Here is a 69,155-nt window from a genome sequence, read left to right as displayed (position 1 = left end):
GTCAGACATTCCTGCCCAGCCAGGGGGCAGCTACATACAGTTATACCCCCTGGGTACAGCACGTTGCTATTGGGAGTATGTGCCCCCCCCCCTGTGGCACTGGATCATCGTTACATGGGCTCCTTACTGCCTGACCCAGGGCTGTTATAGGGGCATCTGCCACCTGGAGAGAGCTTAGTGCAGTAAAGTAGGAGAGCCCCATTAACCCACACCTTCCATGGGTGGCAGTGGCATAGCTAGACTGGGGGGTCTCCTGCAAAATATCCTAGGGGGGGCTAACACCACCATCCAACCTTGCGCTGGGCAGGGGGGCACCGGGGTCCGGTCGCTCCCTCGCAGCTGTGGATAAGGGCAACAAGGGCAAGTCACACCTTTTGGGGGGGGGGGGGGCTCAGCTAGTAGTCTGGGGGTTCTTTCTTGTATATTGCACTTATAGGGGGGGCATGTTCTCGTGTTACTGTAACCCATTGTTCTGCTGAGCAAATGCCCCTCTGTACATACCTAGATTGTAAGCTCTATGGGGCAGGCAAGCTTGCTGTCTCTTCACAGTGTATAGAAGTAGTGCTGTATATATGGGCATCTGCTTAGAAAGGCTGGCACTGCCAAGGGCATCTAATTCTTCTCTATTGTACATTTATAGGGTACAGCACCCCCTGGTGGCATAGGGTGCAGCACTGTTACATCCTCCAATCAGAACCTCTGTCAGTCTAGGTGCCTGGGGCATTTCCTGAGGGTTACGGGGACACATGGGGCTGATAATGGTGCCATTGGGGGGGGCATGGATACCTACCTGCCTGGGTGCAAGTGGGTGAGATCCTGGGCAGGTTGTGGGGAGACCAGAGTCTCCCTCTCCTTTTCTTCCTCCCTCCCTGTGCTCAGCTGATTGGCCGGTCCGTGGGCATGTTATGGGGGGTCAGTGTGTCCCCTTCTTTCTCTGCAGGTTGGTGGTCCCCAACAAAGGCTATTCCTCCCTCGATCAGAGCCCCGACGAGAAACCTCTAGTTGCTTTGGACACGGACAGGTAAGTCACTTTCCTAAGCCCACAATGAACAGGGCTGTAGGTGGGCTAAAAGCCCCCCGGGGGTGGGGGGTGGGGCAAGCTGGGGGGTTACCCACATAGAACCTACAGGGGCTGAGGGTAGGTAGGGGGCACAGTACCCAGCAGAGGAGGCTACAGGTGGGCTACAAGTATCTCTGACAGACCAGGTGGGGGCATTACGTGGGCACAGTGCCCATTGGTACCCAGTGGCTCTAATATTTCTCTTTCTCCCCCCAGTGACGATGACTTTGATATGTCCAGATATTCGTCCTCAGGTTACTCCTCCGCTGAGGTAAGTACCTTGTGCCACACGTGTGGGTTTGTGCCCCCCACCTTCTCCCCAGGGGGCACTTGTTCTTGTCCCACCCCCTGGCTGAGCCCGGAAGTTGCCATGAGAGTGGGTACAGCCCGGGCAGCTATGTGGGCATCAGTCCTGTGCCAACCCAGCAGGTGGGAGGGGCTAGATTGTACCACCAGTTAGTCCCTAAAGATAACACGGGCAGCCCATGAAGGCCCCTGGGCCAGTAAGTCACATGGGTCCCCTAAGCTCCTCCCACCTTATTTACAGCAGATCAACCAGGACCTGAACATCCAGCTGCTGAAGGACGGGTACCGGTTAGACGAGATTCCCGACGACGAGGATCTGGACCTGATCCCCCCAAAGTCCGTGAACCCCACGTGCATGTGCTGCCAAGCCACCTCCTCCACCGCCTGCCAGATCCAGTAGTGAGGGGCCCACCCTGCTTCCCACCATAACTGTAATACCTGTAAACAGCCATTGCTTCCTCCTATGGTAGGACATGCACCTGTTTGTCTTCTTGGAGCCAGGAGAAACCAAAGCCCATTGGCTGCCATCTGCGTCACTCACATCATTATGGGCTCGTTGGGTGGCGTTAGTACTAGGGGGCAGAGCTGCTGGGGGAGGGACTTGTCTGAGTGGGACGTTCCGCCAGCGCCACCCGCGGGGCATTAGCAGCGACGGACCATGAAGAAGGGTATCATGTCTTGCCTGGCTCCACCTCCTTCCATTAACCCCTCCCCCCACCTTCATAGTGCAGTTAGCCAAGCACCATGCTTTGGTGCCATGGTCAGGCATAACTAGTTACTCAAGTGTCATGCTGTACCCAGACATAACTAGTTAGCCATGTTTGGTGCCATGGTCAGGCATAACTAGTTACCCAAGCACTGTGATATGGCAAATAGTCTTAGTTAGCCAAGCATGGTATGAGCAGATATTACTAGTTAGCCAAGTGCTGTGTTGGGGTCAGACATAACTAGCTAGCCAAGCACAAAGCCCTGGCCAGACATAACTAGTTAGCAAGGAATGGTACTGTGTTGAGACATAAGGCATTATCTAAGCACAGTGCTGTGCCCACACATAACTAATACAGCCAGATGTAACTAATACAGACAGACATAACTAGTACAGCCTGATGTAACTAATACAGACAGACATAACTAGTACAGCCTGATGTAACTAATAATACACCCAGACATTACTAGTACAGCCAGACATTACTCCTAAGGCCAGACATTACTAGTACAGCCAGACATTACTAGGCCAGACATTACTAGTACAACCAGACATTACTAGTACAGCCAGATGTTAATAGTACAACCAGACATTACTAGGCCAGACATTACTAGTACAACTAGACATTACTAGTACAACCAGACATTACTAGGTCAGACATTACTAGTACAACTAGACATTGCTAGACCAGACATTACTAGTACAGCCAGACATTACTAGGTCAGACATTACTAGTACAGCCAGATGTTAATAGTACAACCAGACATTACTAGGCCAGACATTACTAGTACAGCCAGATGTTAATAGTACAACCAGACATTACTAGTACAACCAGACATTACTAGTACAACCAGACATTACTAGTACAACCAGACATTACTAGGTCAGACATTACTAGTACAACTAGACATTGCTAGACCAGACATTACTAGTAGAGCCAGACATATTTAAGGATCCTTCTCTCATTGATACATGTATATAAGTGAGGGGATTAAGCCTGGGGCAAATACCATATACCCAAGGGTAAATATGACCCATTATTAAGCCTAATTGCCCTTGTTACTTGCCTTGGGCACATTGGTCAGTGCATCAGTCAGAGACTCTGGGGAGCAGCTCAGAGCTTGCCCTGGCTCTGTCCTTAGTGGGACAGAATGGCTCCCATTAGCCCAGCGACACTTCCACTCTCATTAGCCCAACAACCCTCCCATTAGCCCAGCGACACTCCCACTCTCATTAGCCCAACAACCCTCCCATTAGCCAAGTGACACTCCCACTCCCATTAGCCCAGCGACACTCCCATTAGCCCAGCGACACTCCCATTAGCCCAGCGACACTCCCATTAGCCCAGCGACACTCCCATTAGCCTAGCGACACTCTCATTAGCCCAGTGACACTCTCATTAGCCCACCAACACTCCCATTGGCCTAGTGACACTCCCACTCTCATTAGCCCAACAACCCTCCCATTAGCCAAGTGACACTCCCATTAGCCCAGCGACACTCCCATTAGCCCAGCGACACTCCCATTAGCCCAGCGACACTCTCATTAGCCCACCGACACTCCCATTAGCCTAGTGACACTCTCATTAGCCCAGTGACACTCCCATTAGCCCAGCGACACTCATTAGCCCACCAACACTCCCATTGGCCTAGTGACACTCCCACTCTCATTAGCCCAGTGACACTCTCATTAGCGCACCGACACTCTCATTAGCCTAGTGACACTCCCATTAGCCCAGTGACACTCCCATTAGCCCAGTGACACTCCCATTAGCCCAGTGACACTCCCATTAGCCCAGTGACACTCCCATTAGCCCAGTGACACTCCCATTAGCCCAGCGATGTTCCCATTAGCTCAGCGACGCTCCCATATGGGAGTCTCCCCAGTCAAACCCAGTCCTGCTTGTGTTTCAGTCACTAGGACCTTGAGCCCTTTATATTCATGTACTTGCCCCATACCCAGCTGTGTGGCAGGAACATTACCCGGGGGGGGAATCAGGGGACCTTCCCAGGGTTCCTGGGGTCAGATGGAGCCCCTGCTCCTCTTACTAGCCCATGAGTCAATAGAATTAGCCACTCAGCCCCCTGGGGCCCCACATGGTCTATTCCGACACATGGTACCCCAATGACTCCCCCCGAGTTTCATAGTCGCATCCAACACAGACTTTAATGAGATCCACTCAGCATAGACAGGAAGAACCCCCATACATACCCCTCCCTGATACCCCCAGAACTCCCTGATACCCCCAGAACTCCCTGATACCCCAGTGGATACCCCTCCCTAATACCCCCAGAACTCCCTGATACCCCCAGAACTCCCTGATATCCCAGCAGATACCCCTCCCAAACACCTTACAGCCCCCCTGGCATTCCCAGTACCCAGAGGCACAAACAGCCCCCCCCCCAGCCCAATAAATAGTGACTGTCTGTGGCACCTTACAGCCCCCCTGGCATTCCCAGTACCCAGAGGCACAAACAGCCCCCCCCCCAGCCCAATAAATAGTGACTGTCTGTGGCACCTTACAGCCCCCCCTGGCATTCCCAGTACCCAGAGGCACAAACAGCCCCCCCCCAGCCCAATAAATAGTGACTGTCTGTGGCACCTTACAGCCCCCCTGGCATTCCCAGTACCCAGAGGCACAAACACCCCCCCCCAGCCCAATAAATAGTGACTGTCTGTGGCACCTTACAGCCCCCCCCCCCTGGCATTCCCAGTACCCAGAGGCACAAACAGCCCCCCCCCCAGCCCAATAAATAGTGACTGTCTGTGGCACCTTACAGCCCCCCCTGGCATTCCAGTACCCAGAGGCACAAACAGCCCCCCCAGCCCAATAAATAGTGACTGTCTGTGGCACCTTACAGCCCCCCCGGCATTCCCAGTACCCAGTAGGCACAAACAGCCCCCCCCAGCCCAATAAATAGTGACTGTCTGTTGGCACCTTACAGCCCCCCTGGCATTCCCAGTACCCAGAGGCACAAACAGCCCCCCCCAGCCCAATAAATAGTGACTGTCTGTGGCACCTTACAGCCCCCCCCCCGGCATTCCCAGTACCCAGAGGGCACAAACACCCCCCCCCCAGCCCAATAAATAGTGACTGGTCTGTGGCACCTTACAGCCCCCCCCGGCATTCCCAGTACCCAGAGGCACAAACAGCCCCCCCCCAGCCCAATAAATAGTGACTGTCTGTGGCACCTTACAGCCCCCCTGGCATTCCCAGTACCCAGAGGCACAAACAGCCCCCCAGCCCAATAAATAGTGACTGTCTGTGGCACCTTACAGCCCCCCTGGCATTCCCAGTACCCAGAGGCACAAACAGCCCCCCCAGCCCAATAAATAGTGACTGTCTGTGGCACCTTACAGCCCCCTGGCATTCCCAGTACCCAGAGGCACAAACAGCCCCCCCAGCCCAATAAATAGTGACTGTCTGTGGCACCTTACAGCCCCCCTGGCATTCCCAGTACCCAGAGGCACAAACAGCCCCCCCAGCCCAATAAATAGTGACTGTCTGTGGCACCTTACAGCCCCCCTGGCATTCCCAGTACCCAGAGGCACTTACCCCTGGCATTAGCCCCCAGTCTGTGCCCTTCCCACACACACACTTACCCCTGGCATTAGCCCCCAGTCTGTGCCCTTCCCACACACACACTTACCCCTGGCATTAGCCCCCAGTCTGTGCCCTTCCCACACACACACTTACCCCTGGCATTAGCCCCCAGTCTGTGCCCTTCCACACACACACTTACCCCTGGCATTAGCCAGTCTGTGCCCTTCCACACACACACTTACCCTGGCATTAGCCCCCAGTCTGTGCCCTTCCCACACACACACTTACCCTGGCATTAGCCCCCAGTCTGTGCCCTTCCCACACACACACTTACCCCTGGCATTAGCCCCCAGTCTGAGCCCTCCCACACACACACTTACCCCTGGCATTAGCCTCAGTCTGTGCCCTCCCACACACACACTTACCCCTGGCATTAGCCTCCAGTCTGTGCCCTTCCCACACACACACTTACCCCTGGCATTAGCCCCCAGTCTGTGCCCTTCCCACACACACACTTACCCCTGGCATTAGCCCCCAGTCTGTGCCCTTCCCACACACACACTTACCCCTGGCATTAGCCCCCAGTCTGTGCCCTTCCCACACACACACTTACCCCTGGCATTAGCCCCCAGTCTGTGCCCTTCCCACACACACACTTACCCCTGGCATTAGCCCCCAGTCTGTGCCCTTCCCACACACACACTTACCCCTGGCATTAGCCCCCAGTCTGTGCCCTTCCCACACACACACTTACCCCTGGCATTAGCCCCCCAGTCTGTGCCCTTCCCACACACACACTTACCCCTGGCATTAGCCCCCAGTCTGTGCCCTTCCCACACACACACTTACCCCTGGCATTAGCCCCCAGTCTGTGCCCTTCCCACACACACACTTACCCCTGGCATTAGCCCCCAGTCTGTGCCCTTCCCACACACACACTTACCCCTGGCATTAGCCCCCAGTCTGTGCCCTTCCCACACACACACTTACCCCTGGCATAGCCCCAGTCTGTGCCTCCCACACACACACTTACCCCTGGCATTAGCCCCCAGTCTGTGCCCTTCCCACACACACACTTACCCCTGGCATTAGCCCCCAGTCTGTGCCCTTCCCACACACACACTTACCCCTGGCATTAGCCCCCAGTCTGAGCCCTTCCCACACACACACTTACCCCTGGCATTAGCCCTCAGTCTGTGCCCTTCCCACACACACACTTACCCCTGGCATTAGCCTCCAGTCTGTGCCCTTCCCACACACACACTTACCCCTGGCATTAGCCCCCAGTCTGTGCCCTTCCCACACACACACTTACCCCTGGCATTAGCCCCCAGTCTGTGCCCTTCCCACACACACACTTACCCCTGGCATTAGCCCCCAGTCTGAGCCCTTCCCACACACACACTTACCCCTGGCATTAGCCCCCAGTCTGTGCCCTTCCCACACACACACTTACCCCTGGCATTAGCCCTCAGTCTGTGCCCTTCCCACACACACACTTACCCCTGGCATTAGCCCCCAGTCTGTGCCCTTCCCACACACACACTTACCCCTGGCATTAGCCCCCAGTCTGTGCCCTTCCCACACACACACTTACCCCTGGCATTAGCCCCCAGTCTGTGCCCTTCCCACACACACACTTACCCCTGGCATTAGCCCCCAGTCTGTGCCCTTCCCACACACACACACTTACCCCTGGCACCTACTGTACTGACCAATATTCCTGTGGCACTGACCAATGATTCTGCCCACGGTTCTGCCACCTTGGCCCGGGGGTATTGGGAGAGACACAGCGGGCCATGCCCTGCTGCCATTAGTAGCCGCGCCTGGGTGGCCCAGAGGGCTAATGAGTTAGGATATAGATATTGTGCCAGTTGCGCCATATTGTATTTATTGCCCGGGGCCCGTTCCCTTGTTGCACTTAGTATCATGTAGGATTCTGCTTTAACCCCTTCAGAGAAGCAGGGCCGGTAGGTGGCACGTAGCCCGGCCCCCTGCTCCTGAGGGGGTGGAGCCCTTCTCGGCCAGTCTTGCCCGTAGGCATTAGAGACGCGCGTGGCATGGAAGTGGGTACCCGGCCTGTTTGTTATTTTATGTTTATTTATTTCAGATGAAGATGTGAAGTTTCCCTTTGGGACAGAGACACGTATGATATTTTGTACCATTTCCATGCAGTATTTATCCATGTTGTTGGTGTGTAGTGGAACTCTATTAAAGGCATAACCATCACACGCGTGTGTGCCCACCTTCTTCCTCCCTGGGCACAGGCCCCGCCCTCCCAGGATTGGAGTTTATAAGGGGCCGTGATTGGTCTCCCCGGGGGCTGACCTTAATGCTCCCCCAGCGATTGGTCTCCACGGGGGCTAGCCCAGTGATTGGTCTCCCAGGGGGCTGGACTTAAGGCTCCCCCAGTGATTGGTCTCCACGGGGGCTAGCCCAGTGATTGGTCTCCGCGGGGGCTGGCCTTAATGCTCCCCCAGCGATTGGTCTCCGCGGGGGCTGGCCTTAATGCTCCCCCAGCGATTGGTCTCCGTGGGGGCTGGCCTTAATGCTCCCCCAGCGATTGGTCTCCGCGGGGGCTGGCCTTAATGCTCCCCCAGCGATTGGTCTCCGCGGGGGCTGGACTTAAGGCTCCCCCAGCGATTGGTCTCCGCGGGGGCTGGCCTTAATGCTCCCCCAGTGATTGGTCTCCGCGGGGGCTGGCCTTAATGCTCCCCCAGTGATTGGTCTCCGCGGGGGCTGGCCTTAAGGCTCCCCCAGTGATTAGTCTCCGCGGGGGCTGGCCTTAAGGCTCCCCCAGTGATTAGTCTCCGCGGGGGCTGGCCTTAAGGCTCCCCCAGTGATTAGTCTCCGCGGGGGCTGGCCATAAGGCTCCCCCCTTAAGACACACACATGGATGTTCTGCCCCCTTTCATGAGTGTCTCAGCAGAATTCTGCCCCAGAAGGTACCTCCAGTGGAACAAGTCGCTGCCCCCAATCTAATGGATACAATCCCAGAATGCATCTGTTCTAGCAGCTGGCAGGGAGTTGGAGGCAGGGCCAATAAAGGTTCTGTAATTGCAGCTATCAGTTGGCCAACTCTTGGTCCCTGTAGGGCCACACTATCACGTGAGGCTTGGGGCCCCAGGCTAACATTCGGATCAGCCTGATTGGGCCCAATGTGGGGGTGGCCAAACTGGGCAGTGGGGGGGAGATTGGGGGTCCCAGGGTAAAACTGGGTGAAACTGCCCATTGTCTGGCATTAGGGGGGTCCCAGGGTAAAACTGGGTGCAACTGCCCATTGTCTGGCATTAGGGGGGGCCCAGGGTAAAACTGGGTGAAACTGCCCATTGTCTGGCATTAGGGGGTCCCAGGGTAAAACTGGGTGCAACTGCCCATTGATTCTGGCATTAGGGGGGCCCAGGGTAAAACTGGGTGCAACTGCCCATTGTCTGGCATTAGGGGCCAGGGTAAAACTGGGTGCAACTGCCCATTGTCTGGCATTAGGGGGGCCCAGGGTAAAACTGGGTGCAACTGCCCATTGTCTGGCATTAGGGGCCAGGGTAAAACTGGGTGCAACTGCCCATTGTCTGGCAGCATTAGGGTCAGGGTAAAACTGGGTGCAACTGCCCATTGTGTGGCATTAGGGGGGGCCCAGGGTAAAACTGGTGCAACTGCCCATTGTTGCAATTAGGGGGCCAGGGTAAAACTGGGTGCAACTGCCCATTGTGTGGCATTAGGGGGTCCCAGGAGTAAAACTGGGTGCAACTGCCCATTGTCTGGCATTAGGGGGCGTCCCAGGGTAAAACTGGGTGCAACTGCCCATTGTCTGGCATTAGGGGGGCCAGAGGTAAAACTGGGTGCAACTGCCCATTGTCTGGCATTAGGGGTCTTGGGGCCCAGGGTAAAACTGGGTGCAACTGCCCATTGTCTGGCATTAGGGGGGCCCAGGGAAAACTGGGTGCACACTGCCCATTGTCTGGCATTAGGGGGGCCAGGGTAAAACTGGGTGCAACTGCCCATTGTCTGGCATTTTTAGGGGGCCCAGGGTAAAACTGGGTGCAACTGCCCATTGTCTGGCATTAGGGGGGGCCCAGGGTAAAACTGGGTGCAACTGCCCATTGTCTGGCATTAGGGGGGGCCCAGGGTAAAACTGGGTGCAACTGCCCATTGTGTGGCATTAGGGGGGCCCAGGGTAAAACTGGGTGCAACTGCCCATTGTCTGGCATTAGGGGGGGCCCAGGGTAAAACTGGGTGCAACTGCCCATTGCTTGGCATTAGGGGGCCCAGGGTAAAACTGGGTGCAACTGCCCATTGTCTGGCATTAGGGGGGGCCCAGGGTAAAACTGGGTGCAACTGCCCATTGTGTGGCATTAGGGGGGGCCCACGGCACCAGTATAGGGTCTCACTGGGGGACACACGCCGGAGGCCATGTTGCAGGGCTCGGCCAGTGCTCCCCCTGTTCCTCCTGGCACAAAGGCGGAGGTAGCGCCCCCCCCCCGTCTCCTGATGTAACGGCCTGTCTCCTGGTGGCGCCTCCTTGCCCCAGCTCCCATTGGGCCATCCTGGGTGCAATACCTGAGCCATCTGTGTGGGTGCATGCCCAGGCGCTGTAGGGGGGCCATACGGGCACTTGGGGGCCACACACACTACAGGGCAGCAGGGGTATGAGACAGGGCAGCAGGGGTATCAGACAGGGCAGCAGGGGCATCAGACAGGGCAGCAGGGGTATCAGACAGGGCAGCAGGGGTATCAGACAGGGCAGCAGGGGCATCAGACAGGGCAGCAGGGGCATCAGACAGGGCAGCAGGGGCATCAGACAGGGCAGCAGGGGCATCAGACAGGGCAGCAGGGGTATGAGACAGGGCACCAGGGGCATGAGACAGGGCAGCAGGGGTATCAGACAGGGCAGCAGGGGCATCAGACAGGGCAGACAGGGGCATCAGACAGGGCAGCAGGGGCATCAGACAGGGCAGCAGGGGTATCAGACAGGCAGCAGGGGCATCAGACAGGGCAGCAGGGGTATGAGACAGGCAGCAGGGTCATCAGACAGGGCAGCAGGGGCATCAGACAGGGCAGCCAGGTATCAGACAGGGCAGCAGGGGCATCAGACAGGGCAGCAGGGGTATGAGACAGGGCAGCAGGGGCATCAGACAGGCAGCAGGGGTATGAGACAGGGCAGCAGGGGTATCAGACAGGGCAGCAGGGGTATCAGACAGGGCAGCAGGGGTATGAGACAGGGCAGCAGGGGCATCAGACAGGGCAGCAGGGGTATGAGACAGGGCAGCAGGGGGTAGGCAGGGCAGGGGCATCAGACAGGGCAGCAGGGGTATGAGACAGGGCAGCAGGGGTATCAGACAGGGCAGCAGGGGGTTGGGGCAGTTAGGGCTGCAGGGTGGCAGTGCCACACAGTCACAGAGGGGCAACCCCCCCCCCCCCCAGTTACAGGAATATAAGGGGAGGGTACTGGGAATACTTGCCCCTCCCTTGGGCTGAGACAGACAGGGGCTAATCCCAGGGAGTTACAGGGACATCAGGCTGGGGGGGGGCAGGGATTCCCAGGGGCCGCACTACCCAGCAGGAGACAGGGATTAGCAGCGTCAGCTCCAGGCAGATTAGGCAGCTGGGGGGGGGGGGGGTCGGGCAGATTAGGCAGCTGGGGGGGGTCGGGGCAGATTAGGCAGCTGGGGGGGGGTCGGGCAGATTAGGCAGCTGGGGGGGGGGGGGTCGGGCAGATTAGGCAGCTGGGGGGGGTTGGGCAGATTAGGCAGCTGGGGCGTGGAGTCGGGCAGATTAGGCAGCTGGGGGGGGGGGTCGGGCAGCGCCAGGCAAGGTGCCCACAGCGTATGAGCTGCCACTCACTACTGGGCTCCTACTCAGCGAAGATGCTCCCCGGGCCCCTGCTCCTCATCTGCCTCCCTGTGGCCCTAAGTGCCCTCCAGTTCCCAGTGTATCGTATGCAGGAGTACAGCCTGAGGGGCCACTCACACGGTGAGTACAGCCTGAGGGGTCACTCACACACACACATGCTGGGAGTACAGCCTGAGGGGCCACACACACACACACACACATGGGGAGTACAGCCTGAGGGGCCACTCACACAACACACACATGGTAGTACAGCCTGAGGGGCCCACCACAACACACACACACACACCTGACACTCAAACAAACACACACACATGGGGAGTACAGCCTGAGGGGCCACTCACACACACACACACATGGGGAGTACAGCCTGAGGGGCCACTCACACACACACACACATGGGGAGTACAGCCTGAGGGGCCACTCACACACACACACACAGGGGCAGTACAGCCTGAGGGGTCACACACACACACACATGGGGAGTACAGCCTGAGGGCCACTCACACACACGACACACATGGGAGGTACAGCCTGAGGGGCCACTCACACACACACACACATGGAAGTACAGCCTGAGCGGCCACTCACAACACACACATGGGAGTACAGCCTGGATGGGGCCACTCACACACAACACACACACACATGGGGGAGTACAGCCTGAGGGCCACATCAACACACACACACACACACATGGGGCAGTACAGCCTGAGGGCACTCACACACACACACACACACCATGGGGCAGTACAGCCTGAGGGGGCCACTCACACACACACACATGGGGAGTACAGTGCCTGAGGGCCACTCACACACACACATGGGGAGTACAGCCTGAGGGGCCACTCACACACACACACACATGGGGAGTACAGCCTGAGGGGCCACTCACACACACACACACACACACACATGGGAAGTACAGCCTGAGGGCCACTCACACACACACCAATGGGGAGTACAGCCTGAGGGGCCACTCACACACACACACACATGGGGGCAGTACAGACTGAGGGGCCACTCACACACACACAGGGGAGTACAGCCTGAGGGGCCACTCACACACACACACACACACACACATGGGGAGTACAGCCTGAGGGGCCACTCACACACACACACACACACACACCATGGGGAGTACAGCCTGAGGGCCACTCACACACACACATGGGAGATACAGTCTGAGGGGCCACTCACACACACACACACCACACACATGCGGGAGTACAGCCTGAGGGGCCACTCACACACACACACACACACACACATGGGAGTACAGCCTGAGGGGCCACTCACAACACACACGACACACACACATGGGGAGTACAGCCTGAGGGGCCACTCACACACACACATGGGAGTACAGCCTGAGGGCCACTCACACACCTCACACACACACACACACATGGGGAGTACAGCCTGAGGGGCCACTCACACACACACACATGGAGTACAGTCTGAGGGGCCACTCACACACACACACACACATGGGGAGTATAGCCTGAGGGGCCACTCACACACACACATGGGGAGTACAGCCTGAGGGGCCACTCACACACACAACACATGGGAGTACAGCCTGAGGGGCCACTCACACACACACATGGGAGTACAGCCTGAGGGGCCACTCACACACACACACAATGGGGAGTACAGCCTGAGGGGCCACTCACACACACACACATGGGAAGTACACTGATGCCACTCACACACTCGACACACACACTATGGGAGTACAGCCTGAGGGGCCACTCACACACACACATGGGAGTACAGCCTGACACTCAACACACACACATGAGTACAGCCTGAGCCACTCACACACACACAGTACAGCCTGAGGGGCCACTCACACACACACACAGGGGCAGTACAGCCTCACTCACACACACACATGGGGAGTACAGCCTGAGGGGCCACTACACACACACACACACATGGGGAGTACAGCCTGAGGGCCACTCACACACACACATGGGGAGTACAGCCTGAGGGGACACACACACACATGGGGAGTACAGCCTGAGGGGCCACTCACACACACACATGGGGAGTACAGCCTGAGGGGCCACTCACACACACACACACATGGGGAGTACAGCCTGAGGGGCCACTCACTCACACACACACATGGGGAGTACAGTCTGAGGGGCCACTCACAGGGGTGAGGAAGAAGTCAGGTGGTCTGATAGGGCGGGGCTCATTTTAATTGGCTTGGTATAGGTCCTACCTCCTTTGTGGGCGGGGCAATACTGCCCATTTGTACTGACATGTCGGGACTAGAAGAAATAGAATTTACATGAAGAAGGTGAAATTCTCCTTTTCTTTCATTAAAGGGGAACTAAAGCCCACAAATAAATGCTATTCTTTATATACAGAATGGTACCTGCCCCAGCAGGAATGATCCAGGCCCCCATATCTGCCCCAGCAGGAATGATCCAGGCCCCCATATCTGCCCCAGCAGGAATGATCCAGGCCCCCATATCTGCCCCAGCAGGAATGATCCAGGCCCCCATATCTGCCCCAGCAGGAATGATCCAGGCCCCCATATCTGCCCCAGCAGCCCATCTCCTGATCCTGTTGTGCCTCTTTTGTGTGTCAGTGGCACCGCACATGCTCAGTGGGCTCAGCGCTGCTGCCGGGAGGGGGTGTGGCTATGTCCAACCTGTAGGTGCCAGCCCCCCGGCATCACCCAACAGCCTTTGTGATTCAGCAATCAGTGGAGCATACTGGGAGTTGTAGTTCAACAGCAGCTGGGGAGGGGCAGGTTAGATCCCCCCACACCCCCCCAAGGGAAAGTCACTCATAGACTTTGAAATATCCCCTTAGTTGTTTCTCTCTGTATCTTTTTGGGAAAACTCCCCGCACCCTTGATCTAGGGAAATAAATGGGAAATAAATCTGCCCCATAATTCCCCATAATGCCCCACAGGCTGCCGGAATGCGCTGGTCCAGGCAGAGAGTCGGACGCTGGAGGCGGAGCTACTGACCCGTCACTGTATCATCATGAGATTGGCAGATTTCTCTACAGACAGATGGTACCAAGCGCTCAGCCAATCAGCAGGGGCCCTGCTCATCCTGGTACCCGAGACCCTCTCAGGGGCCCCACAGGGCCAACAGCAGGTACGTACTGACTGGCATCTGGGTACTGGGAATGCCAGGGGGGGCTGTAAGGTGCCACAGACAGTCACTATTTATTGGGCTGGGGGGGGGGCTGTTTGTGCCTCTGGGTACTGGGAATGCCAGGGGGGCTGTAAGGTGCCACAGACAGTCACTATTTATTGGGGCTGGGGGGGCTGTTTGTGCCTCTGGGTACTGGGAATGCCAGGGGGGCTGTAAGGTGCCACAGACAGTCACTATTTATTGGGCTGGGGGGGCTGTTTGTGCCTCTGGGTACTGGGAATGCCAGGGGGGCTGTAAGGTGCCACAGACAGTCACTATTTATTGGGCTGGGGGGGCTGTTTGTGCCTCTGGGTACTGGGAATGCCGGGGGGCTGTAAGGTGCCACAGAAGTCACTATTATGGGGGGGGCTGTTTGGCCTGGTACTGGGAATGCCGGGGGGGGGGCTGTAAGGGCCACAGACAGTCACTATTTATTGGGCTGGGGGGGGGCTGTTTGTGCCTCTGGGTACTGGGAATGCCAGGGGGCTGTAAGGTGCCACAGACAGTCACTATTTATTGGGGCTGGGGGGGGGCTGTTTGTGCCTCTGGGTACTGGGAATGCCAGGGGGGCTGTAAGGTGCCACAGACAGTCACTATTTATTGGGCTTGGGGGGGGCTGTTTGTGCCTCTGGGTACTGGGAATGCCAGGGGGGCTGTAAGGTGCCATAGACAGTCACTATTTATTGGGCTGGGGGGGGGGCTGTTTGTGCCTCTGGGTACTGGGAATGCCAGGGGGCTGTAAGGTGCCACAGACAGTCACTATTTATTGGGCTGGGGGGGGCTGTTTGTGCCTCTGGGTACTGGGAATGCCGGGGGGGCTGTAAGGTGCCACAGACAGTCACTATTTATTGGGCTGGGGGGGGGGCTGTTTGTGCCTCTGGATACTGGGAATGCCAGGGGGGCTGTAAGGTGCCATAGACAGTCACTATTTATTGGGCTGGGGGGGGGGCTGTTTGTGCCTCTGGGTACTGGGAATTCCAGGGGGGCTGTAAGGTGCCACAGACAGTCACTATTTATTGGGCTGGGGGGGCTGTTTGTGCCTCTGGGTACTGGAATGCCGGGGGGGCTGTAAGGTGCCACAGACAGTCACTATTTATTGGGCTGGGGGGGCTGTTTGTGCCTCTGGGTACTGGAATGCCAGGGGGGCTGTAAGGTGCCACAGACAGTCACTATTTATTGGGCTGGGGGGGCTGTTTGTGCCTCTGGGTACTGGAATGCCAGGGGGGCTGTAAGGTGCCACAGACAGTCACTATTTATTGGGCTGGGGGGGCTGTTTGTGCCTCTGGGTACTGGGAATGCCAGGGGGGCTGTAAGGTGCCACAGACAGTCACTATTTATTGGGCTGGGGGGGGCTGTTTGTGCCTCTGGGTACTGGGAATGCCAGGGGGGCTGTAAGGTGCCACAGACAGTCACTATTTATTGGTCTGGGGGGGCTGTTTGTGTTGTTGCCACAGGGGTTCCTGGAGGGGGAGATGGAGATGCTGAGGAACGACACTTGGGTTCCGATCTACTTCGCGGTGGAACAGGAGGAGCTGCTGTCGGTCTATGAGGAAAGTAAATCCGTTTCCCAGGTGCTAAGCTCCTCCTCCGCCCTGCAAGGTAATGACATCACCATTAAACCCCGCCCCTCCTTATCCCATCAGCAAATCAGTGTACCCAATGTGTGGGGGGGTATTGCTGTAGGTCATGTGGTGCCCCCCCCCGTACAGTTAATGGACCCTTCATGTTTCCCCAGTTATGTTGGGACTGGTGATGGGCAACGGATTTCAGATGGTCACAGGGGAAACCCAAAGCCAACCAATCAGCAACTCAGCCATTGTCACCATGGAGGTAAGTGCCCTTCACTGTTACTAAGTGTGCGTGACTGTAATACTGTATGGGAACCCCTGTTTGCTCTGCACCCCAATCAGCTGTACCCCAAGTGAAACTGAGTGCTGCACATAGCGCCCCCTAGGGAAGGGAATAGCCTTCATCTATACGAGTGTGGCCTCCCAGCGCCTACGGGCACAGCCAGGATCGGCCTTACAGTGGCACGGGAGTATTTCCTGATACCCATGTGACTGTCTCTGCTTCCTGTGCACGGGGGGAGTGTATTTCCTGGTATCCATGTGACTGTCTCTACTTCCTGTGCACGGGGGGAGTGTATTTCCTGGTACCCATGTGACTGTCTCTGCTTCCTGTGCACGGGGGAGTGTATTTCCCGGTACCCATGTGACTGTCTCTACTTCCTGTGCACGGGGGGAGTGTATTTCCTGGTACCCATGTGACTGTCTCTGCTTCCTGTGCACGGGGGGAGTGTATTTCCCGGTACCCATGTGACTGTCTCTACTTCCTGTGCACGGGGGGAGTGTATTTCCTGGTACCCATGTGACTGTCTCTACTTCCTGTGCACGGGCGGAGTGTATTTCCTGGTACCCATGTGACTGTCTCTGCTTCCTGTGCACGGGGGGAGTGTATTTCCCGGTACCCATGTGACTGTCTCTACTTCCTGTGCACGGGGGAATGTATTTCCCGGTACCCATGTGACTGTCTCTACTTCCTGTGCACAGGGGAGTGTATTTCCCGGTACCCATGTGACTGTCTCTACTTCCTGTGCACGGGGGAGTGTATTTCCCGGTACCCATGTGACTGTCTCTGCTTCCTTTGCACGGGGGGAGTGTATTTCCCGGTACCCGTGTGACTGTCTCTGCTTCCTTTGCACGGGGGAGTGTATTTCCTGGTACCCATGTGACTGTCTCTGCTTCCTTTGCACGGGGGAGTGTATTTCCTGGTACCCATGTGACTGTCTCTGCTTCCTTTGCACGGGGGAGTGTATTTCCTGGTACCCATGTGTCTGTCTCTGCTTCCTTTGCACGGGGGAGTGTATTTCCTGATACCCATGTGACTGTCTCTGCTTCCTTTGCACGGGGGAGTGTATTTCCTGATACCCATGTGACTGTCTCTGCTTCCTTTGCACGGGGGAGTGTATTTCCTGATACCCATGTGACTGTCTCTGCTTCCTTTGCACGGGGGAGTGTATTTCCCAGTACCCATGTGACTGTCTCTGCTTCCTGTGCACGGGGGAGTGTATTTCCTGATACCCATGTGACTGTCTCTACTTCCTGTGCACGGGGGAGTGTATTTCCCGGTACCCGTGTGACTGTCTCTGCTTCCTTTGCACGGGGGAGTGTATTTCCCGGTACCCGTGTGACTGTCTCTGCTTCCTTTGCACGGGAGAGTGTATTTCCCGGTACCCATGTGTCTGTCTCTGCTTCCTTTGCACGGGGGAGTGTATTTCCTGATACCCATGTGACTGTCTCTACTTCCTGTGCACGGGGGGAGTGTATTTCCCGGTACCCGTGTGACTGTCTCTGCTTCCTTTGCACGGGGGAGTGTATTTCCCGGTACCCATGTGTCTGTCTCTGCTTCCTGTGCACGGGGGAGTGTATTTCCCGGTACCCGTGTGACTGTCTCTGCTTCCTGTGCACGGGGGAGTGTATTTCCCGGTACCCGTGTGTCTGTCTCTGCTTCCTTTGCACGGGGGAGTGTATTTCCTGGTACCCGTATGTCTGTCTCTGCTTCCTGTGCACGGGGGAGTGTATTTCCTGATACCCATGTGACTGTCTCTGCTTCCTTTGTACAGGGGAAGTGTATTTCCTGGTACCCATGTGACTGTCTCTGCTTCCTTTGCACGGGGGAGTGTATTTCCTGGTACCCATGTGTCTGTCTCTGCTTCCTTTGCACGGGGGAGTGTATTTCCTGGTACCCATGTGTCTTTCTCTGCTTCCTTTGCACGGGGGGAGTGTATTTCCTGGTACCCATGTGACTGTCTCTGCTTCCTGTGCACGGGGGAGTGTATTTCCTGGTACCCGTGTGTCTGTCTCTGCTTCCTTTGCACGGGGGAGTGTATTTCCTGGTGCCCATGTGTCTGTCTCTGCTTCCTTTGCACGGGGGAGTGTATTTCCTGGTACCCATGTGTCTTTCTCTGCTTCCTTTGCACGGGGGGAGTGTATTTCCTGGTACCCAGGTGTCTTTCTCTGCTTCCTTTGCACGGGGGGAGTGTATTTCCTGGTACCAATGTGACTGTCTCTGCTTCCTGTGCACGGGGGAGTGTATTTCCTGGTACCCGTGTGACTGTCTCTGTTTCCTGTGCACGGGGGGAGTGTATTTCCCGGTACCCGTGTGACTGTCTCTGCTTCCTTTGCACGGGAGAGTGTATTTCCCGGTACCCATGTGTCTGTCTCTGATTCCTTTGCACGGGGGAGTGTATTTCCTGATACCCATGTGACTGTCTCTACTTCCTGTGCACGGGGGGAGTGTATTTCCCGGTACCCGTGTGACTGTCTCTGCTTCCTTTGCACGGGGGAGTGTATTTCCCGGTACCCATGTGTCTGTCTCTGCTTCCTGTGCACGGGGGAGTGTATTTCCTGGTACCCGTGTGACTGTCTCTGCTTCCTGTGCACGGGGGAGTGTATTTCCCGGTACCCGTGTGTCTGTCTCTGCTTCCTTTGCACGGGGGAGTGTATTTCCCGGTACCCGTGTGTCTGTCTCTGCTTCCTTTGCACGGGGGAGTGTATTTCCTGGTACCCGTTTGTCTGTCTCTGCTTCCTTTGCACGGGGGAGTGTATTTCCTGGTACCCATGTGTCTGTCTCTGCTTCCTTTGCACGGGGGAGTGTATTTCCTGATACCCATGTGACTTTCTCTGCTTCCTGTGCACGGGGGAGTGTATTTCCTGGTACCCGTGTGACTGTCTCTGTTTCCTGTGCACGGGGGGAGTGTATTTCCTGGTACCAATGTGACTGTCTCTGCTTCCTGTGCACGGGGGAGTGTATTTCCTGGTACCCGTGTGACTGTCTCTGTTTCCTGTGCACGGGGGGAGTGTATTTCCCGGTACCCGTGTGACTGTCTCTGCTTCCTTTGCACGGGAGAGTGTATTTCCCGGTACCCATGTGTCTGTCTCTGATTCCTTTGCACGGGGGAGTGTATTTCCTGATACCCATGTGACTGTCTCTACTTCCTGTGCACGGGGGGAGTGTATTTCCCGGTACCCGTGTGACTGTCTCTGCTTCCTTTGCACGGGGGAGTGTATTTCCCGGTACCCATGTGTCTGTCTCTGCTTCCTGTGCACGGGGGAGTGTATTTCCTGGTACCCGTGTGACTGTCTCTGCTTCCTGTGCACGGGGGAGTGTATTTCCCGGTACCCGTGTGTCTGTCTCTGCTTCCTTTGCACGGGGGAGTGTATTTCCCGGTACCCGTGTGTCTGTCTCTGCTTCCTTTGCACGGGGGAGTGTATTTCCTGGTACCCGTTTGTCTGTCTCTGCTTCCTTTGCACGGGGGAGTGTATTTCCTGGTACCCATGTGTCTGTCTCTGCTTCCTTTGCACGGGGGAGTGTATTTCCTGATACCCATGTGACTTTCTCTGCTTCCTTTGCACGGGGGAGTGTATTTTCCGGTACCCGTGTGACTGTCTCTGCTTCCTGTGCACGGGGGAGTGTATTTCCCGGTACCCATGTGACTGTCTCTGCTTCCTTTGCATGGGGGAGTGTATTTCCTGATACCCATGTGACTGTCTCTGCTTCCTGTGCATGGGGGAGTGTATTTCCCGGTACCCGTGTGACTGTCTCTGCTTCCTGTGCACGGGGGAGTGTATTTCCTGGTACCCATGTGACTGTCTCTGCTTCCTTTGCATGAGGGAGTGTATTTCCTGATACCCATGTGACTGTCTCTGCTTCCTGTGCATGGGGGAGTGTATTTCCCGGTACCCATGTGACTGTCTCTGCTTCCTTTGCACGGGGGAGTGTATTTCCCGGTACCCGTGTGACTGTCTCTGCTTCCTTTGCATGGGGGAGTGTATTTCCCGGTACCCATGTGACTGTCTCTGCTTCCTTTGCACGGGGGAGTGTATTTCCCGGTACCCATGTGACTGTCTCTGCTTCCTGTGCACGGGGGAGTGTATTTCCCGGTACCCATGTGACTGTCTCTGCTTCCTGTGCACAGGGAGTGTATTTCCCGGTACCCATGTGACTGTCTCTGCTTCCTGTGCACGGGGGAGTGTATTTCCTGATACCCATGTGTCTGTCTCTGCTTCCTGTGCACGGGGGAGTGTATTTCCCGGTACCCATGTGACTGTCTCTGCTTCCTGTGCACGGGGGAGTGTATTTCCTGGTACCCATGTGACTGTCTCTGCTTCCTGTGCACGGGGGAGTGTATTCCTGGTACCCGTGTGACTGTCTCTGCTTCCTGTGCACGGGGGAGTGTATTTCCTGGTACCCATGTGACTGTCTCTGCTTCCTGTGCACGGGGGAGTGTATTTCCTGGTACCCATGTGACTGTCTCTGCTTCCTGTGCACGGAGAAGTGTATTTCCTGGTAGTCATGTGACTGTCTCTGCTTCCTGTGCACGGGGGAGTGTATTTCCTGGTACCCATGTGACTGTCTCTGCTTCCTGTGCACGGGGGAGTGTATTTCCTGGTATTCATGTGACTGTCTCTGCTTCCTGTGCACGGGGGAGTGTATTTCCTGGTAGTCATGTGACTGTCTCTACTTCCTGTGCACGGGGGAGTGTATTTCCTGGTATTCATGTGACTGTCTCTGCTTCCTGTGCACGGGGGAGTGTATTCCTGGTACCCATGTGACTGTCTCTGCTTCCTGTGCACGGAGAAGTGTATTTCCTGGTAGTCATGTGACTGTCCTCTGCTTCCTGTGCACGGGGGAGTGTATTTCCTGATACCCATGTGACTGTCTCTGCTTCCTGTGCACGGGGGAGTGTATTTCCTGGTATTCATGTGACTGTCTCTGCTTCCTGTGCACGGGGGAGTGTATTTCCTGGTAGTCATGTGACTGTCTCTACTTCCTGTGCACGGGGGAGTGTATTTCCTGGTATTCATGTGACTGTCTCTGCTTCCTGTGCACGGGGGAGTGTATTTCCTGGTAGTCATGTGACTGTCTCTGCTTCCTGTGCACGGGGGAGTGTATTTCCTGGTAGTCATGTGACTGTCTCTGCTTCCTGTGCACGGGGGAGTGTATTTCCTGGTATTCATGTGACTGTCTCTGCTTCCTGTGCACGGGGGAGTGTATTTCCTGGTAGTCATGTGACTGTCTCTACTTCCTGTGCACGGGGGAAGCAGAGGAAGTCACATGAGTACCACGCAGTATTTTGTAACTGCCCCAACTGACGTTACGTTGTGTCTCTCTATGCAGGGCCAGCTGAGAGGCCGGGGGGAACCTGAAGAACTGCCCACTGTGGTTATTGTCGCCCATTATGACTCTGCTGGAGCTGCCCCAGTAAGTGACCCATTATCTGCCCCGGGTGACTCTAGTGAGGGAAGTAATTCAGGGATGGTCACCCTATTCCTGAACTGTAACTCCCTCATTCTGTGCAAAGCATTGACTAAACCGCTGTTTTGTAGAGCAATTACAGGTGTTAGGAACTTACCTGTCCCAAGTACCCGCCCATTTCTTCTCACCTCTGTTAATGAACCAAGAGATGTTGCTATATAAGTACATGGTGAGGGTGAGGGTGAAGGTGAGGGTGAGGGTGAGGATGAGGGTGAGGGTGAAGGTGAGGATGAGGGTGAGGGTGAAAGGATGAAGGTGAAGATGAAGATGAAGATGAGGGTGAGGATGAGGGTGAGGGTGAAAGGATGAAGGTGAGGGTGAAGGTGAAAGGATGAAAGTGAAGATGAAGATGAGGGTGAAAGGATGAAGGTGAAGATGAAGATGAGGGTGAGGATGAGGGTAAGGGTGAGGATGAGGGTGAAAGGATGAAGGTGAAGATGAAGATGAAGATGAGGGTGAGGATGAGGGTGAGGGTGAAAGGATGAAGGTGAGGGTGAAGGTGAAAGGATGAAAGTGAAGATGAAGATGAGGGTGAAAGGATGAAGGTGAAGATGAAGATGAGGGTGAGGATGAGGGTAAGGGTGAGGATGAGGGTGAAAGGATGAAGGTGAGGGTGAAGGTGAAGATGAGGGTGAGGATGAGAGTGAGGGTGAAAGGATGAAGGTGAAGATGAAGATGAAGGTGAGGGTGAGGGTGAGGATGAGGGTGAGGGTGAAAGGATGAAGGTGAAGATGAAGATGAGGGTGAGGATGAGGGTGAGGATGAGGGTGAAAGGGTGAAGGTGAAGATGAGGGTGAGGATGAGGGTGAGGGTGAAAGGATGAAGGTGAAGATGAAGATGAGGGTGAGGGTGAGGATGAGGGTGAAAGGATGAAGGTGAAGATGAAGATGAAGATGAGGGTGAGGGTGAGGATGAGGGTGAGGGTGAAAGGATGAAGGTGAAGATGAAGATGAAGATGAGGGTGAGGATGAGGGTGAGGGTGAGGATGAGGGTGAGGGTGAGGATGAGGGTGAGGATGAGGGTGAAAGGATGAAGGTGAGGGTGAAGGTGAAGATGAGGGTGAGGGTGAGGATGAGGGTGAGGGTGAAGATGAGGGTGAGGGTGAAAGGATGAAGGTGAAGATAAAGATGAGGGTGAGGGTGAAAGGATGAAGGTGAAGATAAAGATGAGGGTGAGGGTGAAGATGAGGGTGAGGGTGAGGGTGAAGATGAGGGTGAGGATGAGGGTGAGGATGAGGATGAGGGTGAGGATGAGGGTGAAAGGGTGAAGGTGAAGATGAGGGTGAGGATGAGGGTGAGGGTGAAAGGATGAAGGTGAAGATGAAGATGAGGGTGAGGGTGAGGATGAGGGTGAGGGTGAGGGTGAAAGGATGAAGGTGAAGATAAAGATGAGGGTGAGGGTGAAAGGATGAAGGTGAAGATAAAGATGAGGGTGAGGGTGAAGATGAGGGTGAGGGTGAGGGTGAAGATGAGGGTGAGGATGAGGGTGAGGATGAGGGTGAGGATGAGGGTGAAAGGGTGAAGGTGAAGATGAGGGTGAGGATGAGGGTGAGGGTGAAAGGATGAAGGTGAAGATGAAGATGAGGGTGAGGGTGAGGATGAGGGTGAGGGTGAAAGGATGAAGGTGAAGATGAAGATGAAGATGAGGGTGAGGGTGAGGATGAGGGTGAGGGTGAAAGGATGAAGGTGAAGATGAAGATGAAGATGAGGGTGAGGATGAGGGTGAGGGTGAGGGTGAGGATGAGGGTGAGGGTGAGGGTGAAGATGAGGGTGAGGGTGAAGATGAGGGTGAGGGTGAAGATGAGGGTGAGGATGAGGGTGAGGATGAGGGTGAGGGTGAAGATGAGGGTGAGGGTGAAAGGATGAAGGTGAGGGTGAAGGTGAAGATGAGGGTGAGGATGAGGGTGAGGGTGAAGATGAGGGTGAAAGGATGAAGGTGAAGATAAAGATGAGGGTGAGGGTGAGGGTGAAAGGATGAAGGTGAAGATAAAGATGAGGGTGAGGGTGAAAGGATGAAGGTGAAGATAAAGATGAGGGTGAGGGTGAAGATGAGGGTGAGGGTGAAGATGAGGGTGAGGGTGAAGATGAGGGTGAGGGTGAGGGTGAAGATGAGGGTGAGGATGAGGGTGAGGATGAGGGTGAGGGTGAAAGGATGAAGGTGAAGATGAGGGTGAGGATGAGGGTGAGGGTGAGGATGAGGGTGAAAGGATGAAGGTGAAGATAAAGATGAGGGTGAGGGTGAAGATGAGGGTGAGGGTGAAGATGAGGGTGAGGGTGAAAGGATGAAGGTGAAGATAAAGATGAGGGTGAGGGTGAAGATGAGGGTGAGGGTGAAGATGAGGGTGAGGGTGAAGATGAGGGTGAGGATGAGGGTGAGGATGAGGGTGAGGGTGAAAGGATGAAGGTGAAGATGAGGGTGAGGATGAGGGTGAGGGTGAGGATGAGGGTGAAAGGATGAAGGTGAAGATGAAGATGAGGGTGAGGATGAGGGTGAGGGTGAGGATGAGGGTGAAAGGATGAAGGTGAGGGTGAAGATGAGGGTGATGATGATGAAGGTGAGGGTGAGGATGATGAGGATGTTCCTGAACTGGGAAGCCCTGGGAGTGGTGTCTGTGAATGAAGACGTTATGGTGCCCGGGGGGGGGGGAGAAGGCTCAGTAAGGGGGCACAACACATGGCAGCGCCCAGCAGTAATGCCAGGTACAACCCGTACAGTGTGTGCGTCTGTGATTGGTCAGTATTAATGTCATGTGTCTCTGGTGCCCCCCAGTGGCTGGCGTTTGGGGCCGACTCGAATGGGAGCGGTGTGGCAGTTCTACTGGAGATAATGCGGCTCTTTCACCGGCTCTATAGGGACCCGCTGAGCCAGCCCAGGTAAGTGCTCCGGATTGTAAGCTCTTCTGGCCAGAAATATGTGGGATATGTGGGCGCTTTATATAATCCCATAACCTGACTGCCCTTACAGTAAGGAGCCCCTTCCTATGCTGATGGTGAGATCCCCTTTCCTCCCCACCCCCAATGTATCACTCATGCCCCCTCTCTGGGTAGGGAATCCCATAACCTGACTGCCCTTACAGTAAGGAACCCCTTCCTATGCTGATGGTGAGATCCCCTCCCCACCCCCAATGTATCACTCATTCCCCCTCTCTGGGTAGGGAATCCCATAACCTGACTGCCCTTACAGTAAGGAACCCCTTCCTATGCTGATGGTGAGATCCCCTTTCCTCCCCACCCCCAATGTATCACTCATTCCCCCTCTCTGGGTAGGGAACCCCATAACCTGACTGCCCTTACAGTAAGGAGCCCCTTCCTATGCTGATGGTGAGATCCCCTTTCCTCCCCACCCCCAATGTATCACTCATTCCCCCTCTCTGGGTAGGGAACCCCATAACCTGACTGCTCTTACAGTAAGGAACCCCTTCCTATGCTGATGGTGAGATCTCCTTTCCTCCCCACCCCCAATGTATCACTCATTCCCCCTCTCTGGGTAGGGAATCCCATAACCTGACTGCCCTTACAGTAAGGAACCCCTTCCTATGCTGATGGTGAGATCCCCTTTCCTCCCCACCCCCAATGTATCACTCATTCCCCCTCTCTGGGTAGGGAACCCCATAACCTGACTGCCCTTACAGTAAGGAACCCCTTCCTATGCTGATGGTGAGATCCCCTTTCCCCCCACCCCCAAAGTATCACTCATTCCCCCTCTCTGGGTAGGGAACCCCATAACCTGACTGCCCTTACAGTAAGGAACCCCTTCCTATGCTGATGGTGAGATCTCCTCTCCTCCAGTCTGGCTACATGTTCTCGTGACACTGGCCTATCAGAGAAGAGTTTATTAGACTCCGGTTTATACTGATCTTGTACATATTTGCAGTGCCGGCCCAATGGTTCTGATTGGGCCCAGTAGCCGTGTCTGTTCCCTGTAGGTACAACCTGCTCTTCTCTCTCACTGGGGCCGGAAAGTTCAGCTATTATGGGAGCAAGCGATGGATAGAGGAGCACCTTGATCATTTAGGTACGGACCCCCCCTCATTGCCAATGGTACCCCTTTAGTAGCCCATGTGGCCCTGCTGTTCATTCCCAGTGTTGCTGTTGCAGAGAGCAGCCCATTGCATGAGAACGTGGCATTCGTCCTTTGCCTGGACACTCTGGCCAATGGGGACACGCTGCACATACACGCCTCCAGGCCTCCCCAGGAGGGGACTGCACAGTGGGACTTCATCAGAGACCTGGAGTCGGTAAATGGGGTGCTGTAGGCGGGGCAGGAGATGGGGTTCCCGGGGGGGGGGATGGAAAAAAGACATCTGCCCCCATTAACCCTTCTGTGTGACCCTCCTGCCAACTGTGCTCCTCCCCTTACATATCAACTTTCATATAATGCACACTCACACTCACACTCAGCAAGCCTCTCATGCACTCACACTCAGCAAGCCTCTCGTGCACACACTCAGCAAGCCTCTCATGCACTCACACTCAGCAAGCCTCTCATGCACTCACACTCAGCAAGCCTCTCATGCACTCACACTCAGCAAGCCTCTCATGCACTCACACTCAGCAAGCCTCTCGTGCACTCACACTCAGCAAGCCTCTCATGCACTCACACTCAGCAAGCCTCTCATGCACTCACACTCAGCAAGCCTCTCATGCACTCACACTCAGCAAGCCTCTCGTGCACTCACACTCAGCAAGCCTCTCGTGCACTCACACTCAGCAAGCCTCTCGTGCACTCACACTCAGCAAGCCTCTCATGCACTCACACTCAGCAAGCCTCTCGTGCACTCACACTCACACTCAGCAAGGCTCTCGTGCACTCACACTGTCAGTCTATTATATACATTCTGCTTGTCCCAAAAATCACACAGACATTTCTCTATTGCCCCATTGGGTCACAGGTCATAAAGTTACCCCAGTTCCAGGGAGTAGACGTGTCCCTGATCCATAAGAAGATTAATCTGGGGGAAGACATCTTGGCGTGGGAACACGAGCAGTTCAGCCTCCGACGTATCCCAGCATTCACAGTGTCACATCTGAGCAGCCACCAGCTTGGCCTGAAGAGCTCCATCCTGGACACCAGGTAAATGCACCTGAGCTGCAGTGCTCTGGGGGTTCTAGGTAAAGTTATGGGTGGTTCTGGATTCCAGGTGAATGTTGGACTAGAAAACAGTGATTGGTTCCTGCTGATACTAGAACTAGAAAAGGCAGCAATTGGTAAGAATTGGATGACCCCGACTTCCACCATAATATGAGGCTAGAACAATTCTTTATTCCTGGAGAATGTAGGAGTAGAACAGCTCTGGGTTCCCTGAGAATATAGGAGTAGAACAGTTCTTAGTTCCTGGAGAATGTAGGAGTAGAACAGTTCTGGGTTTCAGGAGAATGTAGGAGTAGAACAGTTCTTAGTTCCTGGAGAATGTAGGAGTAGAACAGCTCTGGGTTCCCTGAGAATATAGGAGTAGAACAGATCTTAGTTCCTGGAGAATGTAGGAGTAGAACAGTTCTGGGTTTCAGGAGAATGTAGGAGTAGAACAGTTCTTAGTTCCTGGAGAATGTAGGAGTAGAACAGCTCTGGGTTCCCTGAGAATATAGGAGTAGAACAGTTCTTAGTTCCTGGAGAATGTAGGAGTAGAACAGTTCTTAGTTCATGGAGAATGTAGGAGTAGAACAGCTCTGGGTTCCCTGAGAATATAGAAGTAGAACAGTTCTTAGTTCCTGGAGAATGTAGGAGTAGAACAGTTCTGGGTTTCAGGAGAATGTAGGAGTAGAACAGTTCTTAGTTCCTGGAGAATGTAGGAGTAGAACAGCTCTGGGTTCCCTGAGAATATAGGAGTAGAACAGTTCTTAGTTCCTGGAGAATGTAGGAATAGAACAGTTCTGGGTTCCAGGAGAATGTGAGAGTAGAACAGCACTGGGTTCCTGGAGAATGTAGAAGTAGAACAGCACTGGGTTCCTGGAGAATGTAGGCGTAGAACAGCTCTGGGTTCCCTGAGAATATAGGAGTAGAACAGTTCTTAGTTCCTGGAGAATGTAGGAGTAGAACAGTTCTTAGTTCCTGGAGAATGTAGGAGTAGAACAGCTCTGGGTTCTCAGTGAATGTAGGAGTAGAACAGTTCTGGGTTCCCAGTGAATGTAGGAGTAGAACAGCTCTGGGTTTCAGGAGAATGTAGGAGTAGAACAGTTCTTAGTTCCTGGAGAATGTAGAAGTAGAACAGCTCTGGGTTTCAGGAGAATGTAGGAGTAGAACAGTTCTTAGTTCCTGGAGAATGTAGAAGTAGAACAGCTCTGGGTTCCCTGAGAATATAGGAGTAGAACAGTTCTTAGTTCCTGGAGAATGTAGGAGTAGAACAGTTCTGGGTTCCAGGAGAATGTGAGAGTAGAACAGCACTGGGTTCCTGGAGAATGTAGAAGTAGAACAGCACTGGGTTCCTGGAGAATGTAGGCGTAGAAAAGCTCTGGGTTCCCTGAGAATATAGGAGTAGAACAGTTCTTAGTTCCTGGAGAATGTAGGAGTAGAACAGTTCTGGGTTCAAGGAGAATGTGAGAGTAGAACAGCACTGGGTTCCTGGAGAATGTAGAAGTAGAACAGCTCTGTGTTCCTGGAGAATGTAGGAGTAGAACAGCTCTGGGTTCCCTGAGAATATAGGAGTAGAACAGTTCTTAGTTCCTGGAGAATGTAGGAGTAGAACAGTTCTGGGTTCCAGGAGAATGTGAGAGTAGAACAGCTCTGGGTTCCTGGAAAATGTGAGTAGAAGAGCTCTGGGTTCCCTGAGAATGTAGGAGTAGAACAGCTCTGGGTTCCCTGAGAATAAAGGAGTAGTACAGTTCTTAGTTCCTGGAGAGTGTAGGAGTAGAACAGTTCTGGGTTCCAGGAGAATGTGAGAGTAGAACAGCACTGGAATCCTGGAGAATGTAGAAGTAGAACAGCACTGGGTTCCTGGAGAATGTAGAAGTAGAACAGCACTGGGTTCCTGGAGAATGTAGAAGTAGAACAGCTCTGGGTTCCCTGAGAATATAGGAGTAGAACAGTCCTTAGTTCCTGGAGAATGTAGGAGTAGAACAGTTCTGGGTTCCAGGAGAATGTGAGAGTAGAACAGCACTGGGTTCCTGGAGAATGTAGAAGTAGAACAGCTCTGGGTTCCCTGAGAATATAGGAGTAAAACATTTCTGGGTTTCAGGAGAATTTAGGAGTAGAACAGCTGTGGGTTCCTGGAGAATGTATGAGTAGAACAGCACTGGGTTCCTGGAGAATGTAGAAGTAGAACAGCTCTGGGTTCCCTGAGAATGTAGGAGTAGAACAGCTCTGGGTTCCCTGAGAATATAGGAGTAGAACAGTTCTTAGTTCCTGGAGAATGTAGGAGTAGAACAGCTCTGGGTTCAAGGAGAATGTGAGAGTAGAACAGCTCTGGGTTCCTGGAAAATATGAGAGTAGAACAGCTCTGTGTTCCTGGAAAATGTAGGAGTAGAACATTTCTGGGTTCCCGGTGAATGTAGGAATAGAACAGTTCTGGGTTCCTGGAGAATGTAGGAGTAGAACATTTCTGGGTTCCCGGTGAATGTAGGAGTAGAACAGCTCTGGGTTTCAGAAGAATGTAGGAGTAGAACAGCTCTGGGTTCCTGGTGAATGTAGGAGTAGAACAGCTCTGGGTTCCTGGTGAATGTAGGAGTAGAACAGTTCTGGGTTCCCGGTGAATGTAGGAGTAGAACAGCTCTGGGTTTCAGGTGAATGTGAGTGTAGAACAGCTCTGGGTTCCCTGAGAATGTAGGAGTAGAACAGCTCTGGGTTCCCTGAGAATAAAAGAGTAGAACAGTTCTTAGTTCCTGGAAAATGTGAGAGTAGAACAGCTCTGGGTTCCTGGAAAATGTGAGAGTAGAACAGCTCTGGGTTCCAGGAGAATGTGAGAGTAGAACAGCTCTGTGTTCCTGGAAACTGTAGGAGTAGAACAGCTCTGGGTTCCAGGAGAATGTGAGAGTAGAAAAGCTCTGGGTTCCTAGAGAATGTAGGAGTAGAACATTTCTGGGTTCCCGGTGAATGTAGGAATGAAACAGCTCTGGGTTCCTGGTGAATGTAGGAGTAGAGTATTTCTGGGTTCCCGGTGAATGTAGGAGTAGAACAGCTCTGTGTTCCTAGAGAATGTAGGAGTAGAACAGCTCTGGGTTCCTAGACAATGTAGGAGTAGAAAAGCTCTGGGTTTCAGGAGAATTTAGGAGTAGAACAGCTGTGGGTTCCTGGAGAATGTAGGAGTAGAACAGCACTGGGTTCCTGGAGAATGTAGAAGTAGAACAGCTCTGGGTTCCCTGAGAATGTAGGAGTAGAACAGCTCTGGGTTCCCTGAGAATATAGGAGTAGAACAGTTCTTAGTTCCTGGAGAATGTAGGAGTAGAACAGTTCTGGGTTCAAGGAGAATGTGAGAGTAGAACAGCTCTGGGTTCCTGGAAAATATGAGAGTAGAACAGCTCTGTGTTCCTGGAAAATGTAGGAGTAGAACATTTCTGGGTTCCCGGTGAATGTAGGAATAGAACAGTTCTGGGTTCCTTGAGAATGTAGAAGTAGAACAGCACTGGGTTCCTGGAGAATGTAGAAGTAGAACAGCTCTGGGTTCCCTGAGAATATAGGAGTAGAACAGTCCTTAGTTCCTGGAGAATGTAGGAGTAGAACAGTTCTGGGTTCCAGGAGAATGTGAGAGTAGAACAGCACTGGGTTCCTGGAGAATGTAGAAGTAGAACAGCTCTGGGTTCCCTGAGAATATAGGAGTAAAACATTTCTGGGTTTCAGGAGAATTTAGGAGTAGAACAGCTGTGGGTTCCTGGAGAATGTATGAGTAGAACAGCACTGGGTTCCTGGAGAATGTAGAAGTAGAACAGCTCTGGGTTCCCTGAGAATGTAGGAGTAGAACAGCTCTGGGTTCCCTGAGAATATAGGAGTAGAACAGTTCTTAGTTCCTGGAGAATGTAGGAGTAGAACAGCTCTGGGTTCAAGGAGAATGTGAGAGTAGAACAGCTCTGGGTTCCTGGAAAATATGAGAGTAGAACAGCTCTGTGTTCCTGGAAAATGTAGGAGTAGAACATTTCTGGGTTCCCGGTGAATGTAGGAATAGAACAGTTCTGGGTTCCTGGAGAATGTAGGAGTAGAACATTTCTGGGTTCCCGGTGAATGTAGGAGTAGAACAGCTCTGGGTTTCAGAAGAATGTAGGAGTAGAACAGCTCTGGGTTCCTGGTGAATGTAGGAGTAGAACAGCTCTGGGTTCCTGGTGAATGTAGGAGTAGAACAGTTCTGGGTTCCCGGTGAATGTAGGAGTAGAACAGCTCTGGGTTTCAGGTGAATGTGAGTGTAGAACAGCTCTGGGTTCCCTGAGAATGTAGGAGTAGAACAGCTCTGGGTTCCCTGCGAATAAAAGAGTAGAACAGTTCTTAGTTCCTGGAAAATGTGAGAGTAGAACAGCTCTGGGTTCCTGGAAAATGTGAGAGTAGAACAGCTCTGGGTTCCAGGAGAATGTGAGAGTAGAACAGCTCTGTGTTCCTGGAAACTGTAGGAGTAGAACAGCTCTGGGTTCCAGGAGAATGTGAGAGTAGAAAAGCTCTGGGTTCCTAGAGAATGTAGGAGTAGAACATTTCTGGGTTCCCGGTGAATGTAGGAATGAAACAGCTCTGGGTTCCTGGTGAATGTAGGAGTAGAGTATTTCTAGGTTCCCGGTGAATGTAGGAGTAGAACAGCTCTGTGTTCCTAGAGAATGTAGGAGTAGAACAGCTCTGGGTTCCTAGACAATGTAGGAGTAGAAAAGCTCTGGGTTTCAGGAGAATTTAGGAGTAGAACAGCTGTGGGTTCCTGGAGAATGTAGGAGTAGAACAGCACTGGGTTCCTGGAGAATGTAGAAGTAGAACAGCTCTGGGTTCCCTGAGAATGTAGGAGTAGAACAGCTCTGGGTTCCCTGAGAATATAGGAGTAGAACAGTTCTTAGTTCCTGGAGAATGTAGGAGTAGAACAGTTCTGGGTTCAAGGAGAATGTGAGAGTAGAACAGCTCTGGGTTCCTGGAAAATAAGAGAGTAGAACAGCTCTGTGTTCCTGGAAAATGTAGGAGTAGAACATTTCTGGGTTCCCGGTGAATGTAGGAATAGAACAGTTCTGGGTTCCTTGAGAATGTAGGAGTAGAACATTTCTGGGTTCCCGGTGAATGTAGGAGTAGAACAGCTCTGGGTTCCCGGTGAATGTAGGAGTAGAACAGCTCTGGGTTTCAGAAGAATGTAGGAGTAGAACAGCTCTGGGTTCCTGGTGAATGTAGGAGTAGAACAGCTCTGGGTTCCTGGTGAATGTAGGAGTTGAACAGTTCTGGGTTCCCGGTGAATGTAGGAGTAGAACAGCTCTGGGTTTCAGGTGAATGTAGGAGTAGAACAGCTCTGGGTTCCCGGTGAATGTAGGAGTAGAACAAATCTGGGTTCCCGGTGAATGTAGGAGTAGAACAGCTCTGGGTTCCCAGTGAATGTAGGAGTAGAACAGTTCTGGGTTCCCAGTGAATGTAGGAGTAGAACAGCTCTGGGTTTCAGGAGAATGTAGGAGTAGAACAGCTCCGGGTTTCAGGAGAATGTAGGAGTAGAACAGTTCTGGGTTCCAGGAGAATGTAGGAGTAGAACAGCTCTGGCTTTAAGGAGAATTTAGGAGTAGAACAGCTCTGGGTTCCCGGTGAATGTAGGAGTAGAAGGGCTCTGGGTTCCTGGTGAATGTAGGAGTAGAACAGCTCTGGGTTCCTGGTAAATGTAGGAGTAGAACAGCTCTGGCTTTCAGGAGAATGTAGGAGTAGAACAGCTCTGGGTTCCCAGTGAATGTAGGAGTAGAAGAGCTCTGGGTTCCTGGGGAATGTTGGAGTAGAACAGCTCTGGGTTCTTGGGGAATGTAGGAGTAGAACAGCTCTGGGTTTCAGGAGAATATAGGAGTAGAAGAGCTCTGGGTTTCAGGAGAATGTAGGAGTAGAACAGTTCTGGGTTTCAGGAGATTGTAGGAGTAGAACAGTTCTGGGTTTCAGGAGGATGTAGGAGTAGAACAGCTCTGGGTTTCAGGAGAATGTAGGAGTAGAACAGTTCTTGGTTTCAGGAGAATGTAGGAGTAGACCAGTTCTTGGTTTCAGGAGAATGTAGGAGTAGAACAGTTCTGGGTTTCAGGAAAATGTAGGAGTAGGACAGTTCTCGGTTTCAGGAGAGTGTAGGAATAGAACAGCTCTGGGTTTCAGGAGAATTTAGGAGTAGAACTGCTCTGGGTTTCAGGAGAATGTAGGAGTAGAACTGCTGTGGGTTTCAGGGGATTGTAGGAGTAGAACAGTTCTGGGTTTCAGGAGAATGTAGGAGTAGAACAGCTCTGGGTTCCTGGTGAATGTAGGAGTAGAACAGTTCTGGGTTTCAGGAGAATGTAGGAGTAGAAAAGCTCTGGGTTCCTTGAAAATATGAGAGTAGAACAGCTCTGTGTTCCTGGAAAATGTAGGAGTAGAACATTTCTGGGTTCCCGGTGAATGTAGGAATAGAACAGTTCTGGGTTCCTGGAGAATGGAGGAGTAGAGCATTTCTGGGTTCCCGGTGAATGTAGGAGTAGAACAGCTCTGGGTTTCAGAAGAATGTAGGAGTAGAACAGCTCTGGGTTCCAGGTCAATGTAGGAGTAGAACAGCTCTGGGTTCCTGGTGAATATAGGATTAGAACAGTTCTGGGTTCCTGGTGAATGTAGGAGTAGAACAGCTCTTGGTTCCCTGTGAATGTAGGAGTAGAACAGCTCTGGGTTTCAGGTGAATGTAGGAGTAGAACAGCTCTGGGTTCCCGGTGAATGTAGGAGTAGAACAAATCTGGGTTCCTGGTGAATGTAGGAGTAGAACAGCTCTGGGTTCCCAGTGAATGTAGGAGTAGAACAGTTCTGGGTTCCCAGTTAATGTAGGAGTAGAACAGCTCTGGGTTTCAGGAGAATGTAGGAGTAGAACAGCTCCGGGTTTCAGGAGAATGTAGGAGTAGAACAGTTCTGGGTTCCAGGAGAATGTAGGAGTAGAACAGCTCTGGCTTTAAGGAGAATGTAGGAGTAGAACAGCTCTGGGTTCCCAGTGAATGTATGAGTAGAACAGCTCTGGGTTCCTGGTAAATGTAGGAGTAGAACAGCTCTGGGTTCCTGGTAAATGTAGGAGTAGAACAGCTCTGGCTTTTAGGAGAATGTAGGAGTAGAACAGCTCTGGGTTCCTGGTAAATGTAGGAGTAGAACAGCTCTGGGTTCCTGGTAAATGTAGGAGTAGAACAGCTCTGGCTTTTAGGAGAATGTAGGAGTAGAACAGCTCTGGGTTCCTGGTAAATGTAGGAGTAGAACAGCTCTGGGTTCCTTGTAAATGTAGGAGTAGAACAGCTCTGGGTTCCTGGTAAATGTAGGAGTAGAACAGCTCTGGCTTTCAGGAGAATGTAGGAATAGAAGAGCTCTGGGTTCTTGGGGAATGTAGGAGTAGAAGAGCTCTGGGTTCTTGGGGAATGTAGGAGTAGAACAGCTCTGGGTTTCAGGAGAATATAGGAGTTTAAGAGCTCTGGGTTTCAGGAGAATGTAGGAGTAGAACAGTTCTGGGTTTCAGGAGATTGTAGGAGTAGAACAGTTCTGGGTTTCAGGAGGATGTAGGAGTAGAACAGCTCTGGGTTTCAGGAGAATGTAGGAGTAGAACAGTTCTTGGTTTCAGGAGAATGTAGGAGTAGACCAGTTCTTGGTTTCAGGAGAATGTAGGAGTAGAACAGTTCTGGGTTTCAGGAAAATGTAGGAATAGAACAGCTCTGGGTTTCAGGAGAATGTAGGAGTAGAACTGCTCTGGGTTTCAGGAGATTGTAGGAGGAGAACAGTTCTGGGTTTCAGGAGAATTTAGGAATAGAACAGCTCTGGGTTTCAGGAGAATTTAGGAGTAGAACTGCTCTGGGTTTCAGGAGATTGTAGGAGTAAAAGAGTTCTGGGTTTCAGGAGAATGTAGGAGTAGAACAGCTCTGGGTTCCTGGTGAATGTAGGAGTAGAAAAGCTCTGGGTTCCTTGAAAATATGAGAGTAGAACAGCTCTGTGTTCCTGGAAAATGTAGGAGTAGAACATTTCTGGCTTCCGGTGAATGTAGGAATTTAACAGTTCTGGGTTCCTGGAGAATGTAGGAGTAGAGCATTTCTGGGTTCCCGGTGAATGTAGGAGTAGAACAGTTCTGGGTTTCAGAAGAATGTAGGAGTTGAACAGCTCTGGGTTCCTGGTCAATGTAGGAGTAGAACAGCTCTTGGTTCCTGGTGAATGTAGGATTAGAACAGTTCTGGGTTCCCGGTGAATGTAGGAGTAGAACAGCTCTGGGTTCCCTGTGAATGTAGGAGTAGAACAGCTCTGGGTTTCAGGAGAATGTAGGAGTAGAACAGCTCTGGGTTCCCGGTGAATGTAGGAGTAGAACAAATCTGGGTTCCCGGTGAATGTAGGAGTAGAACAGCTCTAGGTTCTCAGTGAATGTAGGAGTAGAACAGTTCTGGGTTCCCAGTGAATGTAGGAGTAGAACAGTTCTGGGTTAAAGGAGAATGTAGGAGTAGAACAGTTCTTAGTTCCTGGAGAATGTAGGAGTAGAACAGCACTGGGTTCCTGGAGAATGTAGAAGTAGAACAGCACTGGGCTCCTGGAGAATGTAGGCGTAGAACAGCTCTGGGTTCCCTGAGAATATAGGAGTAGAACAGTTCTTAGTTCCTGGAGAATGTAGGAGTAGAACAGTTCTGGGTTCAAGGAGAATGTGAGAGTAGAACAGCACTGGGTTCCTGGAGAATGTAGAAGTAGAACAGCTCTGTGTTCCTGGAGAATGTAGGAGTAGAACAGCTCTGGGTTCCCTGAGAATATAGGAGTAGATCAGTTCTTAGTTCCTGGAGAATGTAGGAGTAGAACAGTTCTGGGTTCCAGGAGAATGTGAGAGTAGAACAGCTCTGGGTTCCTGGAAAATGTGAGTAGAAGAGCTCTGGGTTCCCTGAGAATGTAGGAGTAGAACAGCTCTGGGTTCCCTGAGAATAAAGGAGTAGAACAGTTCTTAGTTCCTGGAGAGTGTAGGAGTAGAACAGTTCTGGGTTCCAGGAGAATGTGAGAGTAGAACAGCACTGGAATCCTGGAGAATGTAGAAGTAGAACAGCACTGGGTTCCTGGAGAATGTAGAAGTAGAACAGCACTGGGTTCCTGGAGAATGTAGAAGTAGAACAGCTCTGGGTTCCCTGAGAATATAGGAGTAGAACAGTTCTTAGTTCCTGGAGAATGTAGGAGTAGAACAGTTCTGGGTTCCAGGAGAATGTGAGAGTAGAACAGCACTGGGTTCCTGGAGAATGTAGAAGTAGAACAGCTCTGGGTTCCCTGAGAATATAGGAGTAAAACATTTCTGGGTTTCAGGAGAATTTAGGAGTAGAACAGCTGTGGGTTCCTGGAGAATGTATGAGTAGAACAGCACTGGGTTCCTGGAGAATGTAGAAGTAGAACAGCTCTGGGTTCCCTGAGAATGTAGGAGTAGAACAGCTCTGGGTTCCCTGAGAATATAGGAGTAGAACAGTTCTTAGTTCCTGGAGAATGTAGGAGTAGAACAGCTCTGGGTTCAAGGAGAATGTGAGAGTAGAACAGCTCTGGGTTCCTGGAAAATATGAGAGTAGAACAGCTCTGTGTTCCTGGAAAATGAAGGAGTAGAACATTTCTGGGTTCCCGGTGAATGTAGGAATAGAACAGTTCTGGGTTCCTGGAGAATGTAGGAGTAGAACATTTCTGGGTTCCCGGTGAATGTAGGAGTAGAACAGCTCTGGGTTTCAGAAGAATGTAGGAGTAGAACAGCTCTGGGTTCCTGGTGAATGTAGGAGTAGAACAGCTCTGGGTTCCTGGTGAATGTAGGAGTAGAACAGTTCTGGGTTCCCGGTGAATGTAGGAGTAGAACAGCTCTGGGTTTCAGGTGAATGTGAGAGTAGAACAGCTCTGAGTTCCCGGTGAATGTAGGAGTAGAACAGCTCTGGGTTTCAGGTGAATGTGAGAGTAGAACAGCTCTGGGTTCCCTGAGAATGTAGGAGTAGAACAGCTCTGGGTTCCCTGAGAATAAAGGAGTAGAACAGTTCTTAGTTCCTGGTGAATGTAGGAGTAGAACAGTTCTGGGTTCAAGGAGAATGTGAGAGTAGAACAGCTCTGGGTTCCTGGAAAATGTGAGAGTAGAACAGCTCTGGGTTCCAGGAGAATGTGAGAATAGAACAGCTCTGTGTTCCTGGAAACTGTAGGAGTAGAACAGCTCTGGGTTCCAGGAGAATGTGAGAGTAGAAAAGCTCTGGGTTCCTAGAGAATGTAGGAGTAGAACATTTCTGGGTTCCCGGTGAATGTAGGAATGAAACAGCTCTGGGTTCCTGGTGAATGTAGGAGTAGAGTATTTCTGGGTTCCCGGTGAATGTAGGAGTAGAACAGCTCTGTGTTCCTAGAGAATGTAGGAGTAGAACAGCTCTGGGTTCCTAGAGAATGTAGGAGTAGAACAGCTCTGGGTTTCAGGAGAATTTAGGAGTAGAACAGCTGTGGGTTCCTGGAGAATGTAGGAGTAGAACAGCACTGGGTTCCTGGAGAATGTAGAAGTAGAACAGCTCTGGGTTCCCTGAGAATGTAGGAGTAGAACAGCTCTGGGTTCCCTGAGAATATAGGAGTAGAACAGTTCTTAGTTCCTGGAGAATGTAGGAGTAGAACAGTTCTGGGTTCAAGGAGAATGTGAGAGTAGAACAGCTCTGGGTTCCTGGAAAATATGAGAGTAGAACAGCTCTGTGTTCCTGGAAAATGTAGGAGTAGAACATTTCTGGGTTCCCGGTGAATGTAGGAATAGAACAGTTCTGGGTTCCTTGAGGATGTAGGAGTAGAACATTTCTGGGTTCCCGGTGAATGTAGGAGTAGAACAGCTCTGGGTTCCCGGTGAATGTAGGAGTAGAACAGCTCTGGGTTTGAGAAGAATGTAGGAGTAGAACAGCTCTGGGTTCCTGGTCAATGTAGGAGTAGAACAGCTCTGGGTTCCTGGTGAATATAGGATTAGAACAGTTCTGGGTTCCTGGTGAATGTAGGAGTAGAACAGCTCTTGGTTCCCTGTGAATGTAGGAGTAGAACAGCTCTGGGTTTAAGGTGAATGTAGGAGTAGAACAGCTCTGGGTTCCCGGTGAATGTAGGAGTAGAACAAATCTGGGTTCCTGGTGAATGTAGGAGTAGAACAGTTCTGGGTTCCCAGTGAATGTAGGAGTAGAACAGCTCTGGGTTTCAGGAGAATGTAGATGTAGAACAGCTCCGGGTTTCAGGAGAATGTTGGAGTAGAACAGTTCTGGGTTCCAGGAGAATGTAGGAGTAGAACAGCTCTGGCTTTAAGGAGAATTTAGGAGTAGAACAGCTCTGGGTTCCCGGTGAATGTAGGAGTAGAAGGGCTCTGGGTTCCTGGTGAATGTAGGAGTAGAACAGCTCTGGGTTCCTGGTAAATGTAGGAGTAGAACAGCTCTGGCTTTCAGGAGAATGTAGGAGTAGAACAGCTCTGGGTTCCCAGTGAATGTAGGAGTAGAACAGTTCTGGGTTTCAGGAGATTGTAGGAGTAGAACAGTTCTGGGTTTCAGGAGGATGTAGGAGTAGAACAGCTCTGGGTTTCAGGAGAATGTAGGAGTAGAACAGTTCTTGGTTTCAGGAGAATGTAGGAGTAGACCAGTTCTTGGTTTCAGGAGAATGTAGGAGTAGAACAGTTCTGGGTTTCAGGAAAATGTAGGAGTAGGACAGTTCTGGGTTTCAGGAGAATGTAGGAATAGAACAGCTCTGGGTTTCAGGAGAATTTAGGAGTAGAACTGCTCTGGGTTTCAGGAGAATGTAGGAGTAGAACTGCTCTGGGTTTCAGGAGATTGTAGGAGTTGAACAGTTCTGGGTTTCAGGAGAATGTAGGAGTAGAACAGCTCTGGGTTCCTGGTGAATGTAGGAGTAGAACAGTTCTGGGTTTCAGGAGAATGTAGGAGTAGAAAAGCTCTGGGTTCCTTGAAAATATGAGAGTAGAACAGCTCTGTGTTCCTGGACAATGTAGGAGTAGAACATTTCTGGGTTCCCGGTGAATGTAGGAATAGAACAGTTCTGGGTTCCTGGAGAATGGAGGAGTAGAGCATTTCTGGGTTCCCGGTGAATGTAGGAGTAGAACAGCTCTGGGTTTCAGAAGAATGTAGGAGTAGAACAGCTCTGGGTTCCAGGTCAATGTAGGAGTAGAACAGCTCTGGGTTCCTGGTGAATATAGGATTAGAACAGTTCTGGGTTCCTGGTGAATGTAGGAGTAGAACAGCTCTTGGTTCCCTGTGAATGTAGGAGTAGAACAGCTCTGGGTTTCAGGTGAATGTAGGAGTAGAACAGCTCTGGGTTCCCGGTGAATGTAGGAGTAGAACAAATCTGGGTTCCTGGTGAATGTAGGAGTAGAACAGCTCTGGGTTCCCAGTGAATGTAGGAGTAGAACAGTTCTGGGTTCCCAGTTAATGTAGGAGTAGAACAGCTCTGGGTTTCAGGAGAATGTAGGAGTAGAACAGCTCCGGGTTTCAGGAGAATGTAGGAGTAGAACAGTTCTGGGTTCCAGGAGAATGTAGGAGTAGAACAGCTCTGGCTTTAAGGAGAATGTAGGAGTAGAACAGCTCTGGGTTCCCAGTGAATGTATGAGTAGAACAGCTCTGGGTTCCTGGTAAATGTAGGAGTAGAACAGCTCTGGGTTCCTGGTAAATGTAGGAGTAGAACAGCTCTGGCTTTTAGGAGAATGTAGGAGTAGAACAGCTCTGGGTTCCTGGTAAATGTAGGAGTAGAACAGCTCTGGGTTCCTGGTAAATGTAGGAGTAGAACAGCTCTGGCTTTTAGGAGAATGTAGGAGTAGAACAGCTCTGGGTTCCTGGTAAATGTAGGAGTAGAACAGCTCTGGGTTCCTTGTAAATGTAGGAGTAGAACAGCTCTGGGTTCCTGGTAAATGTAGGAGTAGAACAGCTCTGGCTTTCAGGAGAATGTAGGAATAGAAGAGCTCTGGGTTCTTGGGGAATGTAGGAGTAGAAGAGCTCTGGGTTCTTGGGGAATGTAGGAGTAGAACAGCTCTGGGTTTCAGGAGAATATAGGAGTTTAAGAGCTCTGGGTTTCAGGAGAATGTAGGAGTAGAACAGTTCTGGGTTTCAGGAGATTGTAGGAGTAGAACAGTTCTGGGTTTCAGGAGGATGTAGAAGTAGAACAGCTCTGGGTTTCAGGAGAATGTAGGAGTAGAACAGTTCTTGGTTTCAGGAGAATGTAGGAGTAGACCAGTTCTTGGTTTCAGGAGAATGTAGGAGTAGAACAGTTCTGGGTTTCAGGAAAATGTAGGAATAGAACAGCTCTGGGTTTCAGGAGAATGTAGGAGTAGAACTGCTCTGGGTTTCAGGAGATTGTAGGAGGAGAACAGTTCTGGGTTTCAGGAGAATTTAGGAATAGAACAGCTCTGGGTTTCAGGAGAATTTAGGAGTAGAACTGCTCTGGGTTTCAGGAGATTGTAGGAGTAAAAGAGTTCTGGGTTTCAGGAGAATGTAGGAGTAGAACAGCTCTGGGTTCCTGGTGAATGTAGGAGTAGAAAAGCTCTGGGTTCCTTGAAAATATGAGAGTAGAACAGCTCTGTGTTCCTGGAAAATGTAGGAGTAGAACATTTCTGGCTTCCGGTGAATGTAGGAATTTAACAGTTCTGGGTTCCTGGAGAATGTAGGAGTAGAGCATTTCTGGGTTCCCGGTGAATGTAGGAGTAGAACAGTTCTGGGTTTCAGAAGAATGTAGGAGTTGAACAGCTCTGGGTTCCTGGTCAATGTAGGAGTAGAACAGCTCTTGGTTCCTGGTGAATGTAGGATTAGAACAGTTCTGGGTTCCCGGTGAATGTAGGAGTAGAACAGCTCTGGGTTCCCTGTGAATGTAGGAGTAGAACAGCTCTGGGTTTCAGGAGAATGTAGGAGTAGAACAGCTCTGGGTTCCCGGTGAATGTAGGAGTAGAACAAATCTGGGTTCCCGGTGAATGTAGGAGTAGAACAGCTCTAGGTTCTCAGTGAATGTAGGAGTAGAACAGTTCTGGGTTCCCAGTGAATGTAGGAGTAGAACAGTTCTGGGTTAAAGGAGAATGTAGGAGTAGAACAGTTCTTAGTTCCTGGAGAATGTAGGAGTAGAACAGCACTGGGTTCCTGGAGAATGTAGAAGTAGAACAGCACTGGGCTCCTGGAGAATGTAGGCGTAGAACAGCTCTGGGTTCCCTGAGAATATAGGAGTAGAACAGTTCTTAGTTCCTGGAGAATGTAGGAGTAGAACAGTTCTGGGTTCAAGGAGAATGTGAGAGTAGAACAGCACTGGGTTCCTGGAGAATGTAGAAGTAGAACAGCTCTGTGTTCCTGGAGAATGTAGGAGTAGAACAGCTCTGGGTTCCCTGAGAATATAGGAGTAGATCAGTTCTTAGTTCCTGGAGAATGTAGGAGTAGAACAGTTCTGGGTTCCAGGAGAATGTGAGAGTAGAACAGCTCTGGGTTCCTGGAAAATGTGAGTAGAAGAGCTCTGGGTTCCCTGAGAATGTAGGAGTAGAACAGCTCTGGGTTCCCTGAGAATAAAGGAGTAGAACAGTTCTTAGTTCCTGGAGAGTGTAGGAGTAGAACAGTTCTGGGTTCCAGCAGAATGTGAGAGTAGAACAGCACTGGAATCCTGGAGAATGTAGAAGTAGAACAGCACTGGGTTCCTGGAGAATGTAGAAGTAGAACAGCACTGGGTTCCTGGAGAATGTAGAAGTAGAACAGCTCTGGGTTCCCTGAGAATATAGGAGTAGAACAGTTCTTAGTTCCTGGAGAATGTAGGAGTAGAACAGTTCTGGGTTCCAGGAGAATGTGAGAGTAGAACAGCACTGGGTTCCTGGAGAATGTAGAAGTAGAACAGCTCTGGGTTCCCTGAGAATATAGGAGTAAAACATTTCTGGGTTTCAGGAGAATTTAGGAGTAGAACAGCTGTGGGTTCCTGGAGAATGTATGAGTAGAACAGCACTGGGTTCCTGGAGAATGTAGAAGTAGAACAGCTCTGGGTTCCCTGAGAATGTAGGAGTAGAACAGCTCTGGGTTCCCTGAGAATATAGGAGTAGAACAGTTCTTAGTTCCTGGAGAATGTAGGAGTAGAACAGCTCTGGGTTCAAGGAGAATGTGAGAGTAGAACAGCTCTGGGTTCCTGGAAAATATGAGAGTAGAACAGCTCTGTGTTCCTGGAAAATGAAGGAGTAGAACATTTCTGGGTTCCCGGTGAATGTAGGAATAGAACAGTTCTGGGTTCCTGGAGAATGTAGGAGTAGAACATTTCTGGGTTCCCGGTGAATGTAGGAGTAGAACAGCTCTGGGTTTCAGAAGAATGTAGGAGTAGAACAGCTCTGGGTTCCTGGTGAATGTAGGAGTAGAACAGCTCTGGGTTCCTGGTGAATGTAGGAGTAGAACAGTTCTGGGTTCCCGGTGAATGTAGGAGTAGAACAGCTCTGGGTTTCAGGTGAATGTGAGAGTAGAACAGCTCTGAGTTCCCGGTGAATGTAGGAGTAGAACAGCTCTGGGTTTCAGGTGAATGTGAGAGTAGAACAGCTCTGGGTTCCCTGAGAATGTAGGAGTAGAACAGCTCTGGGTTCCCTGAGAATAAAGGAGTAGAACAGTTCTTAGTTCCTGGTGAATGTAGGAGTAGAACAGTTCTGGGTTCAAGGAGAATGTGAGAGTAGAACAGCTCTGGGTTCCTGGAAAATGTGAGAGTAGAACAGCTCTGGGTTCCAGGAGAATGTGAGAATAGAACAGCTCTGTGTTCCTGGAAACTGTAGGAGTAGAACAGCTCTGGGTTCCAGGAGAATGTGAGAGTAGAAAAGCTCTGGGTTCCTAGAGAATGTAGGAGTAGAACATTTCTGGGTTCCCGGTGAATGTAGGAATGAAACAGCTCTGGGTTCCTGGTGAATGTAGGAGTAGAGTATTTCTGGGTTCCCGGTGAATGTAGGAGTAGAACAGCTCTGTGTTCCTAGAGAATGTAGGAGTAGAACAGCTCTGGGTTCCTAGAGAATGTAGGAGTAGAACAGCTCTGGGTTTCAGGAGAATTTAGGAGTAGAACAGCTGTGGGTTCCTGGAGAATGTAGGAGTAGAACAGTTCTGGGTTCCTGGAGAATGTAGAAGTAGAACAGCTCTGGGTTCCCTGAGAATGTAGGAGTAGAACAGCTCTGGGTTCCCTGAGAATATAGGAGTAGAACAGTTCTTAGTTCCTGGAGAATGTAGGAGTAGAACAGTTCTGGGTTCAAGGAGAATGTGAGAGTAGAACAGCTCTGGGTTCCTGGAAAATATGAGAGTAGAACAGCTCTGTGTTCCTGGAAAATGTAGGAGTAGAACATTTCTGGGTTCCCGGTGAATGTAGGAATAGAACAGTTCTGGGTTCCTTGAGGATGTAGGAGTAGAACATTTCTGGGTTCCCGGTGAATGTAGGAGTAGAACAGCTCTGGGTTCCCGGTGAATGTAGGAGTAGAACAGCTCTGGGTTTGAGAAGAATGTAGGAGTAGAACAGCTCTGGGTTCCTGGTCAATGTAGGAGTAGAACAGCTCTGGGTTCCTGGTGAATATAGGATTAGAACAGTTCTGGTTCCTGGTGAATGTAGGAGTAGAACAGCTCTTGGTTCCCTGTGAATGTAGGAGTAGAACAGCTCTGGGTTTAAGGTGAATGTAGGAGTAGAACAGCTCTGGGTTCCCGGTGAATGTAGGAGTAGAACAAATCTGGGTTCCTGGTGAATGTAGGAGTAGAACAGTTCTGGGTTCCCAGTGAATGTAGGAGTAGAACAGCTCTGGGTTTCAGGAGAATGTAGATGTAGAACAGCTCCGGGTTTCAGGAGAATGTTGGAGTAGAACAGTTCTGGGTTCCAGGAGAATGTAGGAGTAGAACAGCTCTGGCTTTAAGGAGAATTTAGGAGTAGAACAGCTCTGGGTTCCCGGTGAATGTAGGAGTAGAAGGGCTCTGGGTTCCTGGTGAATGTAGGAGTAGAACAGCTCTGGGTTCCTGGTAAATGTAGGAGTAGAACAGCTCTGGCTTTCAGGAGAATGTAGGAGTAGAACAGCTCTGGGTTCCCAGTGAATGTAGGAGTAGAACAGTTCTGGGTTTCAGGAGATTGTAGGAGTAGAACAGTTCTGGGTTTCAGGAGGATGTAGGAGTAGAACAGCTCTGGGTTTCAGGAGAATGTAGGAGTAGAACAGTTCTTGGTTTCAGGAGAATGTAGGAGTAGACCAGTTCTTGGTTTCAGGAGAATGTAGGAGTAGAACAGTTCTGGGTTTCAGGAAAATGTAGGAGTAGGACAGTTCTGGGTTTCAGGAGAATGTAGGAATAGAACAGCTCTGGGTTTCAGGAGAATTTAGGAGTAGAACTGCTCTGGGTTTCAGGAGAATGTAGGAGTAGAACTGCTCTGGGTTTCAGGAGATTGTAGGAGTTGAACAGTTCTGGGTTTCAGGAGAATGTAGGAGTAGAACAGCTCTGGGTTCCTGGTGAATGTAGGAGTAGAACAGTTCTGGGTTTCAGGAGAATGTAGGAGTAGAAAAGCTCTGGGTTCCTTGAAAATATGAGAGTAGAACAGCTCTGTGTTCCTGGACAATGTAGGAGTAGAACATTTCTGGGTTCCCGGTGAATGTAGGAATAGAACAGTTCTGGGTTCCTGGAGAATGTAGGAGTAGAGCATTTCTGGGTTCCCGGTGAATGTAGGAGTAGAACAGCTCTGGGTTCCCTGTGAATGTAGGAGTAGAACAGCTCTGGGTTTAAGGTGAATGTAGGAGTAGAACAGCTCTGGGTTCCCGGTGAATGTAGGAGTAGAACAAATCTGGGTTCCTGGTGAATGTAGGAGTAGAACAGCTCTGGGTTCCCAGTGAACGTAGGAGTAGAACAGTTCTGGGTTCCCAGTGAATGTAGGAGTAGAACAGCTCTGGGTTTCAGGAGAATGTAGGAGTAGAACAGCTCCGGGTTTCAGGAGAATGTAGGAGTAGAACAGTTCTGGGTTCCAGGAGAATGTAGGAGTAGAACAGCTCTGGCTTTAAGGAGAATGTAGGAGTAGAACAGCTCTGGGTTCCCAGTGAATGTATGAGTAGAACAGCTCTGGGTTCCTGGTAAATGTAGGAGTAGAACAGCTCTGGGTTCCTGGTAAATGTAGGAGTAGAACAGCTCTGGCTTTCAGGAGAATGTAGGAGTAGAACAGCTCTGGGTTCCTGGTAAATGTAGGAGTAGAACAGCTCTGGGTTCCTGGTAAATGTAGGAGTAGAACAGCTCTGGCTTTCAGGAGAATGTAGGAATAGAAGAGCTCTGGGATCTTGGGGAATGTTGGAGTAGAAGAGCTCTGGGGTTCAGGAGAATATAGGAGTAGAAGAGCTCTGGGTTCTTGGGGAATGTAGGAGTAGAACAGCTCTGGGTTTCAGGAGAATATAGGAGTTGAAGAGCTCTGGGTTTCAGGAGAATGTAGGAGTAGAACAGTTCTGGGTTTCAGGAGATTGTAGGAGTAGAACAGTTCTGGGTTTCAGGAGTATGTAGGAGTAGAACAGCTCTGGGTTTCAGGAGAATGTAGGAGTAGAACAGTTCTTGGTTTCAGGAGAATGTAGGAGTAGACCAGTTTTTTTGCCTTCCTCTGGATCAACTTGTAGTTAGGCAGGTTATATATAGGCATTATGGTTGAACGTGATGGACGTACGTCTTTTTTCAACCCAACTTACTATGTTACTACTATGTTACTATGTTACCAGTTCTTGGTTTCAGGAGAATGTAGGAGTAGAACAGTTCTGGGTTTCAGGAAAATGTAGGAATGGAACAGCTCTGGGTTTCAGGAGAATTTAGGAGTAGAACTGCTCTGGGTTTCCGGAGAATGTAGGAGTAGAACTGCTCTGGGTTTCAGGAGATTGTAGGAGTAGAACAATTCTGGGTTTCAGGAGAATGTAGGAATAGAACAGCTCTAGGTTTCAGGAGAATTTAGGAGTAGAACTGCTCTGGGTTTCAGGAGAATGTAGGAGTAGAACAGCTCTGGGTTCCTGGTGAATGTAGGAGTAGAACAGTTCTGGGTTTCAGGAGAATGTAGGAGTAGAAAAGCTCTGGGTTCCTTGAAAATATGAGAGTAGAACAGCTCTGTGTTCCTGGAAAATGTAGGAGTAGAACATTTCTGGGTTCCCGGTGAATGTAGGAATAGAACAGTTCTGGGTTCCTGGAGAATGTAGGAGTAGCGCATTTCTGGGTTCTCGGTGAATGTAGGAGTAGAACAGCTCTGGGTTTCAGAAGAATGTAGGAGTAGAACAGCTCTGGGTTCCTGGTCAATGTAGGAGTAGAACAGCTCTGGGTTCTTGGTGAATGTAGGATTAGAACAGTTCTGGGTTCCCGGTGAATGTAGGAGTAGAACAGCTCTGGGTTCCCTGTGAATGTAGGAGTAGAACAGCTCTGGGTTTCAGGTGAATGTAGGAGTAGAACAGCTCTGGGTTCCCGGTGAATGTAGGAGTAGAACAAATCTGGGTTCCCGGTGAATGTAGGAGTAGAACAGCTCTGGGTTCTCAGTGAATGTAGGAGTAGAACAGCTCTGGGTTTCAGGAGAATGTAGGAGTAGAACAGCTCCGGGTTTCAGGAGAATGTAGGAGTAGAACAGTTCTGGGATCCAGGAGAATGTAGGAGTAGAACAGCTCTGGCTTTAAGGAGAATGTAGGAGTAGAACAGCTCTGGGTTCCCAGTGAATGTATGAGTAGAACAGCTCTGGGTTCCTGGTAAATGTAGGAGTAGAACAGCTCTGGGTTCCTGGTAAATGTAGGAGTAGAACAGCTCTGGCTTTCAGGAGAATGTAGAAGTAGAACAGCTCTGGGTTCCTGGTAAATGTAGGAGTAGAACAGCTCTGGGTTCCTGGTAAATGTAGGAATAGAACAGCTCTGGCTTTCAGGAGAATGTAGGAATAGAAGAGCTCTGGGTTCTTGGGGAATGTAGGAGTAGAAGAGCTCTGGGGTTCAGGAGAATATAGGAGTAGAAGAGCTCTGGGTTCTTGGGGAATGTAGGAGTAGAACAGCTCTGGGTTTCAGGAGAATATAGGAGTTGAAGAGCTCTGGGTTTCAGGAGAATGTAGGAGTAGAACAGTTCTGGGTTTCAGGAGATTGTAGGAGTAAAACAGTTCTGGGTTTCAGGAGAATGTAGGAGTAGAACAGCTCTGGGTTTCAGGAGAATGTAGGAGTAGAACAGTTCTGGGTTTCAGGAGAATGTAGGAGTAGACCAGTTATGGGTTTCAGGAGAATGTAGGAGTAGAACAGTTCTGGGTTTCAGGAGAATGTAGGAGTAGGACAGTTCTGGGTTTAAGGAGAATGTAGGAGTAGACCAGTTCTGGGTTTCAGGAGAATGTAGGAGTAGAACAGTTCTGGGTTTCAGGAGAATGTAGGAGTTGGACAGTTCTGGGTTTCAGGAGAATGTAGGAATAGAACAGCTCTGGGTTTCAGGAGAATGTAGGAGTAGAACTGCTCTGGGTTTAAGGAGATTGTAGGAGTAGAACAGTTCTGGGTTTCAGGAGAATGTAGGAGTAGAACAGCTCTGGTTTCCTGGTGAATGTAGGAGTAGAACAGTTCTGGGTTTCAGGAGAATGTAGGAGTAGAACAGCTCTGGGTTTCAGGAGAATGTAGGAGTAGAACAGTTCTGGGTTTAAGGAGAATGTAGGAGTAAAACAGTTCTGGGTTTAACGAGAATGTAGGAGTAGAACAGCTCTGGGTTTAAGGAGAATGTAGGAGTAGAACAGTTCTGGGTCTCAGCAGATTGTAGGAGTAGAACAGTTCTGGGTTTCAGGATAATGTAGGAGCAGAACAGCTCTGGGTTCCTTGTGAATGTAGGAGTAGAACAGTTCTGGGTTCCCGGTGAATGTAGGAGTAGAAGGGCTCTGGGTTCCTGGTGAATGTAGGAGTAGAAGAGCTCTGGGTTCCTGGTAAATGTAGGAGTAGAACAGCTCTGGGTTCCCAGTAAATGTAGGAGTAGAAGAGCTCTGGGTTCCTGGGGAATGTAGGAGTAGAACAGCTCTGGGTTCCTGGGGAATGTAGGAGTAGAACAGCTCTGGGTTCTTGGGGAATGTAGGAGTAGAACAGCTCTGGGTTTCAGGAGAATGTAGGAGTAGAACAGTTCTTGGTTTCAGGAGATTGTAGGAGTAGAACAGTTCTGGGTTTCAGGAGAATATAGGAGTAGAACAGCTCTGGGTTTCAGGAGAATGTAGGAGTAGAACAGCTCTGGGTTTCAGGAGAATGTAGGAGTAGAACAGTTCTGGGTTTCAGGATAATGTAGGAGTAGAACAGTTCTTGGTTTCAGGAGAATGTAGGAGTAGAACAGTTCTGGGTTTCAGGAGAATGTAGGAGTAGAACAGTTCTGGGTTGCAGGAGAATGTAGGAATATAACAGCTCTGGATTTCAGGAGAATTTAGGAGTAGAACAGCTGTGGGTTCTTGGGGAATGTAGGAGTAGAACAGCTCTGGGTTTCAGGAGAATGTAGGAGTAGAACAGTTCTTGGTTTCAGGAGATTGTAGGAGTAGAACAGTTCTGGGTTTCAGGAGAATATAGGAGTAGAACAGCTCTGGGTTTCAGGAGAATGTAGGAGTAGAACAGCTCTGGGTTTCAGGAGAATGTAGGAGTAGAACAGTTCTGGGTTTCAGGATAATGTAGGAGTAGAACAGTTCTTGGTTTCAGGAGAATGTAGGAGTAGAACAGTTCTGGGTTTCAGGAGAATGTAGGAGTAGAACAGTTCTGGGTTGCAGGAGAATGTAGGAATATAACAGCTCTGGATTTCAGGAGAATTTAGGAGTAGAACAGCTCTGGGTTTCAGGAGAATGTAGGAGAAGAACAGCTCTGGGTTTCCGGAGATTGTAGGAGTAGAACAGTTCTGGGTTTCAGGAGAATGTAGGAGTAGAACAGCTCTGGGTTCCTGGTGAATGTAGGAGTAGAACAGTTCTGGGTTTCAGGAGAATGTAGGAGTAGAACAGCTCTGGGTTTCAGGAGAATGTAGAAGTAGAACAGCTCTGGGTTTCAGGAGATTGTAGGAGTAGAACAGTTCTGGGTTTCAGGAGAATGTAGGAGTAGAACAGCTCTGGGTTCCTGGTGAATGTAGGAGTAGAACAGTTCTGGGTTTCAGGAGAATGTAGGAGTAGAACAGCTCTGGGTTTCAGGAGAATGTAGAAGTAGAACAGCTCTGGGTTTCAGGAGAATGTAGGAGTAGAACAGTTCTGGGTTTCAGGAGAATGTAGGAGTTAAACAGTTCTGGGTTTAAGGAGAATGTAGGAGTAGAACAGCTCTGGGTTTCAGTTGAATGTAGGAGTAGAACAGTTCTGGGTCTCAGGAGATTGTAGGAGTAGAACAGTTCTGGGTTTCAGGATAATGTAGGAGTAGAAAAGCTCTGGGTTCCTGGTGAATGTAGGGGTAGAACAGTTCTGGGTTTCAGGAGAATGTAGGAGTAGAACAGTTCTGGGTTTCAGGAGAATGTAGCAGTAGAACAGTTCTGGGTTTCAGGAGAATGTAGGAGTAGAACAGTTCTTGGTTTCAGTAGAATGTAGGAGTAGAACAGTTCTGGGTTTCAGGAGAATGTAGGAGTAGAACAGCTCTGGGTTTCAGGAGAATGTAGGAGTAGAACAGCTCTGGGTTTAAGGAGAATGTAGGAGTATAACAGTTATGGGTTTCAGGAGGTTGTAGGAGTAGAACAGTTTTGGGTTTCAGGAAAATGTACGAGTAGAACAGCTCTGGGTTCCTGGTGAATGTAGGAGTAGAACAGTTCTGGGTTTAAGGTCAATGTAGGAGTAGAACAGTTCTGGGTTTCAGGAGAATGTAGAAGTAGAACAGCTCTGGGTTTCAGGAGAATGTAGGAGTAGAACAGTTCTGGGTTTCAGGAGAATGTAGGAGTAGAACAGCTCTGGGTTTCAGGAGAATGTAGGAGTAGAACAGTTCTGGGTTTCAGGAGAATGTAGGAGTAGAACAGTTCTTGGTTTCAGGAGAATGTAGGAGTAGAACAGTTCTGGGTTTCAGGAGAATGTAGGAGTAGAACAGTTCTGGGTTTCAGGAGAATGTAGGAATAGAACAGCTCTGGATTTCAGGAGAATTTAGGAGTAGAACAGCTCTGGGTTTCAGGAGAATGTAGGAGTAGAACAGCTCTGGGTTTCAGGAGAATGTAGGAGTAGAACAGTTCTTGGTTTCAGGAGAATGTAGGAGTAGAACAGTTCTGGGTTTCAGGAGAATGTAGGAGTAGAACAGCTCTGGGGTTCAGGAGAATGTAGGAGTAGAACAGTTCTGGGTTTCAGGAGAATGTAGGAGTAGAACAGTTCTTGGTTTCAGGAGAATGTAGGAGTAGAACAGTTCTGGGTTTCAGGAGAATGTAGGAGTAGAACAGTTCTGGGTTTCAGGAGAATGTAGGAATAGAACAGCTCTGGATTTCAGGAGAATTTAGGAGTGGAACAGCTCTGGGTTTCAGGAGAATGTAGGAGTAGAACAGCTCTGGGTTTCAGGAGATTGTAGGAGTAGAACAGTTCTGGGTTTCAGGTGAATGTAGGAGTAGAACAGCTCTGGGTTCCTGGTGAATGTAGGAGTAGAACAGTTCTGGGTTTCAGGAGAATGTAGGAGTAGAACAGCTCTGGGTTTCAGGAGAATGTAGGAGTAGAACAGCTCTGGGTTTCAGGAGATTGTAGGAGTAGAACAGTTCTGGGTTTCAGGAGAATGTAGGAGTAGAACAGTTCTGGGTTTCAGGAGAATGTAGGAGTAGAACAGCTCTGGGTTTCAGGAGAATGTAGAAGTAGAACAGCTCTGGGTTTCAGGAGAATGTAGGAGTAGAACAGTTCTGGGTTTCAGGAGAATGTAGGAGTAAAACAGTTCTGGGTTTTAGGAGAATGTAGGAGTAGAACAGGTCTGGGTTTCAGGAGAATGTAGGAGTAGAACAGTTCTGGGTCTCAGGGGATTGTAGGAGTAGAACAGTTCTGGGTTTCAGGATAATGTAGGAGTAGAAAAGCTCTGGGTTCCTGGTGAATGTAGGAGTAGAACAGTTCTGGGTTTCAGGAGAATGTAGGAGTAGAACAGTTCTGGGTTTCAGGAGAATGTAGCAGTAGAACAGTTCTGGGTTTCAGGAGAATGTAGGAGTAGAACAGCTCTGGGTTTCAGGAGATTGTAGGAGTAGAACAGTTCTGGGTTTCAGGTGAATGTAGGAGTAGAACAGCTCTGGGTTCCTGGTGAATGTAGGAGTAGAACAGTTCTGGGTTTCAGGAGAATGTAGGAGTAGAACAGCTCTGGGTTTCAGGAGAATGTAGAAGTAGAACAGCTCTGGGTTTCAGGAGATTGTAGGAGTAGAACAGTTCTGGGTTTCAGGAGAATGTAGGAGTAGAACAGCTCTGGGTTCCTGGTGAATGTAGGAGTAGAACAGTTCTGGGTTTCAGGAGAATGTAGGAGTAGAACAGCTCTGGGTTTCAGGAGAATGTAGAAGTAGAACAGCTCTGGGTTTCAGGAGAATGTAGGAGTAGAACAGTTCTGGGTTTCAGGAGAATGTAGGAGTAGAACAGTTCTGGGTTTTAGGAGAATGTAGGAGTAGAACAGGTCTGGGTTTCAGGAGAATGTAGGAGTAGAACAGTTCTGGGTCTCAGGGGATTGTAGGAGTAGAACAGTTCTGGGTTTCAGGATAATGTAGGAGTAGAAAAGCTCTGGGTTCCTGGTGAATGTAGGAGTAGAACAGTTCTGGGTTTCAGGAGAATGTAGGAGTAGAACAGTTCTGGGTTTCAGGAGAATGTAGCAGTAGAACAGTTCTGGGTTTCAGGAGAATGTAGGAGTAGAACAGTTCTGGGTTTCAGGAGAATGTAGGAGTAGAACAGTTCTGGGTTTCAGGAGAATGTAGGAGTAGAACAGCTCTGGGTTTCAGGAGAATGTAGGAGTAGAAAAGCTCTGGGTTTCAGGAGAATGTAGGAGTAGAACAGTTATGGGTTTCAGGAGGTTTTAGGAGTAGAACAGTTCTGGGTTTAGAGAAGTTGTAGGAGTAGAACAGTTTTGGGTTTCAGGAAAATGTACGATTAGAACAGCTCTGGGTTCCTTGTGAATGTAGGAGTAGAACAGTTCTGGGTTTCAGGACAATGTAGGAGTAGAACAGTTCTGGGTTTTAGGAGAATGTAGAAGTAGAACAGCTCTGGGTTTAAGGAGAATGTAGGAGTAGAACAGTTCTAGGTTTCAGGAGAATGTAGGAGTAGAACAGCTCTGGGTTTCAGGAGAATGTAGGAGTGGAACAGCTCTGGGTTTCAGGAGAATGTAGGAGAAGAACAGCTCTGGGTTTCAGGAGATTTTAGGAGTAGAACAGTTCTGGGTTTCAGGAGAATGTAGGAGTAGAACACTTCTTGGTTTCAGGAGAATGTAGGAGTAGAACAGCTCTGGGTTTCAGGAAAATGTAGAAGTAGAACAGCTCTGGGTTTCAGGAAATTGTAGAGGTAGAACAGTTCTGGGTTTCAGGAGAATGTAGGAGTAGAACAGTTCTGTGTTTCAGGAGAATGTAGGAGTAGAACAGCTCTGGGTTTCAGGAGAATGTAGGAGTAGAACAGCTCTGGGTTTCAGGAGAATGTAGGAGTAGAACAGCTCTGGGGTTCAGGAGATTTTAGGAGTAGAACATCTCTGGGTTTAAGGAGAATGTAGGAGTAGAACAGTTCTGGGTCACAGGAGAATTTAGGAGTAGAACATCTCTAGGTTTTAGGAGAATGTAGGAGTAGAACAGTTCTGGGTCTCAGGAGATTGTAGGAGTAGAACAGTTCTGGGTTTCAGGATAATGTAGGAGTAGAACAGCTCTGGGTTTCAGGAGAATGCAGAAGTAGAACAGCTCTGGGTTTAAGGAGAATGTAGGAGTGGAACAGTTCTGGGTTGCAGGAGAACGTAGGAGTAGAACAGCTCTGGGTTTCAGGAGAATTTAGGAGTAGAACAGCTCTGGGTTTCAGGAGAATGTAGGAGTAGAATAGCTCTGGGTTCCTGGTGAATGTAGGAGTAGAACAGTTCTCAGTTTCAGGAGAATGTAGGAGTAGAACAGTTCTTGGTTTCAGGAGAATGTAGGAGTAGAACAGTTCTGGGTTTCAGGAAAATGTAGTAGTAGAACAGTTCTGGGTTTCAGGAGAATGTAGAGGTAGAACAGCTCTGGGTTTCAGGAAAGTGTAGGAGTAGAACAGTTCTGGGTTTCAGGAGAATTTAGACGTAGAACAGCTCTGGGTTTCAGGAAAATGTAGACATAGAACAGCTCTGGGTTTCAGGAGAATGTCGGCGTAGAACAGTTCTGGGTTTCAGGAGAATGCAGGAGTAGAACAGCTCTTGGTTTCAGGAAAATGCAGGAGTAGAACAGTTCTGGGTTTCAGGAGAATTTAGGAGTAGAACAGCTTTGGGTTTCAGGAGAATGTAGGAGTAAAACAGCTCTGGGTTTCAGGAGAATGTAGGAGTAGAACTGCTCTGGGGTTCAGGAGAATATTTGAGTAAAACAGCTCTGGGTTTCAGGAGAATGTAGGAGTAGAACAGTTCTGGGTTTCAGGAGAATGTAGGAGTAGAAGAGTTCTGGGTTTCAGGAGAATGTAGAAGTAGAACAGTTCTGGGTTTCAGGAAAATGTACGAGTAGAACAGCTCTGGGTTCCTGGTGAATGTAGGAGTACAACAGTTCTGGGTTTCAGGAGAATGTAGGAGTAGAACAGTTCTGGGTTTCAGGAGAATGTAGGAGTAGAACAGTTCTGGGTTTCAGGAGAATGTAGGAGTAGAACAGCTCTGGGTTTCAGGAGAATGTAGGAGTTGAACAGTTCTGGGTTGCAGGAGAATGTAGGAGTAGAACAGCTCTGGGTTTCAGGAGAATTTAGGAGTAGAACAGCTCTGGGTTTCAGGAGAATGTAGGAGTAGAATAGCTCTGGGTTCCTGGTGAATGTAGGAGTAGAACAGTTCTCAGTTTCAGGAGAATGTAGGAGTACAACAGTTCTTGGTTTCAGGAGAATGTAGGAGTAGAACAGTTCTGGGTTTCAGGAAAATGTAGTAGTAGAACAGTTCTGGGTTTCAGGAGAATGTAGAGGTAGAACAGCTCTGGGTTTCAGGAAAGTGTAGGAGTAGAACAGTTCTGGGTTTCAGGAGAATTTAGACGTAGAACAGCTCTGGGTTTCAGGAAAATGTAGACATAGAACAGCTCTGGGTTTCAGGAGAATGTCGGCGTAGAACAGTTCTGGGTTTCAGGAGAATGCAGGAGTAGAACAGTTCTTGGTTTCAGGAAAATGCAGGAGTAGAACAGTTCTGGGTTTCAGGAGAATTTAGGAGTAGAACAGCTTTGGGTTTCAGGAGAATGTAGGAGTAAAACAGCTCTGGGTTTCAGGAGAATGTAGGAGTAGAACTGCTCTGGGGTTCAGGAGAATATTTGAGTAAAACAGCTCTGGGTTTCAGGAGAATGTAGGAGTAGAAGAGTTCTGGGTTTCAGGAGAATGTAGGAGTAGAAGAGTTCTGGGTTTCAGGAGAATGTAGAAGTAGAACAGTTCTGGGTTTCAGGAAAATGTACGAGTAGAACAGCTCTGGGTTCCTGGTGAATGTAGGAGTACAACAGTTCTAGGTTTCAGGAGAATGTAGGAGTAGAACAGTTCTGGGTTTCAGGAGAATGTAGGAGTAGAACAGTTCTGGGTTTCAGGAGAATGTAGGAGTAGAGCAGCTCTGGGTTTCAGGAGAATGTAGGAGTAGAACAGCTCTGGGTTTCAGGAGAATGTAGGAGTAGAACAGTTCTGGGTTTCAGGAGAATGTAGGAGTAGAACAGCTCTGGGTTCCTTGTGAATGTAGGAGTAGAACACTTCTGGGTTTCAGGAGAATGTAGAAGTAGAACAGCTCTGGGTTTCAGGAAATTGTAGAGGTAGAACAGTTCTGGGTTTCAGGAGAATGTAGGAGTAGAACAGCTCTGGGTTTCAGGAGAATGTAGGAGTAGAACAGCTCTGGGTTTCAGGAGAATGTAGGAGTAGAACAGTTCTGGGTTTCAGGAGAATGTAGGAGTAGAACAGCTCTGGGTTTCAGGAGAATGTAGGAGTAAAACAGCTCTGGGGTTCAGAAGAATTTAGGAGTAGAACATCTCTGGGTTTCAGGAGAATGTAGGAGTAGAACAGTTCTGGGTCACAGGAGAATTTAGGAGTAGAACATCTGTAGGTTTCAGGAGAATGTAGGAGTAGAACAGCTCTGGGTTTCAGGAGAATGTAGAAGTAGAACAGCTCTTTGTTCAAGGAGAATGTAGGAGTAGAACAGTTCTGGGTCGCAGGAGAATGTAGGAGTAGAACAGTTCTGTGTTTCAGGAGAATGTAGAAGTAGAACAGCTCTGGGTTTCAGGAGAATGTAGAAGTAGAACAGCTCTGGGTTTCAGGAGAATGTAGGAGTAGAAGAGTTCTGGGTTTCAGGAGAATGTAGGAGTAGAAGAGTTCTGGGTTTCAGGAGAATGTAGAAGTAGAACAGTTCTGGGTTTCAGGAAAATGTACGAGTAGAACAGCTCTGGGTTCCTGGTGAATGTAGGAGTACAACAGTTCTAGGTTTCAGGAGAATGTAGGAGTAGAACAGTTCTGGGTTTCAGGAGAATGTAGGAGTAGAACAGTTCTGGGTTTCAGGAGAATGTAGGAGTAGAACAGCTCTGGGTTTCAGGAGAATTTAGGAGTAGAACAGCTCTTGGTTTCAGGAGAATGTAGGAGTAGAATAGCTCTGGGTTCCTGGTGAATGTAGGAGTAGAACAGTTCTCAGTTTCAGGAGAATGTAGGAGTAGAACAGTTCTTGGTTTCAGGAGAATGTAGGAGTAGAACAGTTCTGGGTTTCAGGAAAATGTAGTAGTAAAACAGCTCTGGGTTTCAGGAGAATGTAGGAGTAGAAGAGTTCTGGGTTTCAGGAGAATGTAGGAGTAGAACGGTTCTGGGTCTCAGGAGATTGTAGGAGTAGAACAGTTCTGGGTTTCAGGATAATGTAGGAGTAGAACAGCTCTAGGTTCCTAGTGAATGTAGGAGTAGAACAGTTCTGGGTTTCAGGAGAATGTAGGAGTAGAACAGTTCTGGGTTTCAGGAGAATTTAGGAGTAGAACAGCTCTGGGTTTCAGGAGAATGTAGGAGTAAAACAGCTCTGGGTTTCAGGAGAATTTAGGAGTAGAACAGCTCTGGGTTTCAGGAGAATGTAGGAGTAAAACAGCTCTGGGTTTCAGGAGAATGTAGGAGTAGAACTGCTCTGGGTTTCAGGAGAATGTAGGAGTAAAACAGCTCTGGGTTTCAGGAGAATTTAGGAGTAGAACAGCTCTGGGTTTCAGGAGAATGTAGGAGTAGAACTGCTCTGGGTTTCAGGAGAATGTAGGAGTAGAACTGCTCTGGGTTTCAGGAGAATGTAGGAGTAAAACAGCTCTGGGTTTCAGGAGAATTTAGGAGTAGAACAGCTCTGGGTTTCAGGAGAATGTAGGAGTAAAACAGCTCTGGGTTTCAGGAGAATGTAGGAGTAGAACTGCTCTGGGTTTCAGGAGAATGTAGGAGTAGAACAGCTCTGGGTTTCAGGAGAATGTAGGAGTAGAACTGCTCTGGGTTTCAGGAGAATGTAGGAGTAAAACAGCTCTGGGTTTCAGGAGAATTTAGGAGTAGAACAGCTCTGGGTTTCAGGAGAATTTAGGAGTAGAACAGCTCTGGGTTTCAGGAGAATGTAGGAGTAGAACAGCTCTGGGTTTCAGGAGAATTTAGGAGTAGAACAGCTCTGGGTTTCAGGAGAATTTAGGAGTAAAACAGCTCTGGGTTTCAGGAGAATTTAGGAGTGAAACAGCTCTGGGTTTCAGGAGAATGTAGGAGTAGAACAGCTCTGGGTTTCAGGAGAATTTAGGCGTAAAACAGCTCTGGGTTTCAGGAGAATGTAGGAGTAGAAAAGCTCCGGGTTTCAGGAGAATGTAGGAGTAGAACAGCTCTGGGTTTCAGGATAATGTAGGAGTAGAACAGTTCTGGGTTTCAGGAGAATGTAGGAGTAGAACAGTTTTGGGTTTCAGGAGAATGTAGGAGTAGAACAGTTCTGGGTTTCAGGATAATGTAGGAGTAGAACAGTTCTGGGTTTCAGGAGAATGTAGGAGTAGAACAGTTCTGGGTTTTAGGAGAATGTAGGAGTAGAACAGTTCTGGGTTTCAGGATAATGTAGGAGTAGAACAGTTCTGGGTTTCAGAAGAATGTAGGAGTAGAACAGTTCTGGGTTTTAGGAGAATGTAGGAGTAGAACAGTTCTGGGTTTCAGGAGATTGTAGGAGTAGAACAGTTCTGGGTTTCAGGATAATGTAGGAGTAGAACAGTTCTGGGTTTCAGGATAATGTAGGAGTAGAACAGTTCTGGGTTTCAGGAGAATGTAGGAGTAGAACAGCTCTGGGTTTCAGGAGAATGTAGGAGTAGAACAGCTCTGGGTTTCAGGATAATGTAGGAGTAGAACAGTTCTGGGTTTCAGGAGAATGTAGGAGTAGAACAGTTTTGGGTTTCAGGAGAATGTAGGAGTAGAACAGTTCTGGGTTTCAGGATAATGTAGGAGTAGAACAGTTCTGGGTTTCAGGAGAATGTAGGAGTAGAACAGTTCTGGGTTTTAGGAGAATGTAGGAGTAGAACAGTTCTGGGTTTCAGGATAATGTAGGAGTAGAACAGTTCTGGGTTTCAGAAGAATGTAGGAGTAGAACAGTTCTGGGTTTTAGGAGAATGTAGGAGTAGAACAGTTCTGGGTTTCAGGAGATTGTAGGAGTAGAACAGTTCTGGGTTTCAGGATAATGTAGGAGTAGAACAGTTCTGGGTTTCAGGATAATGTAGGAGTAGAACAGTTCTGGGTTTCAGGAGAATGTAGGAGTAGAACAGTTCTGGGTTTTAGGAGAATGTAGGAGTAGAACAGTTCTGGGTTTCAGGAGATTGTAGGAGTAGAACAGTTCTGGGTTTCAGGATAATGTAGGAGTAGAACATTTCTGGGTTTCAGGAGAATGTAGGAGTAGAACAGTTTTGGGTTTCAGGAGCATGTAGGAGTAGAACAGCTCTGGGTTCCAGGAGAATGTAGGAGTAGAACAGTTCTGGGTTCCAGGAGAATGTAGGAGTAGAACAGCTCTGGGTTCCAGGAGAATGTAGTTCCCCCCCATGTGGGCACCGGTGTTTGAAAATTGCATGCCGTTATGTTTATGGGACAATAATTGGAACAAACAGAGGGGGGCGGAAGAGACACCCTCATGTATATTGGGTTCCGGGTGGGCCTGTACCTACCTGCCCATATATAATTATGACGTATGTGCTAACTCTAGATCTCAGGTGGATACGGAGAAGCTACGCAGGAACACACACGTCCTTTTGGAGGCGCTGGCGAGGTTCCTTTATAAAGAACCCATGAAGGTACAGCCTCATCTGCCCCATTATCTGCCCCATTCCTCATTCCCACCTACCTGGGCTCATACACAGCCTTTATACATTTGCCCCCTTCTGGATGTATCAGCCCCTGCAGCCCAGACCCCCCCCCCCATGGGAAGGGAATAGACACAGCCCTCTACTGCCCCCTTCTGGCTGAATCAGCCCCTGCAGCCCAGACCCCCCCCCCATGGGAAGGGAATAGACACAGCCCTGTACTGCCCCCTTCTGGCTGTATCAGCCCCTGCAGCCCAGACCCCCCCCCCCATGGGAAGGGAATAGTCACAGCCCTGTACTGCCCCCTTCTGGCTGTATCAGCCCCTGCAGCCCAGACCCCCCCCCCCATGGGAAGGGAATAGACACAGCCCTCTACTGCCCCCTTCTGGCTGTATCAGCCCCTGCAGCCCAGACCCGCCCCCATGGGAAGGGAATAGACACAGCCCTGTCCTGCCCCCTTCTGGCTGTATCAGCCCCTGCAGCCCAGACCCCCCCCCCATGGGAAGGGAATAGACACAGCCCTCTACTGCCCCCTTCTGGCTGTATCAGCCCCTGTAGCCCAGACCCCCCCCCCCCATGGGAAGGGAATAGACCACAGCCCTGTCCTGCCCCCTTCTGGCTGTATCAGCCCCTGCAGCCCAGACCCCCCCCCCCCATGGGAAGGGAATAGACACAGCCCTCTACTGCCCCCTTCTGGCTGTATCAGCCCCTGTAGCCCAGACCCCCCCCCCCATGGGAAGGGAATAGACACAGCCCTGTACTGCCCCCTTCTGGCTGTATCAGCCCCTGCAGCCCAGACCCCCCCCCCCATGGGAAGGGAATAGACACAGCCCTGTACTGCCCCCTTCTGGCTGTATCAGCCCCTGCAGCCCAGACCCCCCCCCCATGTGAAGGGAATAGACACAGCCCTGTACTGCCCCCTTCTGGCTGTATCAGCCCCTGCAGCCCAGACCCCCCCCCCCCATGGGAAGGGAATAGACACAGCCCTGTACTGCCCCCTTCTGGCTGTATCAGCCCCTGCAGCCCAGACCCCCCCCCCCATGGGAAGGGAATAGACACAGCCCTGTACTGCCCCCTTCTGGCTGTATCAGCCCCTGTAGCCCAGACCCCCCCCCCCATGGGAAGGGAATAGACACAGCCCTGTACTGCCCCCTTCTGGCTGTATCAGCCCCTGTAGCCCAGACCCCCCCCCCCATGGAAGGGAATAGACACAGCCCTGTACTGCCCCCTTCTGGCTGTATCAGCCCCTGCAGCCCAGACCCCCCCCCCATGGGAAGGGAATAGACACAGCCCTGTACTGCCCCCTTCTGGCTGTATCAGCCCCTGCAGCCCAGACCCCCCCCCCCCATGGGAAGGGAATAGACACAGCCCTGTACTGCCCCCTTCTGGCCGTGCAGCTAATCACATGTTACTTCTCATTTTCAGGCAATTCCAGAGGATTTTCTCATATTTCAGGGGGAAATGGTGAGTTTTCCGTTTGTTTGGAAGAGCTGATTAAAGGGGAAGTCACCCTGCGGGATTGGGCAGTGATATTAATCCCACTGACACGCAGCAAGTTCCGTTACTCGATGGGACCCAATGATAAACACAAATAGTCCCACTGGGCCGATATTGAACCCTCGGCATTGGGGGGGGGCTGCTGCAGACTGTACCGGCTTGCATATCAATGAATTTATTGCTTCAGCAGTTGGGTTGTATCTGCCCCATTCCCATATGGGATTTGCTGCCTGGGGGCTTTATTCCACTGGGGCACATGGGGGCAGCATTCCCTTACACCCAATACACAGATCCTGGGGTTCTACTCGTGTCCCCTCTGTATAAGTTCTGAATCTGGGACCCCCCCCCACAGCATTACCAGCTGCTCACTAATAGGGGGGGCTGTGACTGAACCCCCCAGGGGCAGCAGGGGGCAGTTGGCAGAATGACTCCCACCCCCCCCCCCATCATTTAGCCTTTATCTCCAGTAATTGCTGAGAGTTTCCTTCGCAGGAGGTGGATGGGTCTCGCCTGACGGCCACCCTGGATTGGTTGGTGGCCCAGCCCCGCGCTGCGCAGCTATTGGGGGAGAAGCACCCCCTGCTCATCACCATGGAGACTCTATTCAGGAGGTACCTGAGAGACACCAAGCGCCACGTGTTCCGGCCGGATGAGAGGTGAGCAGCTCCCTGTAGCTCATACTGGTTCCTCGGGGGCGGTCCTACAGGGACATTGTCCTATCAGAAGCACCTTATCTATTTCTATTGGCCAATTGTCCTAATGTATCAAGAATCCTGTAACTCCCCCTGCAGGGCCTGGACCCCCAGCGTCAATACTGGCTTTTCCCATTGGTCACTTACAGACTGGTAACCAGTGCGCCCCCTTTTCTCTCTTACAGTGACCCCGAGTTTGTCTTCTATGATCAGCTGAAACAGACCATGACGTCCCACAGGTAAGGGGCCTATTGTGCCCCCATACTGGCACCGTGCCCTGCTGCCAACTGTCGGGCTGTAAGGGGCCTATTGTGCCCCCATACTGGCACCGTGCCCTGCTGCCAACTGTCGGGCTGTAAGGGGCCTATTGTGCCCCCATACTGGCACCGTGCCCTGCTGCCAACTGTCGGGCTGTAAGGGGCCTATTGTGCCCCCATACTGGCACCGTGCCCTGCTGCCAACTGTCGGGCTGTAAGGGGCCTATTGTGCCCCCATACTGGCACAGTGCCCTGCTGCCAACTGTCAGGCTGTAAGGGGCCTATTGTGCCCCCATACTGGCACCGTGCCCTGCTGCCAACTGTCGGGCTGTAAGGGGCCTATTGTGCCCCCATACTGGCACCGTGCCCTGCTGCCAACTGTGAGGCTGTAAGGGGCCTATTGTGCCCCCATACTGGCACCGTGCCCTGCTGCCAACTGTCGGGCTGTAAGGGGCGTATTGTGCCCCCATACTGGCACCGTGCCCTGCTGCCAACTGTCAGGCTGTAAGGGGCCTATTGTGCCCCCATACTGGCACCGTGCCCTGCTGCCAACTGTCAGGCTGTAACGGGCCTATTGTGCCCCCATACTGGCACCATGCCCTGCTGCCAACTGTCGGGCTGTAAGGGGCCTATTGTGCCCCCATACTGGCATCGTGCCCTGCTGCCAACTGTCGGGCTGTAAGGGGCCTATTGTGCCCCCATACTGGCACCGTGCCCTGCTGCCAACTGTTGGGCTGTAAAGGCCCTACTGGTGCCACAGCCAAATGGGCACAAACTGCATCTCCCCCCAAACCTTCAGTCAGGAGGGGGTGTGAGCAGTAAGCAGAACCAGACCCCCACTCAGCTGTGTATTCTGCCCCCATTGGTCCCTGCCCCAGTGAGCTTACAATCTAAGGTCCCTATCCCATTCCCATCAGTCCCTGCCCCAGTGAGCTTACACTCTAAGGTCCCTATCCCATTCCCATCAGTCCCTGCCCCAGTGAGCTTACAATCTAAGGTCCCTATCCCATTCCCATTAGTCCCTGCCCCAGTGAGCTTACAATCTAAGGTCCCTATCCCATTCCCATCAGCCCCTGCCCCAGTGAGCTTACAATCTAAGGTCCCTATCACATTCCCATCAGTCCCTGCCCCAGTGAGCTTACAATCTAAGGCCCCTATCACATTCCCATCAGCCCCTGCCCCAGTGAGCTTACAATCTAAGGTCCCTATCCCATTCCGATCAGCCCCTGCCCCAGTGAGCTTACAATCTAAGGTCCCTATCACATTCCCATCAGTCCCTGCCCCAGTGAGCTTACGATCTAAGGTCCCTATCACATTCCCATCAGCCCCTGCCCCAGTGAGCTTACAATCTAAGGTCCCTATCCCATTCCCATCAGTCCCTGCCCCAGTGAGCTTACAATCTAAGGTCCCTATCACATTCCCATCAGTCCCTGCCCCAGTGAGCTTACGATCTAAGGTCCCTATCACATTCCCATCAGCCCCTGCCCCAGTGAGCTTACGATCTAAGGTCCCTATCCCATTCCCATCAGTCCCTGCCCCAGTGAGCTTACAATCTAAGGTCCCTATCACATTCCCATCAGTCCCTGCCCCAGTGAGCTTACAATCTAAGGTCCCTATCCCATTCCCATCAGCCCCTGCCCCAGTGAGCTTACAATCTAAGGTCCCTATCACATTCCCATGAGTCCCTGCCCCAGTGAGCTTACGATCTAAGGTCCCTATCCCATTCCCATCAGCCCCTGCCCCAGTGAGCTTACAATCTAAGGTCCCTATCCCATTCCCATCAGCCCCTGCCCCAGTGAGCTTACAATCTAAGGTCCCTATCACATTCCCATCAGCCCCTGCCCCAGTGAGCTTACGATCTAAGGTCCCTATCCCATTCCCATCAGTCCCTGCCCCAGTGAGCTTACAATCTAAGGTCCCTATCACATTCCCATCAGTCCCTGCCCCAGTGAGCTTACAATCTAAGGTCCCTATCCCATTCCCATCAGTCCCTGCCCCAGTGAGCTTACGATCTAAGGTCCCTATCACATTCCCATGAGTCCCTGCCCCAGTGAGCTTACGATCTAAGGTCCCTATCACATTCCCATCAGTCCCTGCCCCAGTGAGCTTACGATCTAAGGTCCCTATCACATTCCCATCAGCCCCTGCCCCAGTGAGCTTACGATCTAAGGTCCCTATCCCATTCCCATCAGTCCCTGCCCCAGTGAGCTTACAATCTAAGGTCCCTATCACATTCCCATCAGTCCCTGCCCCAGTGAGCTTACAATCTAAGGTCCCTATCCCATTCCCATCAGTCCCTGCCCCAGTGAGTTTACAATCTAAGGTCCCTATCACATTCCCATGAGTCCCTGCCCCAGTGAGCTTACAATCTAAGGTCCCTATCACATTCCCATCAGTCCCTGCCCCAGTGAGCTTACGATCTAAGGTCCCTATCACATTCCCATCAGCCCCTGCCCCAGTGAGCTTACGATCTAAGGTCCCTATCCCATTCCCATCAGTCCCTGCCCCAGTGAGCTTACAATCTAAGGTCCCTATCACATTCCCATCAGTCCCTGCCCCAGTGAGCTTACAATCTAAGGTCCCTATCCCATTCCCATCAGTCCCTGCCCCAGTGAGCTTACAATCTAAGGCCCCTATCCCATTCCCATCAGTCCCTGCCCCAGTGAGCTTACAATCTAAGGTCCCTATCCCATTCCCATCAGTCCCTGCCCCAGTGAGCTTACGATCTAAGGTCCCTATCACATTCCCATCAGCCCCTGCCCCAGTGAGCTTACGATCTAAGGTCCCTATCACATTCCCATGAGTCCCTGCCCCAGTGAGCTTACAATCTAAGGTCCCTATCCCATTCCCATCAGTCCCTGCCCCAGTGAGCTTACAATCTAATGCCCCTATCCCATTCCCATCAGTCCCTGCCCCAGTGAGCTTACAATCTAATGCCCCTATCACAGACACAGTGCCTGCAGATAGTGCCCTGGCTGGAACTGATCCTGGGGCCCCGGTGCTGAGTAAATACCCCCTGAGACACCGCACTCTGTTTAACCCCCCCCCATCACCTCTTTTTTCCAGAGTGAAGCCCCCCGTGTTCGACCTGTTCATGGCGTTTCTCATCGCTGGGTACTTGGCGCTGACCCATCAGGCGGTTCAGGTGAGGGCACAGACGCTGCTTGGAACCAACGGATCAGAATCTCTCGGCACTTTTGCCATTTACATTCAGGTTTTATCTAGTTTTCGAGATACTATCAGTTTATATAATAACACAACAGAGCCACCTGCTGGTCATGAGAAGGAACGTGCGCGTAGGGTTCCCCATTAATGGGAGGAGCCACGGGGCCCTTCCCTGGTCATTTCTGAGCTTTCACATGGGGCACATTTACTAAAATAAAATCTGATAGGAAAAATCGCAGTGACAAAACTAGCGTCAAAAATCCAAAACCTTTAAATTTTTGTGACAAAAGAAAGAACTTCAAGGAAAGGGGCGGGGCCTCTGGCGTCTGCACGCGGCACGTTTAACCTGAAAAACGGATTCGGATTTTTAGCCGTTTAGTGTTTTTTCCCTGAGACTTTTAGCGCTAAAAAACCCTCAATGGTTAATAAATGGGCCCCTAAGTGGCAGTTTCCTCTGCTCACAAACGTCATTTTCTGCCGACTGCGGCCGAACTGAACAGCAGGTGGCGCTGTTGTTATAAATGGGATCTTTGTGTCTTTATATAAAGATAAAGCTGCACAGAAATGGAACCTGGGCCCCCAGGGGCCACTGGGCAAGGAGGGATCAGCGAGGGCACGTGGGCATCTCATTGGCCCCCTCAGATCCTCCTCATTCCTTTATTTTCTTTCAGAGCTTCGGGCCCCTGTACAGATATGCCTGCCTCGTTGCCAGACAAAAGAGAAAATAACCCCCCTGGTGGCAGAAGAGGAATTTGCCCTTGGCTGCCATGTTGGAAATAGGGAGACAGAGGGGTTTTGTCCAACGACACATTGGCACTATGGCAGCTCCGCTGATTGGCTCTAGCCTGGCACAGCCCACTGGGAGGAGCCAGGAGTCTGGGGCTGCTTGAGGGGCTTGACCACCAGCTTATTACCCATAATTCACTGCAGTGCCTGTTTGCACTGACGTCTCATTGGCTGTTCCTGTAGAACAAAGCAGAACTGGGTCCAATCGCAAGGGCAGTGCCATGTGTCCCTTTCCCACAATCCTCTTGTTGTGGCCATACAACAGCGGGAAAGCCACCTCCAATGTCTGTACCACCCCTGCTTGGAGGCTGCTCCCTGTAACTACCCCCTTTACTTACGTTGCCTAATGTCAGTTACCCCCCCTGAAGCTTCATGCTGTGGCCCCTGGGGCTTTCCTACTCGGGGCCACACCGGGTTATCCCCCCTGGGGCTTCCCTACTCGGGGCCACACCGGGTTATCCCCCCTGGGGCTTCCCTACTCGGGGCCACACCGGGTTATCCCCCCTGGGGCTTTCCTACTCGGGGCCACACTGGGTATCCCTCCTGGAGCTTTCCTACTCGGGGCCAAACCGGGTTATCCCCCCTGGGGCTTTCCTACTCGGGGCCACACCGGGTTATCCCCCCTGGGGCTTTCCTACTCGGGGCCACACTGGGTATCCCCCCTGGGGCTTTCCTACTCGGGGCCACACTGGGTTATCCCCCCTGGGGCTTTCCTACTCGGGGCCACACCGGGTTATCCCCCCTGGGGCTTTCCTACTCGGGGCCACACCGGGTTATCCCCCCTGGGGCTTTCCTACTCGGGGCCACACCGGGTTATCCCCCCTGGGGCTTTCCTACTCGGGGCCACACTGGGTATCCCCCCTGGGGCTTTCCTACTCGGGGCCACACCGGGTTATCCCCCCTGGGGCTTTCCTACTCGGGGCCACACTGGGTATCCCCCCTGGGGCTTTCCTACTTGGGGCCACACTGGGTATCCCCCCTGGGGCTTTCCTACTCGGGGCCACACTGGGTATCCCCCCTGGGGCTTTCCTACTCGGGGCCACACCGGGTTATCCCAACTGGGGCTTTCCTACTCGGGGTCACACTGGGTATCCCCCCTGGGGCTTTCCTACTCGGGGTCACACTGGGTATCCCCCCTGGGGCTTTCCTACTCGGGGCCACACCGGGGTATCCCCCTGGGGCTTTCCTACTCGGGGCCACACTGGGTATCCCCCTGGGGCTTTCCTACTCGGGGCCACACTGGGTTATCCCCCCTGGGGCTTCCCTACTCGGGGCCACACTGGGTATCCCCCCTGGGGCTTTCCTACTCGGGGCCACACTGGGTTATCCCCCCTGGGGCTTTCCTACTCGGGGCCACACCGGGTTATCCCCCCTGGGGCTTTCCTACTCGGGGCCACACCGGGTTATCCCCCCTGGGGCTTCCCTACTCGGGGCCACACTGGGTATCCCCCCTGGGGCTTTCCTACTCGGGGTCACACTGGGTATCCCCCCTGGGGCTTTCCTACTCGGGGCCACACCGGGGTATCCCCCTGGGGCTTTCCTACTCGGGGTCACACTGGGGTATCCCCCCTGGGGCTTTCCTACTCGGGGTCACACTGGGTATCCCCCTGGGGCTTTCCTACTCGGGGCCACACCGGGTTATCCCCCCTGGGGCTTTCCTACTCGGGGCCACACTGGGTATCCCCCCTGGGGCTTTCCTACTCGGGGTCACACTGGGTATCCCCCCTGGGGCTTCCTACTCGGGGTCACACTGGGTATCCCCCCTGGGGCTTCCTACTCGGGGCCACACTAGGTATCCCCCCTGGGGCTTCCCTACTCGGGGCCACACTGGGTATCCCCCTGGGGCTTTCCTACTTGGGGCCACACTGGGTATCCCCCCTGGGGCTTTCCTACTTGGGGCCACACTGGGTATCCCCCCTGGGGCTTTCCTACTCGGGGCCACACTGGGTATCCCCCCTGGGGCTTTCCTACTCGGGGCCACACCGGGTTATCCCCCCTGGGGCTTTCCTACTCGGGGCCACACTGGGTATCCCTCCTGGGGCTTTCCTACTCGGGCCAAACCGGGTTATCCCCCCTGGGGCTTTCCTACTCGGGGCCACACCGGGTTATCCCCCCTGGGGCTTTCCTACTTGGGGCCACACCGGGTTATCCCCCTGGCGGCTTCCCTACTCGGGGCCACACTGGGTATCCCCCCTGGGGCTTCCCTACTCGGGGCCACACTGGGTATCCCCTCCTGGGGCTTTCCTACTCGGGGGCCAAACCGGGTTATCCCCCCTGGGGCTTTCCTACTCGGGGGCCACACCGGGTTATCCCCCCTGGGGCTTTCCTACTTGGGGCCACACCGGGTTATCCCCCCTGGGGCTTCCCTACTCGGGGCCACACTGGGTATCCCCCCTGGGGCTTTCCTACTCGGGGCCACACCGGGTTATCCCCCCTGGGGCTTTCCTACTCGGGGCCACACTGGGTATCCCCCCTGGGGCTTTCCTACTCGGGGCCACACTGGGTTATCCCCCCTGGGGCTTTCCTACTCGGGGGCCACACCGGGTTATCCCCCTGGGGCTTTCCTACTCGGGGCCACACCGGGTTATCCCCCCTGGGGCTTTCCTACGGGTCCTCGGGGGCCACACTGGGTATCCCCCCTGGGGCTTTCCTACTCGGGGCCACACGCGGGTTATCCCCCTGGGCTTTCCTACTCGGGGCCACACTGGGTATCCCCTGGGGCTTTCCTACTTGGGGCCACACTGGGTATCCCCCCTGGGGCTTTCCTACTCGGGGCCACACTGGTATCCCCCTGGGGCTTTCCTACTCGGGGCCACACCGGGGTATCCCCCCTGGGGCTTTCCTACTCGGGCACACTGGGTATCCCCCCTGGGGCTTTCCTACTCGGGGCCACACTGGGTTATCCCCCCTGGGCTTCCCTACTCGGGGCCACACTGGGTATCCCCCCTGGGGCTTTCCTACTCGGGTCACACTGGGTATCCCCCCTGGGGCTTTCCCCACACCGGGGTATCCCCCCTGGGGCTTTCCTACTCGGGTCACACTGGGTATCCCCCCTGGGGCTTTCCTACTCGGGGTCACACTGGGTATCCCCCCTGGGGCTTTCCTACTCGGGGTCACACTGGGTATCCCCCCTGGGGCTTTCCTACTCGGGGCCACACCGGGTTATCCCCCCTGGGGCTTTCCTACTCGGGGCCACACTGGGTATCCCCCCTGGGGCTTTCCTACTCGGGGTCACACTGGGTATCCCCCCTGGGGCTTTCCTACTCGGGGTCACACTGGGTATCCCCCTGGGGCTTTCCTACTCGGGGCCACACCGGGTTATCCCCCCTGGGGCTTTCCTACTCAGGGCCACCACTAGGTATCCCCCCTGGGGCTTCCCTACTCGGGGCCACACTAGGTATCCCCCCTGGGGCTTCCCTACTCGGGGCCACACCGGGTTATCCCCCCTGGGGCTTTCCTACTCGGGGCCACACTGGGTATCCCCCCTGGGGCTTTCCTACTCGGGGCCACACTAGGTATCCCCCCTGGGGCTTCCCTACTCGGGGCCACACTAGGTATCCCCCCTGGGGCTTCCCTACTCGGGGCCACACCGGGTTATCCCCCCTGGGGCTTTCCTACTTGGGGCCACACTGGGTATCCCCCCTGGGGCTTTCCTACTTGGGGCCACACTGGGTTATCCCCCCTGGGGCTTTCCTACTCGGGGCCACACTGGGTATCCCCCCTGGGGCTTTCCTACTCGGGGCCACACTGGGTATCCCCCCTGGGGCTTTCCTACTTGGGGCCACACTGGGTTATCCCCCCTGGGGCTTTCCTACTCGGGGCCACACTGGGTATCCCCCCTGGGGCTTTCCTACTTGGGGCCACACTGGGTTATCCCCCCTGGGGCTTTCCTACTCGGGGCCACACTGGGTATCCCCCCTGGGGCTTTCCTACTCGGGGCCACACTGGGTTATCCCCCCTGGGGCTTTCCTACTCGGGGCCACACTGGGTATCCCCCCTGGGGCTTTCCTACTCGGGGCCACACTGGGTATCCCCCCTGGGGCTTTCCTACTCGGGGCCACACCGGGTTATCCCCCCTGGGGCTTTCCTACTCGGGGCCACACCGGGTTATCCCCCCTGGGGCTTTCCTACTCGGGGCCACACCGGGTTATCCCCCCTGGGGCTTCCCTACTCGGGGCCACACTGGGTATCCCCCCTGGGGCTTTCCTACTCGGGGCCACACCGGGGTATCCCCCCTGGGGCTTTCCTACTCGGGGTCACACTGGGTATCCCCCCTGGGGCTTTCCTACTCGGGGCCACACTGGGTATCCCCCCTGGGGCTTTCCTACTCGGGGCCACACTGGGTATCCCCCCTGGGGCTTTCCTACTCGGGGCCACACCGGGTTATCCCCCCTGGGGCTTTCCTACTCGGGGCCACACCGGGTTATCCCCCCTGGGGCTTTCCTACTCGGGGCCACACCGGGTTATCCCCCCTGG

At 51.7% G+C, this 69,155-nt stretch overlaps 2 protein-coding genes across 3 annotated transcripts in view; both read left to right on the top strand.

Moving 5' to 3' along the window:
- fam219a (family with sequence similarity 219 member A) overlaps window positions 1-4,263 on the top strand; it is a 7,131-nt gene extending 2,868 nt beyond the window's left edge. Inside the window, exons 3-5 of one of the 2 annotated variants that reach the window (XM_031895043.1) lie at window positions 941-1,021; window positions 1,277-1,331; window positions 1,611-4,263. In XM_031895043.1, coding sequence (XP_031750903.1) covers window positions 941-1,021; window positions 1,277-1,331; window positions 1,611-1,766 — 292 coding nt within the window. In that variant the 3' untranslated portion in view covers window positions 1,767-4,263. Of the gene's footprint in view, window positions 1-940; window positions 1,022-1,276; window positions 1,332-1,607 lie in introns of both variants that reach the window. The other variant, XM_031895042.1, reaches the window with a different exon arrangement.
- Window positions 4,264-11,412: 7,149 nt separating this feature from the next.
- Window positions 11,413-65,136, top strand: LOC101730472 (nicalin-like). Its single transcript, XM_031895041.1, has 15 exons — window positions 11,413-11,586; window positions 14,401-14,591; window positions 16,085-16,229; window positions 16,366-16,460; window positions 21,810-21,893; window positions 24,717-24,820; window positions 25,873-25,961; window positions 26,045-26,184; window positions 26,839-27,020; window positions 58,186-58,273; window positions 59,708-59,746; window positions 60,272-60,435; window positions 60,657-60,710; window positions 63,795-63,873; window positions 64,565-65,136. Exons 1-15 carry the CDS (start codon window positions 11,442-11,444, stop codon window positions 64,619-64,621), a joined length of 1,656 nt encoding a protein of 551 aa, XP_031750901.1. The 5' UTR covers window positions 11,413-11,441; the 3' UTR covers window positions 64,622-65,136.
- Window positions 65,137-69,155: the final 4,019 nt, after the last annotated feature.

This window comes from Xenopus tropicalis, chromosome 1, assembly GCF_000004195.4.
Source record: "Xenopus tropicalis strain Nigerian chromosome 1, UCB_Xtro_10.0, whole genome shotgun sequence".
Taxonomy (NCBI): Eukaryota; Metazoa; Chordata; class Amphibia; order Anura; family Pipidae; genus Xenopus; species Xenopus tropicalis.
The sequence above is the reverse complement of the archived record's forward strand: the minus strand, read 5'-3'. Positions and strand labels throughout refer to the sequence as shown.

Excerpts from the sequence above, each read along its gene's own strand:
- LOC101730472 (XM_031895041.1), top strand. The coding sequence starts at position 11,442 with ATGAGCTGCCACTCACTACTGGGCTCCTACTCAGCGAAGATGCTCCCC. Across the intron at positions 27,021-58,185 it reads AGCTCCATCCTGGACACCAG|ATCTCAGGTGGATACGGAGA; the intron begins GTAAATGCACCT and ends TGCTAACTCTAG. Across the intron at positions 58,274-59,707 it reads TTTATAAAGAACCCATGAAG|GCAATTCCAGAGGATTTTCT; the intron begins GTACAGCCTCAT and ends TCTCATTTTCAG.